The sequence below is a fragment of the Chenopodium quinoa genome, unplaced genomic scaffold (assembly GCF_001683475.1).
Source record: "Chenopodium quinoa cultivar QQ74 unplaced genomic scaffold, ASM168347v1, whole genome shotgun sequence".
Classification (NCBI taxonomy): Eukaryota; Viridiplantae; Streptophyta; class Magnoliopsida; order Caryophyllales; family Amaranthaceae; genus Chenopodium; species Chenopodium quinoa.
Window position 1 is genome coordinate 9,058,474 of NW_018743252.1, and position 72,089 is coordinate 9,130,562.

At 38.5% G+C, this 72,089-nt stretch overlaps 2 protein-coding genes and 1 pseudogene across 2 annotated transcripts; all 3 read right to left on the reverse strand.

Annotated features, from left to right (window-relative positions):
* Nucleotides 1–21,965: 21,965 nt before the first annotated feature.
* On the reverse strand, nucleotides 21,966–29,675 carry LOC110735185 (annotated as a pseudogene).
* LOC110735184 lies at nucleotides 26,723–29,684 on the reverse strand. Its single transcript, XM_021915356.1, has 2 exons — nucleotides 28,073–29,684; nucleotides 26,723–27,488 (listed from the first exon to the last, which is right to left on the reverse strand). The coding sequence occupies exon 1, from the start codon at nucleotides 29,659–29,661 to the stop codon at nucleotides 28,150–28,152; it is 1,512 nt and encodes a 503-aa protein (XP_021771048.1). The 5' UTR covers nucleotides 29,662–29,684; the 3' UTR covers nucleotides 26,723–27,488; nucleotides 28,073–28,149.
* A 30,980-nt stretch (nucleotides 29,685–60,664) lies between these two features.
* On the reverse strand, nucleotides 60,665–71,888 carry LOC110734930. Its single transcript, XM_021915054.1, has 3 exons — nucleotides 71,591–71,888; nucleotides 71,267–71,374; nucleotides 60,665–61,350 (listed from the first exon to the last, which is right to left on the reverse strand). Exons 1-3 carry the CDS (start codon nucleotides 71,886–71,888, stop codon nucleotides 60,665–60,667), a joined length of 1,092 nt encoding a protein of 363 aa, XP_021770746.1.
* Between the last annotated feature and the right edge of the window lie 201 nt (nucleotides 71,889–72,089).

Genomic DNA, 72,089 nt, shown 5'->3' on the forward strand with positions numbered 1-72,089 from the left:
ACTTTACCGCATTCCCAACAAGCAAACCTTTTGTTGTTTGCTTGCTTTTCAGACTTTCCTTTGGAAGAATTATTATTCTTCCTCTTTCCACTAGTAGATGCACTAGCTCTCCCATCATCTACCATATTCACGGTAAATGAGCTAGGATTTCCATCCTTAGCTCCTTCCATGGCACGTATCCCCTCTTCAATTTGAAGGTGGGTGGCCAAACTGGACAATGTCATGTCCTCTTTCTTATGCTTTAAATCATGCTTCACATTTTTCCAACTAGGGGGAAATTTATCAATTATGCTAGAAACAACAAACAGCTCATTCATAGCAATACCATGTTGTTCTAAGCTACCACAGATGCGTTGCAACTCATGAAATTGATCCATTATGGATCGACCATCAACAAATTTATAATTATTAAAATTACTAACCAAGAATTTCTTGCTTGAAGCGTCTTCCGCCATGTATTTTCTCTCTAAGGACTCCCAAAGCTCCTTAGCCGATTCCACATTTTGGTAGACATCAAACAAGTCATCCTCCATCCCATTCAAGATGTGACCACGACAAATGAAATCGTCGTTGTCCTATTTCGATCTTTCCCGAATGGATTCCAAGGTCTCATTCTCATGTTCATTTGGCCTTGGAGTACTTATAACATAGGCAACATTAAGAGAAGTAAGAAGAAAATACATCTTCTTCTTCCATCTCCTAAATTCAACACCGTCAAACTTCTTGAGTTTGACGAAGTTAGTTGTAAGTTCCTTTACACTAGACATACTTGACAATTTTAAGACTTAATCCCTTTAGATTGTTAGGTTTATAGTGAATTTCAAACTAGAAATCACTTAATAAAATGTGTGGGAAACAAAACCTAAAGATATAATTACAAAACAAAGTAATGTAATTAAACAAACACAACAATGGTGTTTCAATCAAGTATTATAATCTAAGAAATTACAGAAATTTCAAAAGAAAAACACTAGTACGAAGATTAATTACACTTGCCTAAAACTCCAAGCCAAAGAACCACACATGAACATGAGAATCACAACTTCCCTTGAGACTATGATCTTGATGCACTGTCAAAGGCGTATGAATACTTTCCTAAAGGGATTAATTTCCCCCATACGGAGCTAGGTTTATTCCGTAAATTCCCTTTGAGATACAATTGATAGCACTTTCCGTTCTTAGCACAAAGAATCGAAAAACCGATGGATGATTCACAAGAAAGGCTCAAATCAAGAAGTTTTCTCAAAATAGTTTGCAAGAAAATTAAGAGAAAATATGGAGAATTGTTGGGGAGAAGATGAGAGAATAATGTTCTGTATGCTCTTACTTTCGAAAAACTCATTCTATATACAATAGAATCAACCGTCGTATAAAACCGCAAAACGGCAAGAAGCGCGGGCGTGAGCGAAGAGGCGCGGGCGCGCCACCATCTCGCGCGGGCGCGCCTCCTTCTTTGCCTAAAAACTTCGATTTTCCAGAAATTTAGCGCGATTTATGCGCGGTTTGGGCGCGGGTCGTGCCATACCATGACGCAGGCGCGCCAACCAGAGGCGCGGGCGCGCCTCCAAACTTTTCTAGATTTTCCAGAAACTCATCGCGGTTTATGCGCGGTTTTGTCACGGGTCGCACCTTGCTGGCGCGAGCGCGATTCCATAGAGCGAACGCTCCACTCCGACACTCTAAATTATTAACAAATGCTACCACCAAACGCTACAACAAATTAATTTCTTAAATAAAAAACACAAATAAACAAAAAAAAAATAATCATTCTTAAACGACGCTCTTATTTTACCACGTAACGTACGTCCGCATTTAAACATAAATGGACAAACATAGCCTCGCGTGTACTCCATATTTTTCTTCCTTGGCTTCTAACTCAATCGTACATTCTCTCCTACCAACAAACCACCACCGACCGAGGGCAAGGTCATCGGACACATCACCAGGATTAAAGTTGTTTTTTTTAAGGAGGCCAAATGCCTAAATTTTTCAAAACTCTAGGGGAGAAACGCCTAGAATTTTCAAAAGTCCCTAGGAGGTTCAAAAATTCTAGGCGTTTCCACCCGTAGAATTTTTCAGTTTTTGCGTTTTTTGTTTTTATCATAACTTTTGATCCAAAACTTGAATTAAGACAAATAATATATCGTTGGAAAGCTCTAGAAGTCTATTTTCTAAACCAATTAGAATCAGATCAATATCATTTTTAGATCTTAAGATATGGCTACAATACTAAGTTTGGTCCAAAACCAACACCCTTGCACTATTTCGATCATATCTTAAGATTTAGAAATGATATTAACTTTATTTAAATTGTGTTGGAAATTAGACTTTCAGAGCTTTCCAACGATATATTTTTTGTCTTAATCCGAGTTTGGAATCAAAAGTTATGATAAAAACAAAAAACGAAAAAAACTGAAAAATTCTACGGGATAAAACGCCTAGAATTTTCGAATCTCCTAGGGACTTTTGAAAATTTTAGGCGTTTCTCCACTAGAGTTTTGAAAAAATTAGGCGTTTGGCCTTCACAAAAAAAAATTAGGAGTTTGGCGTTCTTAATTCTGGCGATGTGTTCGATGACCTTGCCCTCGGTCGGTGGTTTGTTGGGAGGAGAGAATGTTAGATTGAGTTAGAACATGGAATACACGCGATGGTATGTTTGTCCATTCATATTTAAATGTGGGCATTACCTAGTAAAATAAGGGCGTCGTTTAGCTTGTCACAAAAGGAATTAAATAAGATTGAAAGAATTCATCCATATCTTCCTAAGCTAATAAGTTGGACCGAATTCAGAATTAATTTCTTAAAAAAAAAAAAGAAAAAAAAAGAAAAAAAATAAATAAATTTCAATTATATGAATATAAATCATATAACTTCAAATAAATCAATTACTACGTATATAATATTGAAATAATTCATCCATATCTTTCTAAGCTGACATAGCCTATTTCAATCCGTATCACGATATTAGCAAGTTGAGATATGCCTAAAGTTTATCTCTTTTAACAGATATTACAGAGTACTTAATGATAAGATGAACATATGATAAATTGATTATTTTTTCACGCCAAAAAAAAAAAGAAATTAGTTAAAATAAATAAATAAATTGATCATGCTTATATTATGTACATGAATAAATGAGAAAATAATATAGTACATCCAAGAGAAAAGAGAAGGATGGTAGGATCATCAACAACAAAGCATCATTATGCGATATTGAGTTGACCATAGAGACATGTCAATCCCTAAAACTCTCATTATGCTTAGCCTTGGTCATCCGGTTTGAACCTATGCCGTATGGTGGATTGACCCAGCTAAGAAGAGGTATACAAAAATTGACGAGAAAGATGGGTTGAACCCAAATTGGAACCACACCTTTAACATGAGGGTGAACAAAAACAACCAAAAGTCATCATGTATGGTGAATATTGAAATATATTATGGTGCAGTCGGGTTGATGAGCAAGGATAGGCTAATTGGCAAGACTTGGTTGGAAATAACTTTACCTTATATTAATAATGTTATTACAAGAGGAACCGGGGCAAGTATGTGTACAAATCAAGGTTGTTAGGATCGGGATCCTACCTTGGATCGATGAGGGGGGTGGGATCGAATCGATAGAACGGATCGTAGGATCGTAAGATCCTACTTAATAACGAATAATATTATGTATTATGCTATAAATTGACTTAAAAACATTTCTTCTAAGGAGTTTCAATGCTAAAAGACATTGGTTTGCTTAAGAAAGGTCGATCTTCATTTAGCTTTGTCTGTATGGTAGTTAGAAGATTAATAACACAAGTTTAAATTAATAAATTATGTGCAAATTTGTCAAGAATGAGACCTTAACTATGACAATTGCAAGTTGTCAATTGATAAAATCATATTAATGTCTCGGATTCGCTAATTTATTAGCGATAATTATGGAATACATTAAATTTAGGTGCATATAACCCGATAAGTAATAAAAAATATGTCAAAATAAATCAAAGTCTCATATTATAGTAAAATGTTGGATCGGATCGTAGGATCGTAATAAAATCGTAGGATCGTGTTGAGATCCTACCACTCCTAATTAATATCGGACTAGGATCGTAAGATCCTACAAACTTTAAGATCCTACCAAAGATCCAGATCGATCACGCAATTTTTGGATCGTAGAATCGTAGGATCGTAAGATCCGGATCAGGATTTTAACAACTATGGTACAAACTATGGCGTCAATCTAACATGACTGGATTTATTAACGCCCGCTCCTTAGTTATCCACTATCCATGTCCACCACCACCAAAATCACCACAGAAAGTTAAGAATGTCAAATTAACTTTGAGGAAACAGTTTGTTGTTTGGAATTTGTTTACGAATTCTTACGAACCAGACTACACAAGCTAAGTTAATTTTCTCCATATTATTATTATTATTAATTTTGTAATGTAGTTTTTTTTTTTAAAGGAACATGTTAGGTAGTTTTTGATTTCAATTTTTTTTAGTCTTTACTATAATCTAATACAAAATTTTGCATTTGATTGTTGATTATAGTCAAAATTGACAATTACACTGGCGGGGCTAATTAAGTGACATTGGGTGACTAATTTTTTTATTAAAAAATTTAATTAAATTGAGTTATTTGGTATCACATGAAAATTGTAAACCTAACCCCCAAGAAAGTTGAGTAAAATGTCTTGTTTTTTAATTGAGATTCTTCTATAATTGTTAATGTTGTTGATGCCGCCATTGAACAAGAGAGCCAAAGCAAGAAAATTAGAGTCAGGAAGAGAGAGAAAGTGAGAGCTTATCTAATTTTTCTGGGATTGGAAAATGTGTTGGATTACTTTTTTAATTTGGAAAGTTGATTTCCTCGGCATTTTTTTAAGGATGGTGGTCTACTTTTTTAATGCTTTTTTCTAATTGAGTAAATTAGAATAGAAAATCTATTTTTGCCATATTCTTTGGTCTGTTTTCAACAAATCTAGTGTATTGGTTTAGCTTGTTTTCGGTAGGCTTTGAATAATTAAAAACTAGAAGGATGCAAGTGTCATTTTAGTTTAATATTTCACTTTGAATTGTTCGACTAATTTTTTTATTTTTAGATTTTAAATTTAATTTTTGACCAACTACAGTGTTTGGATTTTTTTTTGGTTTTATTGTTTTGGTTGTGATTTTTGTCAAATTATATGATATCCATAATCCGTCCCCCAATTTGACTCGCTTGGCTCCTCTACTCAGCAGTATCTCTCGAGGGATTTCTTAAGGTAGCTTACAGCGTCATTATCCTGGAAACACCTATCATGCTCGAGGAAGTTAAGGTGGTTTTAGAGAGGGTGAAATTGGAAAGTTTGTGAGACTTGAAGAAAGAGAATGTTATATTTATAAGTACCCGGTGAGGTAGAATTTTATCATTAAGGTCTAACTTGCAATGCTTTGATGTGAATATCTGGCCTTACTATCTGTTTGACATGGTTTAATTATTTGATTGATTATCACTTGCAAATTTCGATCACGGCCAACTCATGCCCAGACAGCTTAATCCCATCTAGATGGAAGTCGGTGTCATCGTTCTCCCTGGAATCAAACCTGTAACTTTTCACACGAGCAGCCTGATGTAATGAAAAGTTTAGATGAGTGTCATTAGAACATTTAGTGGGACACCAATCCGGACAATACAAGCCACAGTCACGCAAATTATCGTTGTTCCTCCATGGCATTTTTTTAATTTCTATTTTAAATTATTTTCCTAAATGTTTCAAAAGTGTAATGGGGTGATTACGGGTAGAAGAGAGGTGATCTTGTAGTGCTTTAGGGCTCTAAAGGAAGAAATAAAAAAATTTTGAAAACCTACTGCTTGAACAATCCAAGTCAAAGTCGTAGGTTTTTTTTGCCGAATTCTGTAATAATATCTGTCTGTTTTCCTGCTGTTTTGCTTAACTTTACCGCTTTTACTTCAGTTTCAGTTACGCAACTTGTTTTTAAGCCTGGAATTAAATCTCGAAGCCTTTACATTGAATTTTATGCCGAACTTGATTTTATGTTCTGTACTTCAGTTTTATTTACGCAACTCATTTTTAATCCTTGAAATGAATCTCAAAGCCTTGACACTGAATAGATAGATTTATGTACTACACCTTGAAAACTGCGTTCAAGAACTTAAAATTTTATACTTGAGCAGAATTGGCCATACTCTATACAACCCCCCTTGTAGAGTATACTTGTTATTATGCTGTTGAAACTATTGGCCATACATATTAAGTATTGACCCTTCATCCTTGCCGGAATTCTAAAAGGGGACTATAACAACCTTTTGACCATTTTCTGTTGTAGTCTTATTTATAGGTTATACTATAATTTTGTTGTCGTTTATATCAGTTGTGATTGTGACTTGGGAGTGGGATGTACGCGTTTTTTTTATGATTGATCGACGTCAAAGCCTGATAATATGCAAGTTGTATTGTTCAATTCCAACGTATGTGTACATGCTATTATTAATTAATAGCCAAGTATCATTTTCAATGTAACTCATCTTAACAATAATTGGAATCAAAACTTCAAACCTATAATAAGAATTAAAATAAGGTATGAACTCCATTAAAAAGAAGGGGATAAAAAACAACTTCAAAAGTTAAAACAGAATATTTGATGAATATTAGAAGAGAAGAAAGGCAGTAAATAAAATATTGGAACAAAATATTTGATGAATAGGTCTTTGGATATTTATTAAATAAGGGTTTGATTAATTCTTTTTGGAAATGACCTCTTATAAACCTTTCCGATGTGACACTTATGTTTCGAAAAATTCTCTTTGGAAATAACTTAAATAATTACTAACCTTGTTCAACCGTTCGGATGAATATCGAAACAGGAAAATGGCAGTAAATAAAATTGTTTTACTCTAGTTAAAGGTAGAAATAAATAAAAAGTTTGAACACTACGGGTTGAACAACCGCATTTTACTCTAGTTTTATTTACACAACTTGTTTTTAATCTTTGAAGCCTTGATACTGAATAGTTAAATCAATTTAAAGCCTTGATATTGAATAGTTAAATCAATTTATTATACTTTGAAACTGCGTTCAAGACTTTTGAAATTTAATACTTGCGACAAATGACCATACTCTATTCAACCACCCGATCTACTTATTATTCCATCACCCTATTGAACCTTCATCCTTGCTGGAATTAAAAAATGGGAGATAATATGTGTTTTTCTGTATGTTTGTTGGGATTCAAGGCCATTGTGTTATGGATATTACCATGTAATATGTCATGGTGAAGATTCGGTTGTATTTATATGCAATCAAATCCCAATAACAATAACCATGTACTATGTTGTCAAAGTGTTCTAATTATGTGTACACATGTTTGACCTACTTTAAGACCAAATATGAATAGAATTAAAGTTTCATAATATTCCTCAACCTATTTTGAGTAATAAAAAATAGTTTAATCCTAAATTAATCCTCAATACGTTCTGAATTTATTTTAATTGACAACAACGCTTGACTAATTGCAATAGTCAAAATCAATTACAATTAATAGTCAAGTATTATTTTCAATGAAACTTATCTTAATAATAATTGAAATCATAACTCTAATACTATATTAAAAATAAAAATAAGGCATGAACGCCATAAAAAAGTCGGGGACGAAAAACAACTTAACAAGCTAAAATAGAAAATTTGATGAATATTGGACCAGAAAAATGGCAGTGATTTAAAAATAGGAACATAATATTTGATGAACATATCTATGGATATTTACTAAATTAGTTTTTGAACAATTCTGTTTGGAAATAACTTAAATTTTTGATAAAACCTTTCCGATTTTCAAGGTATTTATTAACCTTGTTTCCTGCGTCCTTTTATTGCGAAGTACGGAATACATGCATATGTACTTATTGCGTTCATCCATTGATTTATCAAATCACAACTCTTCACTCCACATTCTCACCTTTTCACTCCTCTTAAACCGTCACTGCAACCATTATTTAAGCCCCCCTTTAATCTATCTGATGTCTCCACCTATTTCACCTTCATCTCCACCTCAAAGCTTCATTTTTTTAAACAACGGCACCCCAAACAAAGTCCATTACCTGTTAAATCCTAATTCTCTTTGTTTAGTTCCTGAATTATTTCAAATTTCTCTCCCAAACTTTCCAATTTCTCCCTCTCTAAAACCTCCTAACTTCCTCAATTATGGTTGGTTTTTCCTCCATAATGACGCTATACGCCACCTTAAGGAATCCGTCGAGAGCTACGCAGCAAGTCATTGGAATCAGGTGGATCAGTGAAAACAGCGCCCTTGACAATCAAATCATGCCCTTTTCAAGGATGTTATCACGTTCCGGCTTATTTCAATAATCTGCAGCAACCTGGGCGGGTCCAAAGTGGGTTCATTGAACCCACTGATTTTTTTACAAAAATTGACATTTTATTTGTGTGATATATTTCTAGAATTAAAGCCTAGTGGTTTTATTTACCTCCCACCAAAACGAGTTTTTGGGTTCAGAACCCTGCCTAAAATTTTATACCCATTTACTGTACGTTTTGAACCTAAATGTCTCACTTTTTATACTAATTTCCGAGTAATTTAATCATTTACTCTTTTGGGTATTTGTTTTTCTGTAAATTGGTAATTGGTTTTCTACTATTTTTATCAAACTTGTGCTTAAAATTTCTTGAATTTAATTTTGGTAGCTGATTTTGTTAATTTTGTTAATTCGGTTTATTTGGTTACTAGTAGTCGCGCTAGAACCCAGATCGAAAGTGATGTTTGAATGTGTGATGAATTTTAGCTATCGATTTTGGGTTTTTGGGGTAAATGGTTGAAATTGGGGTCTTGGGGAAGTACCTCTGAAGGTATTTCTTAAGGTAGCTTATAGCGTCATTATCCTGAAAAAACCTACCATAATTGAGGAAATTAAGGAGGTTTTTGAGAGGGAGAAATGGGAATATTTGAGAGAGAAAGATGAAATTATTCAGGTCCTAAACTAAGAGAAAGAGGATTTAGTAATACAGTAGAAGATTTTAACAGATAAGATGGAAACAGCGGAAAATTGGTTATCGATACTTGACGGGAGATATAACCAGAATGATGTGCTTGGATTTTGAAAGTGATGCTATATTTACAAGTACGCGGTGTGGGAGAAATTTATCAGTAAGGTTTCACTTGCGATGCTCTTATCTGGAACACCAATCTAGACAACAGAACCCACAGTCACGCATATGATCATTTTTCCTCCATCACATTTTTGTTATTCCTATTTTGAATTCTTATACTAATTGTTTCTTAAGTGTAATCGGGTGATTATGGGTATAAGAGGTGATCTTGTAGGTGCTTCAGGGCTGTAAAGGGAGAAATTAAAAAAAAAAGTTTAAAAACCTAGGGGTTGGACAACCCTAGGCAGAGACGTAGGCATTTTTTGCCGAAGTTCGTAATAATATGTCTTTTTTACTGCTTTTTCAGTTTTTTGCTTTTTTTTTTTTGCTTCAATTTTACTTACGCAACTGTTCTTTAAGCCTTGTAGTAAATCTCAAAGCCTTGACACTTTACTAACGCAACATTTATTTACGCCTTGTATTAAATCTCAAAGCCTTGACACTGAAAAGTTAAATCAGTTTACTACACCTTTGAACGGTCCTAGGCGGAGACGTTGGCACTTTATGCCGAACTTCGTAATAGTATTTGTCTCTTTTATTGCTTTTTTTGCTTTATGTTGCTGCTTTTACTTCAAAATGCAGGTTGTATTATTCTAAGTATGTTTTCATAGTTATAATCGGGTTAATTTTAAAAAAACAAATTGGGATTAAATATTCACTTAGCTCTAGGCCTTGACCTTAAAATATTCACTTAGCTCAAGGCCTTCACCTTAACCCTTCAATGAAATACAAATTGAAATACAAATAACTGAGCTCATTGATATCTATTTCTTTAAGGCCACTTTAGTACAAAACTGATTCATTCAATCATTAGTTTTGAAGACACTGTACGAATTATTTTACAAAGCCTCGAAAATAATATCAAGACCTTAAAACAATTGACAATTGGAACAATATTCTATATTATTAATACAACAAACAATAGGAATGAATATCGTCAACTGACAAACTTATTGAGTATTAAACAAAGTGAAAATAATAAACATATCCTAGAACATTACACTTTCCAAACTGAAAAAAAATACAAATAGAACATTATTCAGAACATTCCACACTGAAAAAATTACAAATAGAAATACAAATAGAAATGAGCGAATAGAAATACAAGTGTAACTGAGCTCATTGAACTATCAGCTCAGGCATTCGGCCCCTCCTTTGCCTGGCCTTGAAGTTAACCCAGGCACTGGTAAATCATGCATCTGCATCCAAACAAAGTTACATCAGATTCAGATTCAATGTACACAGGTGAAACAACTACTTTAAGGTGAAACCTCACATTATTCGCTCCAGCTTGTAGGGGTCCAACACTATCCCTTGCATCCCTTGGGTGTTTTTCACCGTAAGCAACATCCAATAGCTTCAGCCACACAACTAATTACCAATGGAAAAAAGGTTACTCTAAATCAGAACACTATGCATACTATGCAATATAATACAAATACAAAAGTGCTTACCCCTAGTTTCCCGTAGTCGCCGGACAACAATTTGTCTGATTTTGCTGCCTTGCCAATCTGCTCCATTGTTTCTTGGAAAAACATCCCACTGAATAGGATCCCTATCCAACCGATCCAAGTAAAATATTTGCCACATAATAAAAGCAAAACAAGCAATTACTAAACCACAAAAGCACAAGACAAAAAAGAACAAGCAACAATACACTAAAACACATACTACGGCAAATATTGCACACCCGCCACGTCCACTGGCAAACCCATTAGCATAGAAACGTCGAGCAAAATTTTGTACGCAGTCTAGCATTTTCGAAAACACTAAAGAACACCAATCGTACTCAATAGCCTCCATAGCACAGCTTACTGCAGGTAGTAGGTCAGACGCAAGCCGAGGTGACTGCGTGGGACACAACACCATCTCTAAAGCAATTATCAAGAACGAACAACGTCTTGAATTCCTCTTCCTCTCCATCAAAGTACCCCTCCAACCGATTCATCATATCTGAACTTAAAGGTATGCCTACAGACGTGTAGACCTGACCAGATTGTCTACTAGACTTGGACTCCCACGATTTACCATACTTGAGAATAAATCTCTGAACCTTCACACGATCATGTTGGGTCATGGTTTTAGTACTAGGAACAGTCCTAGAACCCATTGGTATCCCAAGTACCCACCGAACCTGATTCTTTGAAAACCGAAACTCAAGTCCGTTGGGACTTCTAAGCATTTTACTGATTGGATCCACCCGTGTCATGACCCAGTATGCCAATTGCCTAGGTAAATGCATATCTAAAGCAAGATGTAAAAGACTGCCAAATCCCATCTCACAAACCCAACGTCTTCGTCTGTCATCAAATTTCTGACATATACGCCCAAATGACTCGATGCGACAACTCATGTGAGGAGGCTGCCAATGAAATTACAGTAATTAAGTTAATGTTGCTATCCCACACCCACTGACAACTGAATTAACAAGCAAACTTACCCGACTTTTGGCCTTTGAATGTTCAGCCATCACCTCCGCCCTACATTTCACGTCCCCTCCATAACTTAATTTGTCATCCTAAGCACACCATCAACTTAATTCATGCATAAACCTTAATCGTGCAAACAAAACAATTTCACACATGTAGAATTACGTAATGTAGTACCTTAAACAATTCTGGATACAAAGGCATGGTCTTCTGCTCACGTACATTACTCTTCTTAATGAGCCCATACCCCTCTTCATCTTCAGCCCCAACCTTCATAACCACAACATACCAAAACATTATACCATAATTCAAAACATAATCACATCCCCATAAAACCACAATTCAAAACATCAACACATCACCAGCCTACATACTATCTTTTAAATTTAAATAACCCTCACCATTGTATGTTTACGCTTACCATTCCCCGCTGACATTTTCATAATCTGTAACATAAGAATACCCACAATAACCAATCAAAATGAATCGAATATTCATACGATTTCACACCACACCACAATATCACATAGAACGAACGAACAATGACCACCAATGATTGCACAATTCACCTCATTCCATGAAACTTAATAATGGAATGAGCAGCATAATTGCACCCGTAATTTAAAAATTCTAATTAAATTCCGCAAATTCCACACATTCCATTAATTTATTCCGTTTACATCCAATCAACAAACATAATCGCAACAATTCCATTTTGTAACAAGTTTCACCGGCATAATTGCACTCGTAATTTAAAAATTCGAATTAAATTCCGCAAATTCCACACATTCCATTAATTTATTCCGTTTACATCCAATCAACAAACATAATCGCAACAATTCCATTTTGTAACAAGTTTCACTGGCATAATTGCACTCGTAATTTTAAAATTCGAATTAAATTCCGCAAATTCCACACATTCCATTAATTTATTCCATTTACATCTAATTAACAAACATAATCGCAACAATTCCATTTTTTAACAAGTTTCACTTACATTCCGCTAATTCCACAATTTATCAATTACAGTCAAACTATTACCATTTTTACCTTTGCTTGTACAGATCCGAAGTGGAACTGCAACCCTAGCTCGAATTAATTCTGTCAACAGAAATAATCGACATACAGAACATCGAACCCCAACCATAAAAAATTCAAAATACCGAAAAACAAAAAGCCTGTTCGAAATTACATTGAATGAGAAAGAACCTGAATACGCCAACAATTCGAGTTGGGACCTCCTTGCCTTGAGTTCCGCCCGGAATTCAAGTTGGACCTCTTCGGGTTCGGTTCCGCCCAGAGTTCCAGTTCAGCTTCAATGAAGTCCAATTGAAATTTTCTTCGACTAGGGCTTCGAAGTTTTCATGAAACTCCATAAACGTCCAATGTTAACGGCGTCAATTGTGACAAACCCAACATGAGTACAATTGGCAAACCAAGTAAAACATGTCAGCAAAATGAGGCCACATCACCCATCCACCAAGTGACTTATAGTAGGTCAAAAGTCGGCTATACCCCTGTGAGTAACATAACCTGTTACTTACTGTGAGTAATGGGGGCGCGCTCTAGGAGAAGTTGGCTTGGCACTTATATATTGTTTTTTTCTCCCGGCCTCTTCATGAAGGCATGTTACTGTCATTTATTACCTTTTACATACAATAGATGGTCAAATCACACAAAAAAAGTATCATCATACCCAATCAAAAAGGTATATCTCTTCCTTCGGTAAGTTGGGCACATGATTGGATCTCCCGCTGACTATTTCTAGAGCAACACCACCAAAAGCAAACACATCGACCTTTTCTGTAAGGTGGCCACACATGGCATACTCCGGTGCAAGGTATCCCCTGTAAGAGATTGTACAAATACAAATAGAGGAAAATAGGACTAATCAATGTGACTCTTGTATTAGAGCATGTCAATAGAAGTGCATTATTAGCAATCAAAGTAAGTTGGCTGGGTATGAGGATCTTACACTGTGCCAGCAACACCAGTGCTCATGTGAGTCTTTTTCTCATCATAAAGTTTGGCTAGACCAAAGTCTGAAATTTTGGGATTAAGATCTGAATCGAGCAGGATATTACTGGATTTAACATTCCTGTGCACGATTCGAAGGCGTGATTCTTGATGAAGGTAAGACAAGCCTCTTGCCACCCCCAGGCACACCTCAAAGCGCTTAGCCCAATTAAGTTCCAATTTATTCTCTCCTGTCATTTGAATAAAAGATGAAGGTAGATAATTAAAACGAGTCCTGCATCATGAGTTGCATGTTCAACATACCGAAGCTTATTAAGAAAGAGGGAGGGGAAAGGTTATACCGAACAAGACTTTATCAAGACTCTTGTTCTCTAGGTACTCATAAACAAGCAATTAAACGCTATTGCCCATCCATGCAACATCCATATAACTTTACAAGGTTTCGGTGTTGTACAGCAGATATTGTAGCTATTTCTGTTATAAATTGGTCTTTCCCTTGATGAGATGTTACAGCCAGCTGTTTGACTGCAACTTCATTTCCATTCAGGATTCCCTGTAATTACAGACATAGCACAAGTTTATTAACAGGTACAATAGTTTACCTTATAACAGAAGATGAAGCACCATGTTTATTATTAACAGGTACATTAGTTTACCTTATAACAGAAGATGAAGCACCATGTTTATTATTAACAGGTACATTAGTTTACCTTATAGACAGATCCAAAGCCTCCTTCACCAAGCTTGTTTGAAGGGTCGAAATCTCCAGTTGCTGACTTCAGTTCAGCATAACTATATGCTTTGGCATCGATGCCTGCCAACTCTGCAAATATAACAGAAAAAATAAAAATGGCACCAAACAAATGAATTTCCATGTTAATCTACTACATACTAACAGAAGTGATTGCAGATGTTTTGGCCAATGCAAGTTATATAAAATCATAAAATTCAGCAAGGCATGACATTATTTTGGACTCTTAGCTTGGAAAGTTTACTCTAGAGTAATAACTTACTACTTCAAGGTTCATATGATAGACATTGTTATAAAGAGATATATTAGTAAAATAAAAATTATACTAGACATACCATCTTGTGCTGCAAGCAATCTCTTTCTTCTTTTAAAAAACCAACACGCACCCAAAGAAAGAAGCGCAAGGAGAATAACGGGAACAACTATTCCGACAATTATAGCAGCTGTATGACTTGTTGTTGAGCTTATTGGTCTTGGTTGAAACACTGCAAATAAGAATGTAGTTGATTACTTCATGAAAATTGAAATATACAGATAGAAATACTATCCTACTAAATGAACATTAAATTACATGGAGTAACGCTGAGATCTGATATCAATGGTCCATAAGCTCCCTGGACAGGTATGCAGCATGTTTCCTTTTCCAGCCCAGAAAAGATGTACTTCAAGAAAATTTGCAGCCACCCGAGCAGTATAGTTTCTCTGAACAGGTTTATATGAACGACCCCCAGCCGCCTTGCGTATGTCAAAATCTCTTTCCACCCGATTTCCCTGGTTTACAATAACAATAAGTTAGGCTACAAGAAACAGTAGGAAGCTGCACAAACAATGTAATCCGAACAATCTCTTAAAACACAAGTTCTAACTATTACCTGAATAAGAATATCAAACACACGCCTTCCAAGACTTTTCCATGTACCACTGTCTTCAATTTGATTCTCTGCAAACTGTAGGAGCACACTGTAATTACCATTCTGAAGCCCAAGTCCATAGTACCGTAAAGATCCAGCTGACAGTCTAGCTGTTTGAAATATTTCAGAGTCTTGGCTAGCAAATTGGCGAGGAATGTCAAATGTACAGTGTCAAGATTATAATGAAAAAATAAAACTATGTTTGAATATAATTAAGTATACCATTTAAAAGGTCTACTGCTAATTTACAACTACTTAATAAGGTCGATGTACATGATTCATCTAAGACATTTGTAAATTCAGACAATAACCATTTCCTTTCCCTCCCCTTAGGCTTCTACCAAAGTAACTGGCCTATTCTTCAAAGACTGACAATATTACCTAACTAGGAGAAATAAGTGGCTTATTCTCTTCTAAAACCCGTCATCATTAGAATATAAGATAAGTATAAATATATCAAGAGCAGCTGCTACCTGGATATCTCATTGATGCCTAAGACATTAATAATAAGTGAAAGCAGATAAATTTGTGTCCGCCGACTGAATTAGAAATGTTTCTTCTTACAGTCTAGTGTCTATATGTCTGATAAGCTTTAGTCACTACATAAAGCATAGTATAGGCCATTTTAAACTCCGCAAGACCATGAATTAAGCCGCAACAGCCGCAACACAACTTGAAGCCATGTCTAGGTGTGAGCAACATCTAATGCATTGAAACAAAGTTGGCTTATTTTTAATTTCAATTTTCAAGTAACTTTTATAATAGTAACTGTACACCATGATTCTGAAACAACAGAATTACTACAGGAACACCAGACATTGTTGGCCAATTCCCAAATAATCATTGTAAGGATGCTGGAATGCTGCTACAGTTCTTTCTCATAAGAAAATGAAATACTTCAGTATTTAACATGCTTCTAGAGCAGCAAGGACTAGGAGGTTTTCAGCTTGAAATAACATGCATCTAAGAGTATTTCAACAGAAGATTTGAGGAGGGCTTGTGCAACATGCACTCTTCGAGGCTAAAGTTATCGACATTGGGTAATAAAATCAAAGGTTAAGCCTTCCGATCCTAGAATCTGGAAGGATAAGGATCGTCTGTACTAGTACTCTAAAAGCCTTGTACTTCCAAAAAATCATTATTAATGAAGGTAACCATATTTTGGATTCAAAGAAAATCATCAGTCAAGCAATTATCTAGTCAAGCAATTATCCGCATGCACCCAAAGAGTCTTATTCTCTAGTTTATTTATAAATTCCAAACTTGATTTCTCGTTGTCCAACAAAATTTTGAAACTTCATAAATCAACTGCTACACATAAATAGATTACTTTCCACTGCGAATTTCATACTGTAATATATCTTTGGCTCTACACATCCAGATACATAAAGTAATCCAACAACATTGATTTAGAAAAGGTTGAATAACAACTTACAATTGTGTCTAACTTTCCAGTGCTCCTATACTACGAGGTATGGGGCCTGTGATGTTGTTATTTTTCAGAACTCTGCAGGAAAACAAAAAAAAGTTTTCAAAATATCAAGTGCAAAAAAAGGCATAGTAAAATGAGAGCTAAGAAAAGCTCATATGTATGCTAGAATCATGTGATCTTACAAGATGTTTAAGCTCCCATTTAATAAGCCACTTATTCTCCTGCATGACAGATACAGCTGAAAAACATAATTGCCTGAATGTCTTCTAAAGAATGCAGATGCGCCTTTATATTAATGAGTCACAAACATAAAGACTAAAAGATTAGGAGTTAGTCATTTTCTAATAATGTAGTGACATTCCTGTTTGTGAGCCATAGGTCATCCATATTTGCTTGTCCTACAATCATACTTCCACCGATGAAATCTCCATGTGAAGCAGTGCTATCCATGCTATTTACAGAGCGTTTGTGTGTTGCTTTGGAGTTGGAACTTCTGCCACCAGTAAGTAGGAACCCTCTGGATAACCTGATTTTCTATTACCCTCTCCAGAAAATAAAGGAGGAGAAGCTGATCTTCGGGTCATATACAGGGAATCAGAATTATGCTTTCGTCCGGAAGCATCTTTAGAAGCATTAGATGGATCCTCATCCGTGGTTTTTGAGCTTTGCGTCTTGCTACTTCCTGACAGAGTGAACTCAGGTGATGTAACAGAGCCAAGTTGTAATAAAGTGCCAGTAAACCACGTGGAGCGTTAGCTGGAAACTCTAATGAAAGTGATTTGATCGTTGCCTTTTCATTCATTATCTTTGGGTATAAATATACAAATTACAAGAGATAATCTTCGCTACTAACTAGCTACAAATTAGGCTATAAACTAGGCTAGGAAATATACACTAACCAAATTAGTTATATACAAAGTTAAACCAGAATATATTGCCATATATTCTAACACTCCCCCGCAGTCGAAGCGGGATCATGATGGACGCTAAGACTGGCACGAAAGTCATCAAACAAAACCCGGGGAAGGCCCTTCATGAAAATATCTGCAATCTGATAACGAGAAGGAACATGTAATACCCGGACCTCGCCTTTAGTGACTTTTTCTCGAACAAAAAGAATGTTCATTTCAATGTGTTTGGTGCGTTGATGTTGGACCGGATTTCCAAAGAGGTAAATGGAACTCACATTGTCACAATAAACAATCGTTGCTTTTTAAATAGGAAAATAGAGCTCAATCAACAAATTTCTGATCCAACAAGAATCAGATACCACATTAGCAACCCCACGATATTCGGCCTCTGCACTAGACTTAGATAATGTAGGCTGCCGTTTAGAGGACCAGCAAATCAAATTGTCCCCTAAAAATACACAATAACCTGAAGTGGATCGCCTGGTGTCGGGGCAACCCCCCCAATCCGCATCGGTATAAGCAACAAGTTTGTTGATAGAGGACTTATACAGATGCAAACCAAAAGACAAAGTACCCTGTAAGTAGCGTATAATACGCTTCAAGGCGCCCATGTGTGCATTGCACGGAGTATGCATATGGAGACAAACCTGCTGAACTGCATAAGAAATGTCAGATCTGGTAAAAGTTAAGAGCGCCACCAAGACTCCTGTACTTAATAGGATCCTCATATGGAGCATCAACTAAGTTTGGATTTTGTGTCAACAGGTGGTGGACAAGGACTACAGTTTGACATGCCTGCTTTTGCAATGATGTAGGTAGCATACTGTTTCTGAGACAAGAACATACCATTAGCATCACGAGTCACTGCAATGCCCAAAAAAAAAACTCAGAGGACTTAAATCCTTCATGGCAAATTCGGAGCTTAGAAGATCCATAATATGTGTCCGGAGATGGACAGAAGAAGATGTAAGAATAATATCATCAACATACAACAAAATATAAGCAATATCAGTCCCCTGTCTATAAATAAACAGAGAATTATCAGATTTACTGTTAGCAAAACCAATAGAGGTGACAAAATCTGCAAACCGCTGATACCAGGCTCTAGGGGCCTGTTTAAGACCATAGATAGATTTCCGCAGCAGACAGACATGATCAGGGCGACTTTTGTCGCGAAAACCCATAGGCTGATGCATATAAACTGTTTCATTGAGATAACCATGCAGAAAAGCATTCTTGACATCCAACTGATGGATCGACCAAGAGTGGGAAATAGCAATGCCAAGAACAGTACGAATAGTAGCCGGTTTGACAACCGGACTGAAAGTCTCATCACAGTCAATACCCTGCCGTTATGTTTTTCCATCACCTACAAGACGAGCCTTATATCGCTCAAAAGAACCATCAGAATTTCGTTTATGACAAAATATCCACATAGAACGAATGACATTCACATTAGGAGGCCGAGGAACCAAATCCCATGTATGATTACCAATAAGAGCATTAATTTCCTCTAACATAGCATTTTTCCAATTAGGTTCACGAATAGCACTAACCGGGTCCTTGGAGATAGGAGAGATAGTGGAAGTGGTCATCATGTTTAGGTTGGAAAAATATTTTGGGTTAGGCTTTATAATGCCGTCTTTGGCTCGGGTTGTCATAGGATGGGTGTGGGTAGGTGGCTAGCTGAATAGGGGAGGGGTGGAGGCGGTACTGCCTGTGGCAGTGGGGTTGGAGTGGCTGCTGGCAGGCATGGAGGAGGAGGGAGCCTCACTTTGTGAGGAAGTGAGGAGTGGGCTGTCCAAAGGGAGAGGGAGAAGGACCGGGGTATGCTGGGCCATCTGCTGGGAGCCCACATACAGAGGTGTGACAGGAGGTGTGGATTGTGGGCTGGAGGTAGAAGAGAGCCCAGAAGAGAGAGTAGGAGATTGCTGCCCATGTGATGAGACGGACTGGGCTGGGGAAGGAGGAAAATTGGGTTGAGTGGTGCGCAAATGGGGTAGGTGAGTTAATGGATTGTAGTCTAAAAAATCATAATCATCAATTTTCGGGGTGTGATATTTGGAGAACGGAAATTCGTTCTCAATAAATTTCACGTGCCGACAAATGATGATTTTGCCATTTGATAAATTATAGCACTTCGAACCACGATGATTTGGCGCAGGGCCAAGATAGACACAAGGGGTGGACCGTTCTTGCAACTTGTTTATACAGGTGGAAGGGAATAGGGGAAAACATAAGCAACCAAAGACTCGTAAAGCCGAATAAATTGGATCACGGTGGTATAAGACTTGAGTAGGAGATTTATAACCTAAGACCTTGGTTGGGAGAATGTTTAGAAGATAGGTAGCCATGGCTAGAGCATGATGATGCCAAAAAGAATGTGGCAAGGAAGCATGAGCAAGAAGGGTCTGTATAATATTATTGATTGATTTTATGTGACGTTCAGCTTTTCCATTTTGTTGAGATGTGTGAGGACAAGAAAGACGATAGAGTATGCCATGATTTGTAGAGAAATCTTTAAGAGTACCATTAACATACTCGGTGCCATTATCACATTGGAAAGTCTTAATGTTACGTTCAAATTGAGTTTGGACTATTTGATGAAAGGATTGGAAAATATGTTTAACTTGAGATTTCTTTGCAATAGGATAAGTCCATAAAAATTTGTTGTAGTCATCAAGAAACAGTAGATAATAACAATGACCAGAAGAACTGATAATGGGGGAAGTCCACAGATCATTATGAATTATATCAAAAGGAAAAAAGTGTGCGACATAGAATCATAAAAAGGAAGTTTAACGTGTTTCCCTAAAGGGCACGAAGAACAAAAAGAATTACAAGCCTTATTACATTCAATAAATTTTTGATTATTCAATTTCCTAAGAACAACATCGCCAGGGTGTCCTAGTCGATTATGCCAAAGATCGGAAGAGATAGCAAAAAAATTTGAATGTGTGACTGAGTTGGCTTGATTGATTGGGAAGATTGGATATAAGTCACCGGTACTGTCACATCTCATTAGGTGGGCCCCCGTCTGTAAATCATTCACAGAAAAACAATAAGGATCAAAGGAAATAGAGACCATATTGTCAGTTGTGAATTTTCGGACGGATATCAAGTTTTTAATTAATTTGGGAGCATTTAAAACATGATTCAGGGTAAAAGGTGGGTATGGGGAGGGCAAAGTAGCACTACCATGACCAATAATTGGAACTAAATCACCACTACCAACAACAATGTTATGATGTTTAATGCTCGAATTGACATAGGGTGAGAGAATACCTTGATCAGCCGTCATATGAGATGTGGCGCCAGTGTCCATATAATAATTGTTATCCGGACGATGTGGATTAGCAAGCAATTGCATAGCAGCTGCAATGTGAGTAGGAGTAGGATTCAGACCATTGTCAAGAGCACTGTATGCTTGAGGTGGTGGACCAAGAATCCCGAGCCCAATCGACCTTGAACCTGTTGAAGACGCAACAATCCGTGGTGTCCAAGACTGAGCAGGATAAGGACAAGATGGACTAGGCCACTGGCCCAGCCAAGGGTTCCAGGCAGGCCACGAGTATGGGCCCTGTTGAGGCTGCCAAGGCTGCCTATTTGATGGGCCAGAGGGCTGTTGGGCTGAACCAGAGGGGCGCCCTTTACCAGAAGTCTTTGAGGTAGACTTCTTTGGCTTGTTGCCTCTGTTGTTCGACCGTGAGGTGTTGACAGAGGAGTCGAGTCGAGTTGCTGGTGGCCGCCGGTGGAGGAGACTAGAGCTGTCGGCTGGCGACTGGTGGACCCATTCTCTTTGGCGAGGCGGTTCTTGATGGTGCGCTCTGCAAGCTTAAGGCAGGAACAGCAACTTTCGAAAGAGGGAAGAGGTTCCTGATTTTGTATAAAATCAACCGTTCCGACATAAGCTTCAGGCAGACCGGCTGTGAGTTTAAGAATGAGGCGAGTATCTGGAATCAGAGCATCAACATTCGCAAGACGATCGGCGAGGGATTTGATGTGATTGCAATAGCCATCAATGTCAGAGAAATTCTCGAAATCAAGGTCAGCAAGTTCGTATTCGAGATGAGAAGCCCGTGATGCTTTATTGTTCTAGAACATTGATTCGAGGCGAGTCCAAGCACCATGAGTGGTGTCATCCTTGAGAAGGATGGCAGTGAGAAGGTCGGGGGAAACGGAACTATAAATCCAGTTAAGGACGGCGGCATCCAAACGTTTCCAATAGGCAAGGTCTGCCCTCTTGGAAGACTCATATGCAGCGAGTTCGGATGCTTCCGTAGGAGGAATGATGTGGGAAGTGAGATCATGAACCCTACAACACACTTTAAAAAGTGCAGCCCAAGAGTGATACAATCCATGATTAGAATCCAAAGTAATCGGTATGAGGGACTTTACGTTTGTGATCGTAAAGGCGGGGTGATATTTTGGAGTGTCAGCCATGGAGAAGGTGCAGCGGAAAGAAAGAAAGAAAGAAAAGAAAGGAAGAAGATGACGGGTCGTGAGGGGTAGAGGATGCTAGGATCGAAACCCTAATCTGATACCATGAAAGTGATTTGATCGTTGCCTTTGCATTCATTATCTTTAGGTATAAATATACAAATTACAAGAGATAATCTTCGCTACTAACTAGCTACAAATTAGGCTATAAACTAGGCTAGGAAATATACACTAACCAAATTAGTTATATACAAAGTCAAACCAGAATATATTGCCATACATTCTAACATCTAAGCTGTTTTTCAGATTCAGAAAGAAGCTTCAATGCATGCTTTAATTTCTCCAGCTCTGATTCTGACACTACAAAAAAATCCAAAAACCAATTTTAGTGACTGTTACAGAGCTATTACTTTCATATTCAAAGCTGAAAGTTTACAGACTTCACAATTATTAGGAATGGAACATGGAAAACCCAATAAAAGAAAAGCCATTGTATATTTTCATTAGAACTTCAAGGCAATTTGTACCCCTATATAAGAGCTAGTAATCACTATATTGGTCTAGAAGGATAAAGATAAGAATAAATCACCTAATATTTTCTGACAGAACAGCAGAAATTGATTCAATCATGAAACTTTTAATCTTGGTGTATAAATACCAAACTGAATTTCATTAAATCATTTTCAAGAACATATTGGGAACCTCTTATATTTGATGATAAGCAGATGCACGCATAAAATTTTACAAGCTCATTAGAGTGAGAAATTCTGACATTCTGTTATAATATGACAATTAACAAATGGATCATAGCATCAGTGTTTTCTCGTATTTCAGAATCTCATATAATAAAAAAAAATATATGTAATTGAAACAACTTCAAAAACAGACAGAACATAATCCTTGCCATCTTGAAAAAACATAGAAGACTTGCCGCCAATAAATGATATGGATATACAACAAAACTACCAATGCAAATCTACAAAGAATAACAAATTATTAGCTATGCAAGAGAATCACCCAAAACATTAACCGATAATGACAAATGTTTATAGAATAAGAAATACAAGGACGTGAGAGCCCGGTAGTCAGCACTCACAACTTCGTCCACTTAACGAGGAGTTACTACACTTGGCATCTGCGAGTTGGTAAGACCCAGCAATGATGTCCATTATAAGACTGTCTCTGCAGTATTGGATGACATAGCCAACTCCAAGAGTTCCAGTAGTTTGTCATCTGAAATAACTCCCACCTGTAGCATGGAACGTCAACAAAAATTTCTTCAATTAATATTCTAAATATAGCTTAAGTGAAGTAATAATTGGAGTGGAGTGAAGCTGCTTGGAATATGAGATAATTTTCTATAAACTACATAAGCATACAAATACACATGAGCACGTAGTTTATATATATGCGAGTAAAAAATTAAAAGGAAAAGAGAGAGTGAGAGAGGCAGGATACAATTACACATTCACAAAATGTTTAGTAACTTCTACAAAAGAATTTTTGAATGTTTAGGCAGGATACAATTGCCACAAAATTTTTGAAGTTGTGTAGCTTGGATACAAAAGAATTCGTTGCTTTTCAGCTTAGAAAATTCGGACTCAACCAATGTGGCGGAGAAGCCCAAGTAGGTTAGTAAAATGAGCTACGGCTTAACTATGCCTCTTCACATGTAATAGCATAAGCAGCGAAACATCCTCTGGTTAAATTTGCAATATGAAGTTGCAAGCATGCACAAATGCAATTGATAATGTAAAAAACAAACTTGAATTCAAAAGAACCCTCATGCCTTGATTCTGGTCTGATATATGGTCATATTAGATGTCAATTATGCCTTTAAAAGCATAATGCAGACAAACCAGCAAGGAATGCCAGACAGTAAAATTACAAGTTCATTTACAAGAGCAGTGGTAATTCGTTTCCTAAGCAAACTCAACTGGTCTAGCATAGTTTCTGCATCTCGAAGTGAGCCATCAGCGTTTAAAGCAATCAAATCCAAGGCATCAGAATCAACCTCGAGATTCTCTTCAGCTGCTATACTTCTTAGTCTACTAACAATATCACCATCTTTAATTTTGTTGAAGAGATACTTCTGACATCGTGACAGCACAGTGCGTGGCACACTTTCAAGATCAGTAGTAACAAATATGAATACAACTCGAGGCAGTAGGTCTTCAAGAAACTTCAGAAACGCTGACCAAGTCTTAGATTGGAGCATGTGGCATTCATCAATTAACAAAATTTTGTACCGTTGGGAAGCTGATGAGGGTGTAGCCAACAAGCTTTTCAAAAGGTGTCGCACTCGGTCAACAGCCTTTTTATTTGAGCCATCAACCTCCACTAAATCCTTACTCCTGCCAGAGATAGAATCAGACCAATCCCTACAGATTCCACAGGGTTTTGTTCCTCAGTGGCCAAACAGCTGCAACTATTTTTGCTGATGATGTTTTTCCAGTTCCACGAGGACCTGGGAACAGATAAACAGGGGCAACTCTTCCCTTTGATATAGAATTCATAAGGGACTGGACTACAATATTTTTCCCAATCAACTCATCGAAAAAGATCGGCCGATATCTCTGACTTAAGCTCCTAATATTTTCTGATGAGCTTTCCTCTTCACCTTCCCCACTGGCAGCAATGAAGTCCGAACTATCTTGACTCCTATAGCTGGCCGACCACCTCCTCCCATCCAGCCGGCTCAAACCTTCCAAATTGAGCTCTCCAAAATTTGTAGACAGTTCATCATCACTATTAACTGTTCCAAAAGATGATTCTCCTCCACCATCACAGCTATTACTGAGCAAGGGAAGATGACCTTTGACGATCTGCGAATGGATCTTCTGTTCTTTGACCGTGATAAAGATCCAGGTTGTTTATGATTATCTTTTTGGCTACCACAGAGTAAATTACCACCTTTTCTCCTCAAAGTATCAGAAATAGAAGGAGAATAGCAACTTCTACAATCTCCCTTATGTTTGGATGTCTTCTTTGACCAATAGAATGGAAAGTACGTTGAACAAAAAAGAACGGAGGGAGTATTAATGTATATAGGTCGAGAAACACATTTGCTTCTATCATTTATAAATGTGAGAAAAGAAACAATAATTGATACCTTGATGTTGGTATAAGAACCTTCCGTGATGAACACTGGATGACCAAGATGTTCCACAATCGATACGTCATCAGTAACCTCAAGTCCTTTTCTGAACAATATAACACCAGCTTTTATCAAATTCTGTCTAATGCAAGGCTAAGGAAACAATGAATCAATCCATCACCATGATTACAGAAGTTTAGAAATAAAAGAAGTTGCTTGACTATAAATCATTATCTTTGATAAGACATGATTATGTGAAACAGGAAGCGAGTTGCTGGCTTACTGCCATATGAAAGTCGATCAATTCTTCAAAGAAGGTCTAGTGTAGAACTAATAAATCAGAACATTTTTGAGCAAAATGTTTTGATCATTGGAGGATCATGAATCGATTTAGATACGTCATACGAAATATGTTAATTCTTACTGAAGTTGTCATACGAAATATCATTACTAGCCTCAAACTAAAGCTGAGTAACTAACACTGGATGACCAAGATGTTCCACAATAGATACGTCATCAGCATTCTCACTAAAGATGTCATAGGCATTAGGCAATATCATTAATAGCCAATTCATTGGAGCTGTCATTTTCTGGTGCACCTTAAACCTCTTTACTTTTTCTCCAATAAGATGCGAAAAAATTCAAGTTAATAAGGCTGATATACAAACTTTGCATATCAGCGATTTTGCCTGTTTTTGAAGGCTGATATACAAAGTTTGTATATCAGTCTTATTAACCGGGTCTCTTGACTTATTTCATACAAAAGTTGAGATAAGTTAAATCATGTTCCAGTAAGCCAATACGTTCATACAAAATAAATAAGTTTTAAAAGTACCAAAAAGTTTAATCCACATTCACAATAAATTCCAACAAGCGACAAGAAGTTTAGACATTAATTTTGTATTTAATTTAGTTAGGCCACCAATGGTTGTGTTTCTGTGTGAAATTTTCCAAAAAGTTCTTAAGCTCAAACTTAGTTATGCTGTGAACAACTTCTAGTGTCATTGAAGTGCAGGTATTTCATATGATAGCTTGTAGTTGGGAATGTCCAGCCACTCGGAGGCATGGGACTCTAGGATTGCATGCTAAATTTAAGTATTGAATTACATCAGCACTATAATTAACTTTCATCTTCAAAAATTCAATATAATCTATCATTTGAAGTCATGATCATTACAGATATTTTCCAGCAAGGCTATAGTTTACCTCTTTGATTGTAGCTTTGACAGGCACACCAAGTACAGCTGCTCCATGCAGCCAGCCATCTTTAAGAACCTACAATTAGAAATTTTAACAATTAAAGGTATCTCAGCAGAAATCTAACCTGCCACAACCATCAAATAAGAATATAAAAATGACAAAAGAGAGGCGAGTATGTTCATTTGGTCAAATTGAAGGAAAAACACAATAGGGAGACTGCTTACAAAATCAAAATCTCCTCAATGACTTACTACGGCAAAGTGCAAACAACATTTTCCTCCTTGGAGATTTGGTTAAATGAGGGACTTGGGATAGCTATAAAATACCCTCACATTTGTCAGAAAAACAGTTATGATATAGGAATCAATCAAACAAACAGGTCCAAAAGTACCACTTTCACTAAATATTAGGATAAATTAACTTGCTAGACATGTGACATCTAAATTGCTAATAAGATTGGATTTTTTAAAACATGTTGTCAATTATTCAGTATAACCTTACAACTCCACAATTGATCTTAGATCTAAATTATAACCTTCATTAGATTGAAATTTTAGGCATAGTACCAAATTTTAGGGCCAACTCTTATGTTGAGTGGTAAAATTACAACCTGGTGTACGCATGGGAATCTTCGATTTCTAACCCTAATTAAATCTCCTAACTTGGTACTCTGTCAATAACAGCAACAAGATACCAAAGCTGTCATATTTGCTAATACTGACATGAGGTCCAGTTCATCAAGTTCAGATGAAAAAGATAGACTAATGAAGAATTGAAGATGCAAAAATCCTGCTCATGGCTCCATGTAGACAACTGATACACATTGTCCGGAAAACTATGCATCCAAATATATCATTCATATCATAGGAGACACGTGGAAGGGCCTCCACGATTACCGGACGGCAGACAAAAAGTTCCACTGAATTCTTCTCTAATGCCAACTTCTCGACACAATATTCAAACATTCCACATTACTTGTTAAAATTTCAACGAGAAAAAGGTTAAATTTACAAAGCAAGCACTTGAAGGACAAATTCAAAGCTATTGACTTTTCTACAGTAGGGGAATCAGATCTTTCTCCAACAAATTGCTGGTTCAGTGGTTCACTGTGAACTTTGTTTCCGGCTAAGGGCGTCCACTTCAGACTAAGGATACCTCTTTCAGCTTACCTAGGCAACACTTCCTGAAACTCTGAAATAGCAAAGAAAGTATGAGGCCCACTGCACACAAGCTTGTGATATAATCAGAAGATTGTAAAAATCAAATATGAAGGTTAATGCAAAAAAAAAACCCAAAGCAAACTTGTACATCAGTAAATAGAAACTTCCCTTACAAGCAAACTCTATTCACAATATGGTATCTAACTATCTACCACAAAGTTTCATCACAATCGATCATACTGAACAAGATTTACATTATGACTGCAGACTGAATTTACGTTCAAAATGGTTGAGTAGATTGATAAATCAAGCAAAAGACAAGCAGTAGGCAGACCGGGCAAACATAAGCCAAAACACAGTGCAAGAGCACATAGTACAGAAGTAAGCATTGAGATATTTCTAAGCATGCTGTGAGGAAAAATTGTATTTCTAAGCAATTGGAGATTTGGTTAGATGAGGGACTTGAGATAGCTATAAAATATCCACACATTTGTCGGAAAAACAGTGAATAGCTATAAAATATCTACACATTTGTCAGAAAAATATAGGAATCAATCAAACAAACAGGTCCAAAAATATCACTTTCACTAAATATTAGGATAAATTAGAAAGTACCTGTCGACTAAGAGTTTAAGAACGTGTTGCACATGCACATCCCACAATATATGTTCAGTAGGACTTCACTAAATATCTCAGATAACATCCATTCGAAACGTCGGAGTTCCAGAATATCCTCCCGGGACGTGACAAAAGTAATGAAAGACATTTCGAATAAATCTCAGCATGTCTACCACATCGGCATCGCTATACTTGATAGAATCGCTAGGGTCTTGGTCAGTTGGATATCTCAAAATGTGATCAAACACAGAACCCCGGGATATCTTGGCTTGCCAAGATAACGGAAAGTTTAAATTGATATGGGCAGCAACTTTGAAACAACTATTCAACTTTTTCTTCATCAAGTCATCGTTAACATAACGATTATAAAGGTTGACATAAAATGCAACTCTTTCCTCCGCATCCCATAACGCCGGATAATTGCGTAAAACTAACATTTCGCAACCTTTAGCATTGATTAGGGAAGATCGTAACATATTAGGCAACCCTAGCAACTCAACATCAGGAGTACCACCTTCAAATAACTTGTGCAAAACAGAAATAAATTGCTCCATGTCTTGGCTTAATCCAACTACACTCTCCCTTGGATTTATCAATTCCACCCGGAATTTAATTTTTTTGGAACCGACGTGGTTCTCTACAAATTGAGAAATCTTATAATTTTTTAAATCATTCAACCCTCCATGAGGATTACCATCAATTATATGATTAAGAATAGAATTAACAAGTACTTGTACAATTGCTAACAATTCTCTAGTTAATTTGTATGCATTCCAATACCTATAATTGGGCAGATATCTCAGTTCGACTAACTTGTGATTTTTATACCAAGAAGCTAAAGAAAAAACTCCCTCATAAAAAACAATTTTATCACCATGGATAAACTTTGGATAGTCAATCAAAACAGTACGATTATCAATCACAGCGGAATCAAACACGCCGGAAAACGGGTTATAACCACAACAAGTAATGAAATCCTCCCCTTCCCAAATTACACCCTCCTCACCCAATTCAGCCACACCCTCCTCAACCGCCACACCCACACCCTCTTCAACCGTCACACCCTCACCCTCCTCAGCCACTTCATCCTCACCCTCCGCCACTACGTTCTCTTCCCCTACACTTTCATAATCCTCCCAATTATCTGTCTTAGACCAATCCGCTAGATATTCTTTCTTCTGTGCATATAACCATTTCCTATACATGGTTCTACGCCGATTTTTCCTCACAACGTCAATCATCCTCCTTCTATAATCAGTTTGCTTCTCAGCTGAAAAAGTGGAATAATTGTCAACATTCTCATCTTCAAAATCAACATTATCTTCCTTTAGAATTTCATCCAGTGCATCACCCCATTCCCCAACCCCAATTAACAAATTTTTGCCCAACCATTCATGGGAAGGAGGCTGAACAGAAGGGACAGGAATATTTAACGCATCTAAAATCTCATTAGAAGGAATTTCACAAGTAACGTTTATTATCTCAGCATCAGACACAGAGTTAATTAGCTTTGTTACCTGAGTCACAAGATCGTCACCCAAACGCTTCTTCTTCTTCTTCGTTTTAGACTGCCTGTTTCTACCCATGATCGGTAGTTGGCGACTCAACAGCGATTTTTAATGAAGATCAACGGCTTGAATTGATGCTCGATAATTGCTGTTGTGGATGAACGGTGGTGATTTGATGATGATGATTGCTGATGGTATTTGGTGAGGCGTGAAGCAGGGGATTATTTCCCCATTGAAGCAGCAAAAAATCGAAGAGAAGAAGATGGGTGGTATTGGTAGTCTGGTACGACGGTTTTGGGGGAATTGTTTTATTTTCTTTCAAATTGATATGTGACTATAAACCCTAACTCCCACCTGTAATGGCCGTCTATGTAACACCGTCTATCCAGTCAGTAATTAAATTTCCAGCTCATTTTGCAAAAGGGTGGTACTAAATGCTGTAACAATTTGCCTAAATGCAGAATAATTTTTAAAATATTTAAAACTTATATTCCAATTTTACCCTGTTTTAATCTAAATCATTTTCACTCCTAATTATGTAATCAACTAATCACCCTTAACATTTCAACAAAAAATATATATAATCACCCTTAACATTCAATCTGCAAACACAACCGAACAAATAAATTTTCAGCATGCACACCTAATAGAACTGCTGTTCGGGCTTAAGATAAATTCTTGGTATAAATTTCCAGAAAATTTCTGCTAAATTTAATATTAGGGGCATGAGCATTAATGCCGGATTAACTTTCCGGGGGATAATATAGGGTACCGGAATATATTTTCGGGGGATGATGAAATATACCGGAATAAATTTCTAAGGGTTGATGAAGGGTACCAGAATAAATTTCTGGAAGTTGATGAAGGGTTACCGGAATGAATTTTCGGGGATTGATGAGGGGTATTAGAAATTACTTCAAGGGGTAAAGGGTGCTAGATTTCTTTAGGGCTTAAATTATTATTGTTATATTATCAAGAGGGATTGATAACAGTTGGATCAATGGGGAATAGGTGGTGTAGAAGAAAAATGGCAGAAGCTTTCTTTCATCAACAAGTATAAGCGTTCTTTCTTTATTTCAAACCATACAGTATATAGAAAAATGGAGGGAATGGGTTTTGTAATTTAAGAATGAAATTAGGGTGGGATACTAGAAATTATAAAAAGGGTAATATTGTCTTTAATGCATTTAAGTAAATCCTGTATTTAGGTTAGTTTGTACTGCATTTAGTACTTGTGTTGCAAAAGCATCACACAACCCACGTCATTACCTACAAACTTCCAACTTTACCCCTTTAATTGCTCTGTTATGTAAATCAAATTGATTAACTTGAATTTCCGGATTTTCTTTTATTTTCTTTTTCCTTTTAATCTTCTTTTTATTTAATTTTTCCTTTTTCCTCCTTTATTTCTTTATTTCCCTCTTTATTTATTTATTTCCCTTCTTTTATTTAAAAGGAAAAGAGAGGGTGAGAGAGGCAGGATACAATTACAATTACATGTGGCATTCATCAATTAACAAAATTTTGTACCATTGGGAAGCTGATGAGGGTGTAGCCAACTTGTTATTATAAGTTAGTTGACCAGTTGAGACCATTAGAGAGCAGATTGGGTATAAAGGTGGGATTACTTAAAAATAACCCAAAGGTTGGATTATTTTTTGTGAATGCCTAAAAAGTGGGATTATTTCCGGCAATTTTTCCAAATATAAAATACGTATAGAGATAACCCTAATAAATAGTGTTTGGATGATAATATCCTCTAAAAAGTTTATTTACTTATTTGCCCTTATTAATGTTAATTACATATCTTTTTTTAATATTTGAGAATATTGTACGGACATTTATGCCCCTAAAAATATTTATTTGCCAACAACTATTTGTAACTTAAGACTAAATCAAAACAACAACTCCTAATATATAGCTAGTTATGATGCGCGCATTGCGCACGTTAATTACCTTATCAGCTCCAATAAAATTACAAATTATCATATGACATGCATATGATAGGTTATTATAGAATATACTGGTATATGTTTATAAACTAATATATTTTTTTCAGTTATATTGGTTCATGGGCTTCCTACTTTTGGAATATGCTCCACAATATTGCACGAATGGTTCATAAATTGTAATATAAAAGAAAGAACCAATGCACGTCAAGTAAGCAGGGTGTATTTTTTTTTGAAAGAAGTAAGCAGGGTGTATAAAACCAGCATAATTCACGAAATGAAAAGGAGAGAGCTACATACCTAACATTTGCACTTTCTCATCAAGAGTTATTGGTGAGATTGCAACTTGCTTAGTTGTAGTTAACTTAGAGAAATACAAAGAAAATATGATAATATAAATTACTCTCTCCGTTTCTTAATTAAATGCCTAATTTTCTTTTTAAGGATTTTAAAATTAGATGCCTATTTTCTTTTTTAGTAAGTGATATTTTTACCAAATTATTCTTATTCTTCAAATTTATTCCCCAAAATGTCCCCAAATCATCAGTTTGATGTGGCACTACTTTATTTACTTTTGCTTTTGGCATTTAATGGTTGCACAAGGCATTCCAAAGGGAGGTTAGTGAGGCATTTATAAATACATAACGAGGGAAAGTGCAATCATTTCACTTTTAAATTGCGCAAAATATCGCGTGGTATCATTGGGTGATCAAATAGTATAATCGTATGTATTTAATGATATTATATATGCTTGTAGTGGTACGAAAAACACTCTCAGTGCTATTTTATAAGCTTCTAGTGGTACAAATAAAGTGTGCTCCTCATTGAATAGTCAAATAATACCATTGTAAAATTCAGTGATACTAGAAATTCTTACAATGGTACTAAATATACTTTCAGTAGTACTTGAATAAAAATTCCAATGGTATTTTTATAAGCTTCCAATTATACAAGTCAAAGTGTAGTCTCATCACTATTTTCTCTCTTTTTACGTGTAATGGGTCCCACAACACTTTTTTTTATCTCTCTTCTATGTACTTTTATTATATTTTAGTATTGTTATGTATTTGCCCATACATAACTAACCTCCATTACTACTTCCTCATGGTTGCACATAAACATTTTATTCTCTCTCCTTCTCATTCCCCATTTGAACAATTGCAATCCATGTGCAGCATATTAAATGAATTTAATTGGTCCCTTTATTTTTCATAAACAAATGTCATTGGTCCTTGCTGACATGTGTAAGCATTTAATTTCATTATGTTTTGTTTTATTCAAAGACAACAATAAATGTCTTTTTATTCCCTTTATATTTCTCAATCATGGGTTTTAAGGATTCTCCAAGTTCATTAATTCCCGTGTAATTTTAGAAGTAGACATCTAATTAAGGGACAGAGGGAGTACTAGATAATACCCGAGCCATGCCCGATCTCGTAAATGATTAATAATTGAAATATAGAAGTTTTTAGGAAAATACGAAGTATAAAACAATAGTAATCAATTATATTAATAGTCTTCAAAAAAATTATAATAATAAATTGATATAATGAATTTCCTAAACAAATTAATACTTCAAAAAAAAAAAGTTGAGTTTACGAAGGAAAATTCCTTGAAAAAAAATACTCTTATTTAGTATAGAATAATAAATTGTGTATTACGGTTTTTTCACCATGTATTTATGAGTTTTTTGTTTATTCACCATATACCCCTGAACTTTTTTAAATTCATTATTTACCCCCTAGTTTTCAAAAATATACATCCCCTTGATAACTATTGATTGTTATTTTCGTCAGCCATTATTAGGGTTAATTATGACCTGAAACCACCCTAAATACATTCCTCTACCCTCGAAACCACCCACATTCCTTTTTCCAACCCCCAAAACCACCCTAAATTTCTTTTCTTATTCTTAAAATCAATTGTATAAATTTGGTTATGGAGATTTGGAGTGGTTTTTGGGGGTTGGAGAAAGGAGATGAGTGGTTTCGGGGATGGGGGAGAGAGATCTAAGGTGGTTTCGAAGCATAATAATCAAATTTTACTCATCTTGTCGTCATTAGAGATAAATGGTGAATTTTTTGTAATAACTTAGGAAAATATGGTGAATTTGAAAATTTTCAGAGGAACAAGGTGAATAAACCAAAAAATCAGGGGTATATGACGTTAAAACCGATAATTTTATAATACTCTTATGTACCACCTTCAAATTTTGTTTACTAACTTAATCAATCAATAAACAAGTATTTCTTGGTATCTTAGGAAGGATTTCATCACATTAGATCAATTTTTAATAAAGGCACGACTTTGGGGCACTTAAAATTCCCTGCATTTAACGGATATTGCCCGCTAATCTGGGTCAAATTGATCCGCATTTTAGTATGAAAACCTCCTCGATCCTTGTTTGTAGACTAAATTGATCTCCTCTTTGTTTGGGTTGTCCATGTCCGTTATATATTGTCTTAAAATTTAACAGTATTCACATAATTACTAAAAAAAAAATAATTTCGGTCACCATACATGTTAACGACAATATAGTTGTTCTACTTGCGTGATAGAGACAAAAATATTATTTGGTTATTTTACTAATTTGCTCAAAAAGAACTTCAACTAAGCAAATGAGCAAAAACATAAATGAGTGAGCGAGGCAACCATTGAAACATTGCCTTTATGTTTAATGTATGTATGGACCCGGTCCTCGGATTGTTGGTAAGTGGATTTTTGAGTTGGGAGTGATTTTTATTTTTATTTTTATATTTTTGGATAAAAAAAATGTGGTAAACTAAATTCATTCAAAACTTGCTTAATCCTGTTACATTGAATCATATTATTACCTTTGATTCTGAGTCACCTTAACAGTTTCCATTTTGTTTTTTTTTAAAAGTTCTTAACATTTTAACTAATTTTTTTTGTTTTGTCAATTCCATCATTTAAAACCTTATTTTCACTTATCCGAACTTATCTAATCTAATCTGAACTTACCTGAAGTTATTTAAACTTATTTAGTTGTAATTTGTACTTGAATAACTCTAAGTGAAATAAGGTGAACATAACATACCCTTATTCCAAAAAAATATTCACCTTTTCCCTCAGGCCTCAACTCCCGCTTACCTATCTTTTCTTAATTTTATTTTTATTATTTGAGGGAACTAATCTTCTACATAATAGTAAGTTTGTTAAGATCAACTGTAGAATACTAAACAAAAATTATATTCTTTCTCTTTTCTCTCTTTAAATATAGCCACCATGTATAGTAAATCCTGTGGGTTGCCATTAATAAATTCGTCAATGATAAACCCTAATTTCTTCCATCTTTTTCAATATTTAGTCAATTGTTATCACCAACATTATGGTGATTACACCCAGTCTTTTAATACAAGATTTAGTCGGTTCCCATATGTTTGCCATAGTGGAAATTATAATTTTGTTTGTTTGTTTATTTTTCATGTGTGTAGGGAAACTAATTTGAAAGATTTGTCTTGTAGACATGTGGAATTGAGTGTTTAAGTATAGCATTGCAGATTTGAAAATTTTGTCTTGCAAATTTGCTAATCAAGAAGTGCCATCATCTCAACGACAATACATCAATGGGGTTATGTCAAGAAGAGCACAATTACATCTAAAATTACTATTCAAGATAGCATGTTAGAAGCGATGCCATTAATATAGAGTCATTTAGTTTTTATATTGAGAATTTAGATGAATGTTTGCAAGTTCCAAATAACCTTTAAAAAAAATAGGATATTTTGGTTTTTAACACTAGACAAAAGCATAAAAATGTTTTTTAACACCTCCCAAAAAAAAGTTTTATTTTAACACCAGATAAAAAATTAAAATTTTGAAATTACTACCAATTAATGGAAAGTGTGACAGAAAAGTGAGGTGGGTCCCACAGTTTTGTTTTCCCTCCAATTTTCACCTCTGCATTCCACGATTTCTTCCTCCTTCCTCATTCAATTCTCAAATATTACACAATTCTTCCCCCTTCATTCAATTCTCAATTATTACACAATTTTAGGACCACCACCTATTTAGGGTAAAATTACCCTAGACGTGTGGCCGAATGGGCTGGTGACACGTGGCGCATCGCCATTAGTCGACAGGGCTCCAACCCCCTGTTGACACGTGTCCTTGGTACCCTCCATGGGGAACTTGTCTACCCTACTATAAATAGTGGGGCAAACCTCATTAATGGGGCATTCATTCATAAATACAAACACTATTACCGAGCAATATTAATTGCGGAATTCTCAAAATCAGCGAGAAGAATTTTGCCCATTCCGTACTATTTTCCTCCTATACGTATATTAACTTGATCGTCAGAGGCGAAGCTCCTACCAACCGGAGTCTTCGTGATCTTGCAGGTACAGGCATCCGGCAGCTCAGTCTTGGAAGCGTAACTCACCCGCAGGACACATTAAAAAACCCCGAAATATTGGCGCCGTCTGTGGGGAGGGTACTTCTAAGATGACTTCTGATACTGTACCAACGAATCTGGACAAACGGCCCCTGGCCGAACCTGAGGTCCAGATGGACCACGAAAGTGGTGATGACTATGAAATCAACACCTACGTGGCCCCAGACGAGTCCTTTAAAACCAAACGCACCCGTTCCAAAGAAATGAAGGAACGAGGTGAGAATCAAGCTGCTCTCAACAACACAACCGGTATGCCAGTTGGGGAAGCCCAAGCAGCAGCGGGATCTACTTCCGTCACGAGAAACAAACTCGTGACTTTCATGAATAATTTTAAAGGCGAGATAAAGAATCTCATCCGGTCGGCCACCCTACAAAAGGGTCAGCCGACCAAGAAGCCTTCATCGTCTGGGAAGAAGGCTCTGAAAGACCGTGTGCCCACTCCTCATCCGAACCCAAGGTGGGGGAAGGGCCCCAGATTGACTAAAATATGCTCCGTTTTCTTCAAATGGAGCAAAAAAAAACCATCTGGCACGTACAGCCGGATGGATCCAAGAAAACCTTCTCTGATGCCTGGACGTTTCTCCAGGAGAAGAGAAATCAAAAACTGTCTGTGTCGGCTTCAACGTAGACCTTTCCTGACAGCCTCCGTAGTGTCTCCGTCAGACACTCGGAAACAGACCAAGCGGGTCAGTCTCGCGAACCATCTGCGCGATCTGGTCCCAAAGTGATCCAGCCGGGACAATATGGTCCTCCATATGTATCGAGTGGATCCCCCTTTTTCGCACCAGGCCTCTTCGGGGGTCATGTGCAGCAGCCGTTCCAACCCACGGATTGGCAGCTGCACCTGCTTAATCTGGGAGAACAGCCAACTACGTTCTCACTAGACACAACCCAGGCGGCACAGCCGCCTAAGGTCAAGAATGTGTTAGTAGGTGCCTATGATGGAACCTCCAACCCGGAAGACCACCTAATGGCATACTCCAACCCGGAAGACCACCTAATGGCATACTCCAACCTCATGTATCTGTAGGGGTTGGATGATGCCGCCTGGTGTTGATGCTTCCCGGCTACCCTGAAGGGCATAGCCCAACGGTGGTTTGGTAATCTACCAGCCGGATGCATAAACAACTTCAGAACTTTGGCGTATTTATTGACGTCAAACTTCTCAATGAACATCCCTGCCAAAAAGACTAGCCTTGATCTTGGGGCAGTACAACAGGGTGAGAAGGGAGGACTCTGTACCTATGTCAGACGGTTCAATCTGATGAGAATTCAGATTCAAGGGTTGCCTGATGAAGTTGCCTACACAGACTTCTTCAAGGGTCTGAAGGACGGGTCGACCTTCAAGTTCGATCTCGTCCGGAAAAGGGTAGCCACCCTCCAAGAGGCATTAATGGAAGCAGAAGCCTATATACAGGCGACGGAGCTTTGTGCTGTAAAGCAACCGTCAGATTTCAAAAAATCTGACAAGAGAGATAACCGGCCACAGCAGCCGGCAAAAAAGGAAGACAAGAGAAAAGGAATCTGGGCGGCCGACCAGTCTGGTCAGCCGGCCCAGAAGGCAAGAAGAAAATCCGAACCGTACGTCCCCAAGTACGAGTTCACAAAAGACTGCACCTCCATCCTCATGGAAATCAAGGACCGGTTGTCCCTTCAGAAACCGGCCGCCATGAGAAGTCCCGCTAGTAGCCGGGACAAGAGCAAGTACTGCCAATACCATGAGGATGTTGGCCATGACACTAATAGCTCCTATAGCCTCAGGCGGCTGTTAGACCGTCTGACGAGGGAGCCCTAAAGTCTTACATGCCAAAACCCAAAGGCAACCCCAAAATAAACAAGGGGCAGACGGCAAAAACCGACCCTGCTAACTCTGAAACGGATGAAGAGACTGTCTTCACCATAGCAGGCAGTTTTGCCGGTGGAGGCCCAACCATCCGGGGAACGAAAGACAACATCAGGAAGCTGGCCAACTCAGTGGATGAGGGCCAGGCGTTGAAAGACACCTTTCCTGAGGTCCTTATTTCTGAAAAGGACCGTTGCAAGGTCAGAAGGCCTCACGATGACCCCATCATCATCGAATGCAAGGTGGCCAACCAAAAGGTTGGCCGGATCTTAATAGATACCAGGAGCTCGTCTGACCTGATCAGCTATCAGTGCTTGACAAAGCTCAAGTACAAGCCCACCAGCATGCAGCAGGCGCCTCACCCCTTAATTGGTTATGGGGGAGGAGTGGTGTATCCGGTAGGAAGAATTGACCTTCCTATCCGGTTGGGTGAAAAGGGGAAAGGACGCCACATGGCTGTCAAGTTCTTAGTTGTGGAGAAACTAACCGCCTACAACATGATATTTGGCCGTCCGACCCTCAACGAGTCTAAGGCTGTCATTATCCCGTCTCTCATGCTAGTAAAATTGAGAAGGATGATGGTACAGTCGGTTCCTTAAACGGGGACCAGAAGACGGCTAGGGAGTACTATCTCTGTGACGTTAAGCCAACTATGGGTACAACCGGTCAAGGTGAGCACATAGATGTTGATAACTGCGATCCAGCAGTCCCGGCTCCAAGGGAAGCCGGTAAGAAAATAAAGGCGGACCAACTGGAACCCGTCAAAAAAGAAAAGCAATAGCAATCACTTGCCGGAGAAAGGTCGGATGACTTTCGACCTCAACCGGCAGGAGAGAGCGTTGATGTCGTCCTGGATGACAACCGGCCCGACAGAACCGTCAAGGTTGGGACAGTTTCTTTTAAGGTGTTAGGGGCAGATTTTATCCAACTGCTGAAGGAATTCAAAGACATTTTTGCCTTTGAAGTGGAAGAGATACCAGGCGTAAGCCCGGATCTAGCTGTCCACAAACTCGCTGTGGATCCAAAAAAGAAGTCGGTTAGGTAGAAAAAGAGAAATCATGGCGAGGAGAGATCTCAGGCGGCAGCCGCCGAGGTTAAGAAACTGTTAGATGCTGGGTTCATTCGGCAATGCTACTACCCGGATTGGGTAGCAAACGTTGTCCTAGTTAAAAAGCCGAACGGAACTTGGCGGATGTGTGTAGACTACACAGATCTGAACAAAGCATGTCCAAAAGACAATTACCCGCTTCCACAGATCGACAGCCTGGTCGATTCTACATCCGGTCATGCTTTGATGAGCTTCAAGAACGCCTACTCAGACTTCCATCAGATACCCCTCTGGAAAAAAGATCAAGAAAAGACGGCATTCGTCACTGACCAGGGGCTATTCTGTTACACTGTGATGCCGTTTGGGTTGAAGAATGCGCCTGCTACATTTCAGCGAATGATAAACACAATTTTCCTCCATCAGATAGGCAGGAATGTAGAGGCGTATATCGATGACATGATAGTCAAATCCAAGCTACAGACGGATCACCTAACTGACCTCCGAGAAACATTCACCACACTCAGGCGGCACAAGGTCATGCTCAATCCCAAGAAGTGTGTCTTTGGTGTTGAGTCTGGGAAGTTCCTCGGATTTCTAATTGATCAAAGGGGAATTGAGGCTAATCCGGAAAAGGTACAGGCGGTAATCGACATGCAGTCACCCCGCACTGTAAGAGAAGTCCAAAAACTCACCGGTTACCTGGCGGCATTGGGGAGATTCCTCAGCCGGTCTGGCGACAAATGCCTCTATTTCTTCCAAGCAATTAGGAAGAGGTCAAGGTTTGAATGGGGAGAAGAGGCTGAGGCGGCATTTCAGAAGCTCAAGCAGCATCTGCATTCTTTACCAAGGCTAGTGAGCCCTCTGCCCCAGGAGGCTCTCTATATGTACCTAGCCGTCTCAGATCACTCCCTTAGTGCTGTTCTCCTTGCTGAGAGAGACGACAATCAACTCCCGGTGTATTTCATCAGTCATGTCCTTAGAAATGCTGAGCTCCGGTACCCTATGATTGAAAATTTTGGGTTGGCCCTCTACAAAGCAGTCAAGCGGTTGAAGCCCTATTTTCTAGCTCATCCGAGAACTGTATACACTGATTAGCCACTCAAGCGCCCAATGACCACCATAGAGTCACCCGGTAGAATGATCAAATGGGCTGTTGAAATGCAAAGCCTGAAAATAACCTTCAAACCCAGACGGGCAGTGAAAGGTCAGGCGTTTGCTGACTTCATTGTTGAGATGACTAGGCCGGTGCAACCGGAAAATATTGATCAGGTCTGGAAGCTGTTTGTAGACGGTAGTTCTACAGCAAACGGCTGTGGTGCAGGCGTTATTTGCCATTCTCCGGAAGGGGATAAGTTTGAATACGCACTACGGTTCAAGTTCCAGGCTTCAAATAACGAGGCAAAATATGAAGCCTTGCTAGCCGACATGCGTATGTGTAAGGCAGTGATGAGTGACATTTATGTCACTCTTAGGGGTAGTATTTAGGTCTTTTTCCTCTTATTTTTCTCAGGTTTTTCCACCTCATTATCCTCTTATGGCTTCTTTTTGTGTTGATGAAAAGTGATGCTTATTTGCGCTTATTTTGATAATCTTTATGCATTATTTTATCATCCCCATGCTCTCGTGAACTTTGGTATCTTCTGCAGGTTCCATGACGGTCCTATGCACGGTGGGAGGCCCCTTGGCCAAGTATGGAAGCCATGGACAAAGGCAAGAGGAGCAAAAGGGAAGGAGAGGAAGCAAGAAAAGGAAGTGCAAGAGGAGGTGTGGCCGAACCTCTGAAAGGTCCAGTCGAACCTTGGTGTGGTCAAACTTTTGAAAAGTTTGACCGAACCTCCAGGGTGCAGTGAAGGCAGTGTCAAACCAGTTTTCAGCAATTTTGCAGGAGAGGTCGAACCTCAAAAGTTCGACCAAACAAGGATCAGGGAGGTTCGACCGAACCTACATAGGGTTCGACCGAACCCACCCTGAGTCCGACCGAACCTTCCCAGAGTTCGGTCGGACCTTTTCCCGATCTCAGCCAATTTTGTACGGACTATTTAAGGTCCTTTTGAGATCGTTTAAAAAACAGGAGAAGAAGGACAGTAGCCTAGTTTTCAGAAACCTCTCTTAGTTTGAAACATTCCTTAGGATTAATTTAGCTTAGTTTTCATCAAATCAAATCATTGTATTAGTGAAATTCAAGAATTATTTTCAAAGTTTGGCAATTTGTATTCAACATTTGAAGCTTCAATTAGTAATTTCTCCAACCTTCTTCCTTTTAATTTCAGATTTTATTTGGTATTTGCATGTTATTTAAATCTTCTTAGTTCTTGGTAATTTGTTATTGGATGATAGTTATTTCAATTGTTAACCACTTTTCCCCAATTATTGAAGTATTTAGAACCCTAATTCTTGATTGCATGTTGATAAACATGAGTTGTGAGTAGTCTTCTTGCTAGGGGTTGGGTGAAGCTCGACCTTTTGGGTTAACTATGCAAATGTGGGAGAAGCATTGATGTTTGTATTGCAATTAAATTGATTATATGAGATTGCTTGTTAGTTCCTCATGATAGGTTTAGCTACCCTTGACTAAGGAGCTTGATAGTATGATATGCCTAATTTGACGTGGAAGTGTAAATTGAGTACGTCATTACTTATTGTAATTTGATTATGTATCATCTATTGCTAAACTAATGAGGAATCTAAGTTTAGTAGTGTGAGTTGTTTTCTAATTGCATGAGGTTGATTTTTCATATAGTCCTTGCTATACCTCGTCTATTTTACTCCCCGTTTGCCTATTTGCCTTGGTTGAGTGGATCTCATTCCCTAGTATCTTTAACTCATTGATTTAGAACCATAGTTTGTTTGTCTTCTTGACGAACCCCAATTCACCAATTGACTTCGAGTTAGCTTAAGTGTAAAGATCTTTGGCAATCATATCCCGTTCCTTGTGGACCGAACTCTTACTTGTCATTATGCTTGGTTTGTAAGGTGTTTGTTAATAAATGTGTTTGATTGAGTGTGGAATGTACGACCGTTCTAACGCCCATCAAAATGGCGCCGTTGCCGGGGAACGGTGTTGTTGATAGCTAATTGATTACTTGAGTCTAGTTCACCATAAAAAAAAATTCAAAAAGATTGTTTCTTTTTGGCTACACTTGTAGCCTTGGTACTAATTGCGTTTGTTGAGAGTGTATGCGCAGAACTCATAACAGGATCTTGGTACCTTACGATCCCGAGATTGAGCAAACTTATAGAAGGAGAAAAAGAGCCGGTTCTAGGCCGTTTACTACTCCCCTAGCTAGAGAGACCAATTTCGAGGAGGATCGAGATCAAATGGGTGACGCGGAACCACCACGTCAAAGACCTTTAAAGGAGTTGGGAACTCCGGGAGCTTATAGAGCTTCAAGCGGCATTGCTCCACCCGTTACTCAAGCCAATGACTTCGAGATTCGGCCCGCAATGATCAATTTGATTGAAAGGAGGCAATATAGTGGAGCAAAACATGAGAGCCCTCTTGCACACTTGAACGAGTTCGAAAAATATTGTAACACGATCAAGGTAAATGGGGTAACTCAAGAGTTTGTGAGACTAAAGTTGTTTCCTTTTTCTTTGATAGGAAGAGCTCTTGAATGGCTTGAGAAGGAGGTGAGGCCTAACTCCTTGAGAACTTGGGACGAGGTTACCACGGCTTTCTTAGGAAGATTCTATTCCCAAAAGAAGACGGCCGAGGCAAGAGCTTTGATCCAAGGTTTTCGTCAAAAAGCTAGTGAAACCATTTATGAAGCATGGGAACGATACAAGGAATATCAAAGGGAGTGCCCTCATCATGGCATTCCGTCATATCAAGTGCTTCAAATTTTCTATGGGGCTTGAGCCCACAAGGAAAGACTAGCTTGGATGCAGGAGCGGGTGGCCCGATTATGAACAAGATGGAGGAGCAAGTCATAGAGATAATTGAGGATGTGGTGAGGCACCACATGGATTGGCAAGAAGGAGAGAGAGATTCTCTAAACAAGGGAGGAAATGCGGTTTACTCCGTTGATCACCTTAATGCCATCAACAATTTGACCTCCCAAATCGCCAACCTTGGAAAGGAGATGACGTCCATTAAGGCAAAACTAGAGACCTCTAGTTCAACACAAGAGCATCCCTCCCAATCTAAGGGGAGAGGTATGAATTCTAACTCTTCTCCCTCTACTTCTAATAACATGCCTCATGGATGTTTGTTTTGTGAAATTGTGGGTCTTATGACCATGATACCTCTTCTTGTAGTTATGATTTCCAACCCCTACCCCAATACGAAGATGGTAATGAAAATGAAAATGAACAAGTCAATGCCTTGTCTTATGATAATAGACATAGGAATGACAATCAAAGATACTTACCACCAAATAGAAGAGAACAAGGGGGGAATTCCTATAACCAAAGAGGAAATGATTACGATTACCATAATCAAAATCAATGGGGAAGTAGGAACCAAAGGGACCAAAATCCCTAAGGTAACTACAACCAACAAGGTGGTTATGGTAACCATAATCATAATAATCAAGGAAACTATGGAAATCAAGGGCAATTTCACCAAGGGGGAAACTCTAATAATCGGAACAATTGGAACAACAATAATAATAGAGGTTTCTTCTAATCAAAATACGTCCAATTCGAATGTTAGAGGTAATAGGGCTTCCCAAGACAACCACTATGCACAAGCACCACATAGTAGGTCTAGCTTGGAGGAAATGATGGAAAATCAAACTAAAATGTTCAATTCTTTCATGGCCTCAAGTGAAAAGAAATTTAGTGAAGTAATGACCCATAACAAAATGCTTGAAACACAAATTTCTCAATTGGCCAATGCTTTAAAAGAGGGAGCTAGCACTTCTAAACTTCCACCCCAAGGACTTGACCCCAAGAAACCGGTGAATGCTATATCAACTAGGAGTGGGAAAGTGTTGGAAGAGAGTGTCCCTAAGGAAAACAATGAGAAAGTGAACATGAGTGAGCCTCCCTTTAAAAGTGATTTTGAACAAGAGAGAGAGCAAAACCATGAGAATGAAAAGGAGAAAGAATGTGAGAAAGAAAAAGAATTTGAGAAAGAGAGAAGAGAAAAAGAGAGTGAAAAAGAAACCAAACAATTGCAAAGACTTCCATATCCCCATAAATTTGTGAGACACAAATTAGATGTGCAATTCGGAAAATTCCTTGAAACACTGAAGCAAATTCACCTTTCAATCCCTTTTACCGATGTTATCAAGCAAATGCCTAACTATGCTAGGTTTTTAAAAGATATTTTGAGTGGAAGGAGAAAGTGTGATGTGGTGGAAACGGTGAATCTCACCGAGAATTGTAGTGCTATTATCATGAATAAGATGCCACCAAAGTTAAAAGATCCCGGTAACTTTTCTATCCCATGTGCAATATACAAGATGCAAATTGATAATGCTTTGTGTGACCTAGGGGCTAGTGTTAGCCTAATGCCATACTCGGTATACCAAAGACTTGGGATAGGGGAACTTCTACCTACCAACATCACCCTACAATTGGCCGATCACTCTATTAAATTCCCAAAGGGTAAGGTAGAGGATGTTCCTCTAAGGGTGGGGAAGTTTGTAATCCCGGTGGATTTTGTTGTGTTAGAGATGGATGAAGATGTTAACATTCCAATAATTCTAGGAAGACCTTTTCTTGCTACTTCGGGTGCTTTAATAGATGTTCAAAGTGCTAAAATTTCACTAAAAGTAGGAGATGAGGTGATAGAATTTGATTTGAATGAGAGCATGAAATATCCAAGCTCTAGTCTTGATAATTGCATGATGATTGATACTATTGATTCTATTGTAACTTCTATGCATGAGCACTTGCTCACTACTAACGATGCCCTTGAGAATGTCCTTTTGAACAAGGAAAAGATAGGTGACCAAAGCAAAGAGATGGCATTGTATGAAGAGATGCTTGAAGGAAGTACGGAATCAAGCAATGAGCAAGTGTGCATGGGAATCACAACACATGATGCATTAGAAGTAGCTACCTCAACAGAAGGTAAGGGTGTTCCAATGGTAGAGTTGAAACCTCTACCATCACACCTAAGGTTTGAGTTTTTGGCCCCAATTCAACTTTTCCGGTTATTGTGAATTCTTCTTTGAACGAGTGCCAAACTCAAATGTTATGTGGTGTTTTGAGAGATCACCAAGGTGCTTTAGGCTATACCATAGATAACCTCAAAGGTATTAGCCCCGCTTTATGTATGCACCACATAACACTTGAGGAGGGTGCTAAGCCTTCCATTGAGAGGCAAAGGAAACTTAATCCTCAAATGGGGGAGGTGGTGAAGAAAGAAATCACCAAACTCCTTGATGCCGGCATTATCTTCCCCATTTCGAGTTCTAGATGGGTTTCCCCCGTTCATGTGGTCCCTAAAAAGGGAGGAATGACCGTAGTTGAAAATGAGAATGGTAATCTCATTTCAACTAGAACGGTGACTGGTTGGAGGATGTGCATAGACTATAGACGTCTAAATGCATCCACCAACAAGGATCATTTTCCTCTCCCTTTTATCGACCAAATGCTTGAAAGACTAACCAAGCACAAGTATTATTGCTTTCTTGATGGTTATTCGGGTTTCTTTCAAATCCATATAAACCCGGATGACCAAGAGAAAACAACTTTTACTTGTCCCTATGGAACTTTTGCATACAGGAGGATGCCCTTCGGGCTTTGCAACGCACCGACAACCTTCCAAAGATGCATGATGAGTATTTTGGGGACATGCTTGAAGCCGAAATGGAAGTTTTCATGGATGATTTCTCGGTAGGGGGCCTTTCGTTCGAGGATTGTTTGTCCAACTTGGGCAAGGTGCTTGACAAGATGTGAGAAGGTCAATTTGGTTTTGAATTGGGAGAAATGCCACTTTATGGTGGAAGAGGGAATTGTCCTTGGTCACAAGTTTTCAAACAAAGGGATTGAGGTTGACAAGGCCAAAGTTGAAGTGATAGAAAAGCTTCCCCCACCAATCAATGTGAGAGGAGTAAGGTCATTTTTGGGGCATGCCGGGTTCTATAGGAGATTCATCAAGGATTTCTCACAAATTGCTAGACCCCTAAATGCTCTTCTTCAAAAAGATGCCATCTTTATTTTTGATGAAGAGTGTCTCCAAGCTTTCAACAAATTAAAGGAGGCTTTAATCTCAACTCCAATTGTGCAAGGGCCAAAATGGGATTTGCCATTTGAGCTTATGTGCGATGCAAGTGATGTTGCGATTGGAGGTGTATTGGGGCAAAGGGTAGAGAAGAGGCTTCACGTGATTTACTACATGTCTAAGACCTTGAATGAAGCTCAACGGAACTACACCACAACAGAGAAAGAGTTTCTTGCCGTGGTTCATGCTTTTGAGAAGTTTTGGAACTACCTCATTGGTTCCAAAACTATTGTCTACACTGATCATGCGGCTATTAGGTACCTTGTGGCAAAGAAAGAGTCCAAGCCTCGTCTTCTTCGTTGGGTGCTATCACTTCAACAATTCGATGTAGAGATTCGGGACAAAAAGGGGGCCGAAAATGTGGTTGCGGATCATCTATCCCGGTTAGAGAACGTGCAAGATAATGACGATGGGGTCCCAATTTGTGATGAGTTAAAAGATGATGTGCTTTACTTGTTGGCCGAGAAAGATCTTCCTTGGTTTGCGGATTTGGTGAACTATTTGGCTTGTGGGGAGTTTCCTCCAAATGCTTCAAGGAACCAGAAGAAGAAGTTGAAAAGGGAAGCAAGGCATTACATATGGGATGATCCGATCCTTTTCAAAAGAGGAGTAGATGGTTTACTCCGTAGATGTGTGCCAAATGATGAAGTGAAGAGCGTTTTGAAGATGTGCCACTCCGATCCTTGTGGAGGGCACATGGGTGCCAACAAAACAGCCTTCAAAGTATTACAAAGCGGGTTATGGTGGCCTCAAATCTTCAAAGATTCATGGGGATTTGTGAAAACATGTGACTCTTGCCAAAGAACCGGTAATGTTTCGAAGAGAAATGAAATGCCTCAACAACCGATTCTTGAACTTGAGGTGTTTGATGTGTGGGGCATTGATTTCATGGGACCTTTTCCCTCATCTAATGGAAATCAATACATCCTTGTGGCGGTTGATTATGTTTCTAAATGGGTTGAAGCCATTGCCTCCCCAACTAATGACCACAAGGTAGTGATGAAGATGTTCAAAAAGGTGATATTTCCAAGATTTGGGATCCCTAGAGCAGTGGTTAGCGATAATGGTTCTCATTTTATTCATAATGTGTTTCAAAAGATGCTGAGAAAGAATGGGGTCCATCAACGCTTTGGCACGACTTATCACCCACAAACAAGTGGGCAAGCGGAGGTTTCCAATCGCCAAATCAAGGTAATTCTTGAGAAAACAGTGGCTAGGAATAGGAAAGATTGGTCGGACAAGCTAGATGATGCCCTTTGGGCCTATAGAACCGCTTTCAAAACCCCCATCGGCACTACCCCCTACCGGCTTGTATATGGTAAGTCTTGTCACCTTCCGGTTGAACTTGAACACCGTGCTCAATGGGCTATCAAAAAGATCAACTTTGATTTGGCGAGTGCGGGTGAACAAAGGTGGCTAGACTTGCATGAGTTAGAGGAACTACGGATGGATGCTTATGATTGTGCAAGCTTGTACAAAACCCGGTCAAAGGAGTGGCACGACCGGCAAATTGAAAAGAAGACCTTCAATGTTGGAGATAAGGTGTTGCTTTACAATTCAAGGATGAAACTGTTTCCCGGAAAGCTCATGTCAAGGTGGAGTGGTCCATTCACCGTTAAGGAGGTGTTCCCCCATGGAGCAGTTGAGCTAAATGATTTGGATGGATCGAGGTCGTTCAAGGTCAATGGGCATCGCCTCAAGCTTTATTATGAGGATGCTCATGTTGGTTTGATTGAGTCAATGCAATGCAGTCTCATCTCTTGAATGTGTGAAGTACGTCAAGCTAGTGACGTTAAAGAAGCGCTTCCGGGAGGCAACCCGAGTTTCTAACCCTCCTCTATTCTATTTGCTTGATGTTTTCTTTTCTTCTTTCACAACTTTGGATTGATGGTTTTGCGTGTATTTGGTTTGTGTTGGTATTCTTGTTTGTATTGCCTTAAAAAGGAATGCATTTTCCATATACCTTAGGCATGATTGTGTTGTATTTTAGTGTGTCTTGAGGGGAAGTTTTGTGCAAATTTTCAGATAGAGGGATTTAGGGGTGTTCGACCAAACTACAGCAAGGTTCGGCCGAACTTTGCAAAAGTTTGACCGAACCACCCAAGAGTTCGGCCGCTCCTCCCCTAGAACTCAAAATGGGCTAAAAACTGTCGAATTCTGGAAAATCAAAGAGTTCGACCGAACTTTTCATAAGTTTGGTCGAACCTATGCTGGTCCGACCGAACCTTCATAAAGTTCGGCCGCTCCTGTTCTGGAAATCAAATTAGGCTGAATTCTGGCAGTTTCTGGAAAATCCAAAAGTTCGGTCGAACTTTTAAAAAGTTTGGTCGAACTTATTATGGTCCGACCGAACCTCATAAGGTCCGACCGAACCTTTTTCGATCTTGCCCAGATTTAATAGACTTGAGCCGCTGCTTTCTCACTCTTACTTCTTACATTCGGCTCTCCCTCTCCCTTTTCTTCTCCTTCTCACCCTAATACTCCATATTCACCCCTCCTTCAACCTCAAATCTCCATAAAAATCACTCCTATCTTTTTCCCTCCTCACTTCATTTACATCCACTACTCAATTCCTAAAATCTCCCATAAAAATCACTCCTTGAATTTTCCCCAATTTCTAGGGTTTGAGTGACTTGAAACTTCTTGATTTCTACTTACTTCCAATCAATTGTGGTATGGTTATTCTAACTTTTGCAAGCTCATTTCTTCAATTTCTCTTTGTTTTACCATGTTTTACATGTTCAAGTATGATATGTGGTACAATTGATATTGTTAGTCATGGCTTGTTTGATTTAAATGGTTATTGGGATTTCCTTGTTGTAATTGGTTGGTTGTTGTTAGTAGAACTTGTTTCATGATGAATATGCATGTATGACTTGGGTTTTCATGATTTCAATTTGTTTGCTTGAATGTGTTAATCTTTCACTAGGTTGTTCATGCTACATTTTGATTGAGAAATTCTTGAGTTGGATGGAATTTTGTGACTATTACTCATTGTTCTCGGTTTGATTTCGATGAGTTTTGAGTGGATTTCATGAATTTTAGGGGACGTCATGCCCATTTTCGCCTAGGTTTTCTTAGGATTTGCATTCGATTGCCATAGGATTTTTAGCTCATGCCTTGGTTTATAAGTGTCCATTAATGCCTTGAATTGTATTGTTGCTACCGTCTACATCTATTTCACAACTCATGGCTTTTACTCTCATTGCACACACTTTTAATCTCGACGAGCTTCTTGTGCCCCCTTTTGGCTTGAATCTTCCTAATGTTAATTCTTGGCGATTTTTTGTAGATTCACAATGCATCTTTTTGGCAAAAGCAAGTCCAAGAGGAAGAGGACGGGTGAATCTTCATCGTCAAATTTTCCTCCTCCTCCCGGCATCTATGATCATGGCATCATCGCTCCAAACAAACACTTTTGGGATGTCTATAAAACCCTCATAGACCGTCCCATTCGTTCTACAAGGTTCTTCTGCGGGAACACCTTAAGAAAGCTTGGCATCATGGATGAAGTAGTCCGGCTCGCACAAAACTTTGGTTGGGGCGAGTTCATTGACCTCCACGCTCACACCTATGAGCGCGTCACATTGGAGTTCCTTGCTTCCCTCCGCAAGGAAGTCATTGAAGAAGATGATGAAGGGAATGAATCTCAAATTATTCTTCACTTTCGTATGTTCAACGAAGACCATTCCCTATCCGAGAGTGAGCTCAATGAGATCTTCCATTGGCAAGCAACCGGGATGCATCGGCCTTCCGATATGACCTCAATGTGTCGCATTCCCTATAATGAACAAGAATGGTGGCAGAGCATCTCCACCAAGCCCATCTTTCGCACTAACACCGCAAAGGTCAACAACATCATCCATATTGCTTTGAGATACTTTTCCCGGCTCCTTCAGTATGCCGTATTCTTCAAGGCAAACCTCGGCTCTATGGTGAAAGATGAGGTAGCTTGCCTTTTCTTGGCCGACAATCCTCAGCGTTTAAAGTTCAAATGCTCCACCACTTTTATCTCGAGATTGTTGGACACTCGAGATGGGCGGCTTGGTGATGAGATACACATGGGGGGCATGATCACCCTCATTGCCCTTTCTTTGAATGGTGGAGCTTACAAGGACCAAATTGATTTGCTCCCCCATGTGCTCCAAAACAAAGAAGAAGAGGCCGTCGGCTACCCTCCTTATGCTCTTTCTATTGTTGCTCTCCGCAACCAACGCTTCATCAACTACTCCACCCAGAATCGCAAATTTATCCTCTTGGTAGATAATGGAGAAGAATGGTGTGTCCTCCCGGATCCTCCTCACACTTCGGTAGACCCTTCCAACCTGCTAAGGTGGAAGATTGCGCGAAAATTCATCCCCGATGAATTAAGGAAAAAACAAGCCCGCGGTGCAATCCCTCACCCTCAACCGGTCTACCAAGTGGAGCATAATTTCCCCCCCCTAGTGGGGGAGGTGAGACATCTTCTTCTTCTTCCTCTTCTCCTTTTGATATGAGTGCCCTGCGTAGTACCCTCGATGGTATTCGTTTTGATAATCAGGCTTCTATTGAACAATGGGGGTACTACGCAAGGATGAACTATGATAGTCTTGTGCAAGCGGGCGTTCAAACGCCCTATGTTAACTATCCCTACCACCCGCCTCAAGAGGGCCCAGTTCCACATTGGGACACCTATGACCCTAACAACCCCTCCCCCAACACCTATGCTTATTGGGAAGGTCCTATCGACCCATCCCAACGTGTTGGTACCCCACCATACAACCCTTATCGGCCGGGTGGGTGCGGCTACGCCTATGATCCGGCAAGTCCATCAACCCCGAATCCTTTTGATGGTGGTTGGGGTACCCAAGGGTGGCCCTATGAGCACTTTAACCAACCTTTCCATCCATCCATGGATCGCCCGGGGTTTGATTTCATGAACCCCCCTCAGGAACGGGAGGAAAGAAACCCCCAATGAGGGTTCTCTCCCTCCATTTCCCCCCCCGGACTTTCATGCCTATTCCTTTTGCTCGAGACGTGCAAAAGACTAGCGTGGGGGAGGATGTTCCTTTTGGTTGAAGTGTACATAGGAGGGTAGTGTGGTAGGATGGTAGCTTGTGCATATGGAGAACCATCACGGATAATGAATTTATTGTAGTTAGAGATGATTTTTGGTTGGTAATATTCTTATGATGATGATGTTAAAAAAAAAAAAATAAAAAAAAAAAAAAATAAAAATTTGAAGTTGTTTTTCCCTCTTCTCTCTTGATCCCAAAATCCAAATCCCAAAATCCAAATCCCAAAATCCAAATTTTGTAGATAGCTTTTTGTCAATCTTTTTCTTTTGTTTATAATTCTAGTCTTTTCCTTTTGTTCACTAACTTTTCTTTGTATAGTTGTAGTGTTTCTTTTCTTTTGGCTCACTTTCCTTGTAGCTTGAAAACCGAAGCACAAAATGATGGGATAAGGAGCAACTCAAGCTCCGGAAACCTTGGTGAGATCGCAATTTTTCCTTGTGTTCTATTTCAAGCAGCATTTGGTGAGATCTTTCCCTATTTTCCTTTTTTTTTTTCCTTGTGTGCATAGTTAGCTTAGACTAGAATGGAGTTGATTGTTCGAGGTTGTTTTCATTTGATTCCTCGGAATCTGGTGATCGTTGGTATTGATGCCGAACGATCTTTGTTTGTCGATTGAGAATTATATGTTTACTAGCCTCTTATCTCTCTTGTACTCCTTGCATCAAAAAAAAAAAAAAAAAAAAGAGAAAAAAAGGGGGTGAAAAAGATTTTCCTTTTTATTCATGGCAAACCACGAAAAGCTTAGTTGTTTCATTTTCATTTCGAGCATAATAATGTTGACTCGTGTGTTTGAATGCTTTGCTCCTTGAGTGTTATAAGTTTGCATGCTTCGGGATTGCCATTGGTTGACTCTGGGACATGTTCATGCTAAGGTAGTTGTTCTAGAACTCGTTAGGCCCATCGAACCCAAATTCACTTGTTTGTGGTAAGAAGGTGTTGCTCTCATTAGGGGATTTGAAGCCCTAGAGATGGTTTTTGTAACCCGATGTGAGCTTTATTGTTCAAGCCTCCAACATTACTTGTATGAGCGGCGTAGGATCCTCACCAAGGCATGCTTAGATCTAGAACTTGGCGTCTGGCTCCCGAGATCGAGACCGAACTAACCTACGAATGACAAAGGCATTCTTCATTCGGTGACTATTTTTGTTTTCTAGTATTAGTTTTTTTTTTTTTTTTTTTTTTTTTTTTTTTTTTTTTTTTTTCTTTTGTATTTTTGGGTTGCATTTGCCCTTACCATGTTGAATCTTCCCCTCCTTGATTATAGCACATTGCAAGCCCATGGCCCTTTTGTTTTACTTTCACCGTTAGAATCGTGAAGCTCAAGCCATGAGGGTTTATTGTAGTTTTGATTTGAAATTTGGAAGGGAATGGTTCTACTTGGAAAGTGAAGCAGTGTTTTTGTGAATATATGTTCAAGAAAAGCAAATGTAAATCCTAGAAAAAGCCTTTGAAGCTAAAAAAAAAAAAAAAAAAAAAAAGAGAGAATGTGACAAACGAAGGGTTGATGAATGAAGATGTAAGAGGAAAGCGAAAGCTCAAAAGTGTTTGGCATTATAGTTCAAGATTGTGGAAACGTAGTTTGAAAATTGGTTGATGATTGATTTTGAAAAAGAGGCTTGATCACCCTTTGCTTCACGGTTAGGCTAAGCACCAATTTCCAAATTCCTCCACACCCTTACCCCCCTAGCCATCGTTATAACCCTTTCAATGCCCTGTTGACCTAGGTTGGTTGAGTCACTTATCGGTGGAGGGAGCTGGAACTCAAGCATATGGAGAAGGCATGACTTGGTGAGATGTCGGGTTCCCCTATTTTGCAGTGTTTTATCTTTGTTCCGGCTCCTTCGAGGAGTCACTTGATGCTATCTCCAAGGGCGGATTTGAATCTAGATGAGGGAACGCGGTAAGATTGTATGGAATGCGGGGGGAGTGGTGCATGTTTGAGTTCTCTATGCTTAGCATAGCTTATCCTTCAATCAACTTTCGGCATCCCCTTGCATGCCCACTTCTACTACTCAGAAAGTTTGACACTCATTCATGTTTGTTATCTCCAAAAGCTCGATTTGGCTATGATTTGTGTTGGATTTGTTGTTTCTTTTTCCCTTGTTTTTGGTTTGTCTTGAACGCAATTTTGTAAGAGTTGTGGGGTATGCTCTCTGGAAACCCTCACGAGATCACAACTCGTCCTCATCGGCGACCTTGGGGTTTAAATGGCTTGTTGCTTTTGCTAAAAGCAATTTCGGTTTTTCTTTTGTTCCTTGCATGTTTGAATAACTAATTCTTTCTCCCTTGTTCTTTTTCCTTTGCTTTGCTCGAGGGCGAGCAAAGGCTTAGCGTGGGGGAGTTTGATGAGTGACATTTATGTCACTCTTAGGGGTAGTATTTAGGTCTTTTTCCTCTTATTTTTCTTAGGTTTTTCCACCTCATTATCCTCTTATGGCTTCTTTTTGTGTTGATGAAAAGTAATGCTTATTTTGATAATCTTTATGCATTATTTTATCATCCCCATGCTCTCGTGAACTTTGGTATCTTCTGCAGGTTCCGTGACAGTCCTATGCACGGTGGGAGGCCCCTTGGCCAAGCATGGAAGCCATGGACAAAGGAAAGAGGGGCAAAAGGGAAGGAGAGGAAGCAAGAAAAGGAAGTGCAAGAGGAGGTGTGGCCGAACCTCTGAAAGGTCCGGTCGAACCTTGGTGTGGTCAAACTTTTCAAAAGTTCGACCGAACCTCCAGGGTGCAGTGAAGGCAGTGTCAAACCTGTTTTCAGCAATTTTGCAGGAGAGGTCGAACCTCAAAAGTTCGACCAAACAAGGATCAGGGAGGTTCGACCGAACCTACCCTGAGTCCGACCGAACTTACCCATAGTTCGGTCGGACCTTTTCCCGATCTCAGCCGATTTTGTACGGACTATTTAAGGTCCTTTTGAGGTCGTTTAAAAGAAGACGGGAGAAGCAGGACAGTAGCCTAGTTTTCAGAAACCTCCTTTAGTTTGAAACATTCCTTAGGATTAATTTAGCTTAGTTTTCATCAAATCAAATCATTGTATTAGTGAAATTCAAGAATTATTCTCAAAGTTGGGCAATTTGTATTCAACATTTGAAGCTTCAATTAGTAATTTCTCCAACCTTCTTCCTTTTAATTTCAGATTTCATTTGGTATTTGCATGTTATTTAAATCTTCTTAGTTCTTGGTAATTTGTTATTGGATGATAGTTATTTCAATTGTTAACCACTTTTCCCCAATTATTGAAGTATTTAGAACCCTAATTCTTGATTGCATGTTGATAAACATGAGTTGTGAGTAGTTTTCTTGCTAGGGGTTGGGTGAAGCTCGACCTTTTTGGGTTAACTATGCAAATGTGGGAGAAGCATTGATGTTTGTATTGCAATTAAATTGATTATATGAGATTGCTTGTTAGTTCCTCATGATAGGTTTAGCTACCCTTGACTAAGGAGCTTGATAGTATGATATGCCTAATTTGACATGGAAGTGTAAATTGAGTACGTCATTACTTATTGTAATTTGATTATGTATCATCTATTGCTAAACTAATGAGGAATCTAAGTTTAGTAGTGTGAGTTGTTTTCTAATTGCATGAGGTTGATTTTACATATAGTCCTTGCTATATCTTGTCTATTTTACTCCCCGTTTGCCTATTTGCCTTGGTTGAGCGGATCTCATTCCCTAGTATCTTTAATTCATTGATTTAGCACCATAGTTTGTTTGTCTTCTTGACGAACCCCTATTCACCAATTGACTTCGAGCTAGCTTAAGTGTAAAGATCTTTGGCAATCATATCCTGTTCCTTGTGGACCGAACTCTTACTTGTCATTATGCTTGGTTTGTAAGGTGTTTGTTAATAAATGTGTTTGATTGAGTGTGGAATGTACGACCGTTCGCACGCCCATCAGCCTGCGGTCTGGAATTTGATTAGTATTGTTAATGAGGCTACAGTTAATTGGGAAACAAAGGTGAATGATGCTGATTTTGTTAGATGTTACGAGCTGAGGAAAAAGGACCTTGACATGGTCACGATTTATAGGAGGGCCTCCTACAACCCTCCCCCCTTCTTGGGATATGAGACCCCTGACAAGTCATGGAAATCGAGGTTCTTTTTTGTGTTGAAGGATTCTTTGGGGGAATCTGGAAGGTGGATTAGGAGTGGCTGGCACAAAGGTAAAGACTTAATCTTGGGTGTGATAGGTTTTAGAATAAGGTATATTAACTAAGTGCTTTGAACTTGTGTATTTTTTGCAGATCTGCGCATGGATGCTATTAGACCAGAGGATGGTTCAGAGTTAGTTGTGAGGGCACTGTATCAGATTCCTGGGAAGGTTACTGGTGATCACCCTACTCCCTCTGCTACTAATGCCAGTGCTACTATGTCCTCAGGTACAACTTTTGTGGCTATTGGTTTACTTGCTGTACGGTTCTATGTACTATGCTTAAGAATTGGTGTTTTCTTGGTCACACCAGGGACGATTATTATCATGTCTCGAGAAAAGGCATTACAGCGTGCCAAAAGGAAGAGGGGTGACAGCTCAGTAGGCTGTTCAATCGACACTAGTGTTCATCGGGCTGAGAACAACTGTAGGCGTCGTTCGAAGTGAGCCTACGTTAAAGCATGTTGTGAATATGCTTGGCACTCATAGGAAGTGGGAATTGACATTATGATTAGGGACAAGTAAAGTAGGGAGCCGCTGTAGACACCCATTTGTGTCTCCCCAAAACCAAACCCAGTGATGAGTACCTTTCACATCGAATCATAATCGAATGAAACGAAAGTGTGGAAAGGTCTAGTGTTGCGGAAAGTTTTATTTCTTTTCTTTTCTTTTCTCTTCTCTCTGTTTTTGAAAACTTTATTTTAAGAAAACAGCCAATCCAGTTTGGTTGGTCCATGATATGGGTCCAATAGTGGTGTAGTTGGATGGGACTTGCAAAGACCTTTCCAATGATATATTATAAGCCCAATTCCGATGAATATTGAGGAATTTATGGCCAATTTACTAAACTGGGCCTGGTTTGAGCTTTAAGTACAACCCAATGATCTAGGGGAGGGCCTTATATGATTTATCATTCCTAATGCAATTAGGAATGGTTTTGGTCTTCTAGAACATTCTAGAAGGTTTTATAATTCTTAATTCAATTAGGATTCTTCAGAGTTTTAATTAGATCAAATAGCATTTTCGACTGAAATTATATTATTTTATCTTCCAGTACAATAAAATTATCAGATTTTCGAAAACGCGTTAAAATCCGGTTTGGCGTCCAACCCCAGGCCTTGGCGCCTGGAACCAGGATTGGCGCCAGACGCCAGCCATTGGCGCCTGGCGCTAGCCACTGGTCCTGGCGCCAATGAGCCAGGGCTGGCGCCAAGGTGGTTTTTCAATCTTCAGACTCTGTTTTGATAAATTTTCTTTTTTGGATGTTTTTCTCTATAAATATCGTATCAAAAACTCCGTTTTGATTCACGGATTATCAATATTCATTCACCATTCAATCATTCTACATCTATCATTCACCAATTCTTTTATTTTGAAGTTTTGATAAACTCCATTTTCATTCATCATCTACAATCATTAATCGTCAACAATTAGTTTATGAATCATTGATCTTTTATCATTCTTTCTAAACTTTACTCTTTAATACAAAATTCCGCATTCACAAGATCTTGAAACACCTAGCCATATTCGAAGTTGCCTTCGTCCTAGACGTGAAAGGTTTTAATTTCTGAGGGTTTGGTCCCAAATCTCTATTTCAATTATTTAATTTAATTGTTTTGATTATTATTTTCCTTTAAGTTACTAACGTGTGTATTTTGTAATTAGAAAGAGATACGAGGCATCCAAGTAAGTATTTTATTGGTTTAATTGATTTTATGATGTAGATATCATGCTTAGATTGTTGTTATGATTTCTAGTATCATGTCTAGGGTATCTTTAATATCAAGTATGATTTCAAGTATGATGCTTCCTATGTTCTTTCTAATGTTTATGATTATTTATTATTATGATTATTTATTATGTTGCTTGATATGCATATTATTTTATATTGTTATTGCTTGATCACCTTTTATTACAGGTTAAAGGGAATTGGTATTTGCAATCACGCTTAATAAGATAATTAATAATCTTGTTAGGTTAATTGTGATTATAATTTCAAGTGATCGCCAATAATAGTTTATTTGTGCATTAAATTCAACCAACATAGATTAAACAGGTTTAGGGTTAATCCTATTGATTGTATGTTAGTCAGAAAGCGCACATGAATACGAGCAGAATAAAGTAGAGGCCTATTATTAGGGCAGGTTCAATCTCTTTTAGGTTGGATTTGTACCATCATCCCCGAACCCTTATTTGGTTCATGACCTTATGGAGTTGACGATCTCTTGGATCGTTAAGGGGTGTAACCTTCACCTCGTGAACGGTTTACAAGTTCCTTAAAAACTTGTTGGCGACTCTTTTGCTCTATCTTCTTCCCTTTTGGACGCCACCGTACATTAGTGTATGATCACAGTGGGGTTCAAGCTAGTGGGATTTTAAAGGCTTGAAATTATTCCCTACAGCCGCCAACAAGTTTTTTTAGGAACTTGTAAACCGTTCACGGATCATAAAAAGGCAACCACGATAAGGGACAACGATAGGCAACAACGATTGACCCGTGAAGGTTACACCCCATTCATAATCCATGAGATTACTAACTCCATATGGTTCGGAACCACTAAAGGAGGATCGGGGATGATGGTACGAAGTGAGTCATGGAGTCACATTCGCCCGTATTGGCCTCTACTCGATTCTTATATTGAAAAGCATTCCTGTGATCTCAAAGGCATGCAAACAAAATATTCAATTTGCTCCAAACTTTTATTAAGATAAATTGGTTTAAAATTAATGCACACATAATTCTAAAATATGGTGATCACTTGATTAAACAACAAGATTAAAAAGGATCCTAAACCGGTTGTCCAAATTATCTTATTAGGCGTGATTTTCAATTACATATTCCCTTTAAACATGCAATATGGTGATCAAAATAAATAATAGAATCAATATTAACATAAAAACCAATTTAATCATAATTCCAACAACATAAAAATCGTTAGAAAAATAACAATAGTAAAAAGAGCATGATCCTTACTTTGAATCTGTTTGTTTGCAACTAAAAAATAATAAACGAGTTAGTAACTTCAAGGAAATAATAAAATAACAATTAAATTAAATTAAATAAAATAAGGTTGATTTTGGGGCCAAACCCTCAAATGATTCTACCTTTCACGCCTTGGTTTAAGGACAGAACCTCGAGTAAAATATGGACTCCTTTGAGTGCTTGAAGAAGGAATTTTGAAGTGAAAAAGGTAGGCTAGTGTTTAGGTTAAGAGCGTAGAAGAGAGAAACATAAGAATAATAGAATTCTCGTTGCCCCGTACATCAGAAATGAGGGGGTATTTATAGGGAAAATGTGCTGAGGGAGCACACGGAACCCTAAAATGATAAAAACCCTAAAAAAGTATCCCGTGACACGGTCAGACTGTACCGTCAGACGGTACAAGTTCCCGTGACACGGTCAGTTTTGGAGTGACGCTGGAAATTTTCAGAAAACGGAACGGAAAACGCGTTAAGGGTTTACGCGGAAAGGACACGGAACTCTCCGTGTCACGGCAGACCTCCCGTGTCACGGGAAGTCCCACCGTCAGACGGGAACAGTTCCCGTGACACGGTCAAGTTGTACCGTGACACGGTCAATTCCAGTCCATTTTTCCGTCTAAATTCATTTTTAACCCTAATTTCTTTCGGCTTTTTAAGTGCCGATTGATAATTTCGGGCTTTTTCCTGACTTTTATTATTCGGGCTAAAATAAGAAAATAATAAAATAAAAATAAATAAAATATTTGGGCCAAAAATAAATAATAAAATAATAAAATAAAAAGGTTTGGGCTTAAAATTAATTAACAAATTAAAACTATGCTTTTACCAAACACCAAGACTGATCCATGGATCTTTCAAAAATAGGGATTTAATAAAATACGACTTTTTAAGCACTCTCGGGATTAGATACTAAACCCGACTAATAGTGGCGGTGAAAGGTTATTTATCATCGGGTTTGGTTTTGGGGAGACATTTTTAGGTGTCTACAACAACCCTTCTAGGACTCTATCTAACAGAGAAGATGTTAGAATCCCTCGTACTAGGTATAATACTCCTTTCGAGGCTGTGTTTATTCCAGATACCTATGATGTTAGTTTCCCTCCTAATTTTCTGGTTGAGGAAGGTTCAAATAATGGGATCTGGCTAGAGGCCCAAAAGCTCTTGTTTCCAGCAGCTACTAAGCGTTTAGCGAGTTTGGATGGCTCTTTGGCTTTAGCTGATGGGGCTCAACTGGTCCTACAGGTGTGTCTCCTAAACTGGTTCTGCTTAATTTGCTTCCTGATAGATTTGTGCTGATTTGATATACTATTGGTGTAACAGGGTTTCCAAAATATTTTGCAGTCTAAGTCCTAGTTCGACGGCTTGGAAAGGAAACTGCTAGAGTCTGACAAGGTTAAGAAGGGGTTGCAACTTTAGGTAGATGCAGCTAGGAAGAAGGTGGAAGATTTTAACCTGCAGCTAGAGGGTAAGCAGAAGCAGTTCAAAGTGGAGATGAAGAAGAAGAGTGATGCCTTGAAAGCCAAGGATGAAGAGCTGAAGAAGAAGGACAAGGAGGCGGAAGACCTGTATAAGAAGTTGGTTGACCTTGAGGATGAGAACAAAAACATTGAGGCTGAAGTTACTCTGAAAATTAAGGCTTATATGGCTAACAGTTTCTTGCTGAAAAAGTTTGAGGGAGACGCAGGTGTGAAGAAACTTCGACATCTAGTTGATGATTATTTGACTGTTGGCTATATCAGGGATCTAGCATCCGGTGAAGCTGACCCTATGGAACCTGAGGCTACAAAGTCTACTGTTGAGTCTTCCCCAGGTCATCAGCTTGAGTCTCCACCTAAGAAGGTTGATGAGGATGAGCAGATACCAGATGCTTGATTTATAGTGTTTTCTGTTTCCCATGTTTTCTGTCTTTTGCTTTCAAAATAATCTTTTGTTCTTTTGGACTTTGTTTTACTTTTCTCGTGGGAGCGAAGGTTTATACTTTGAACTTTGTGCTCTTGAATATTGAACGTTAGGTGTCTTTAAGTGTTCGTACAATACCTTAGCTTTGCTTTGATTTCTTTGGCTTGTGAACGTGCTTTGTCTTTGCTTCTATGAATCTGTTTATGTGAATCTGCAATGTCTGGCGCTTTGGCCCGTAGCTACGTTGTTCGTTGATCAGTCTGAACCTGTATCTGCACCACAAGGGTTATAGCCAACGACTCTCCGATGCTTAAGTCAGTACGAGTTGTAGAAAATAAATGGATAAAAATAAAGACTGTGAAATTACTCTGGTTTCTTGTGTCGTCCAGTTGTATTTCAGATTACCATTGGTTGTTTTCTCGTGTTTTGTTGTCCTGCAAAATAACAGGTTAGAGTTAACAGTTGGTGTTGCCACCAACGACCCTCTGATGCTTAAGTTAGTACCGATCTTTTTTTTTTTTAAAAAAAAAAAACTGCACGAGTGAAAATTCTAGAAGTGATAGAGTTTCAAATGTGTTGCATTCCAGCTTCTGGGTACCAGCTTACCGTTCGTTGTAGCTAACCTGTAGGCCCCTTTGCCAATGACTTCTACGATCTGGTATGGGCCTTCCCAGGTTGCACCTAACTTACCTGCGTTAAGCTCTTGGGTATTTTGAAAAAGTTTCCTTAGAACCCAATCTCCCACTTTGAACATCCTAGCTTTGACGTTTTTGTTGAAACTTCTAGCTACCATTTGTTGATAGGTGGCCATCCTTATGTATTCTAGGTCTCTTCGCTCTTCCACGGTATCTAGGTCATGCGATAGCTCCTCGCTATTACGCTCTGGCGTCATCAAGCCATATCTAGCTGTTGGAGTGGCGACTTCTGTAGGTATTACAGCTTCGCATCCGTAGACCAATGAGAAAGGCGTTTGACCTGTGGCGGTTCTTGGTGTGGTTCTGTTGGCCCAACGGATTCTTGGCAGCTCTTCTGCCCATTTGCCTTTCTTGTCTTTCAGCTTCTTTTTTAGAGATCCAATGATGACCTTATTGCTGAATTCAGCTTGCCCGTTTGCTCGAGGGTACCTGGGTGTCGAAGTGACTAACGTGATATTCCATTTATCCCAGAAGTTTCTGGTTGGGGAACTTATGAATTGGGATCCGTTGTCACACACTATTTTCAGATGGTACTCCGAACCTGCAGATTATGTTAGTCCAGATAAAGTTGATAACTTCTTTGTCTCTGACCTGTTGGAACGCATCTGCTTCAATCCACTTAGAAAAATAATCTGTTAGAGCCAACCTTTTGACCTGGGGCAGCAGGTAATTTACCTACTATGTCCACCCCCCATCTCATGAAAGGCCAAGGTGTTAAAGTGGCATGCAGAGGCATGAAGGGTTTATGAGTAATACCTGAATGTCGTTGGTAGCTATCACATTTGCGTACATACCTGTGAGCGTCTTCTCGCAGAGTTGGCCAGTAGTACCCATAATTGAGTATCCTGTTGGCTAAGGTTCTTCCAATTGAGTGGGCTCCACATTCTCCGTCGTGGAAATCTTTGAGGATCTGCTCGTAGCCATCTTCCTTTATACAGCGTTGCAAGATATCCCTGGTGGATTTTTTTAATAGGACTCCTTAGATGATCGCGTATCTGCTGGCTTTAAACCTGAGTGCCCTTGCTTCCGCTTTATTTTCTGGTAGTATGTCATGTTCCAAGTAATCAAATATGGGTTGCATCCAGCTGGTTGGGTTGGTCACAGGTGCAATGAAGTTAGGCTATTTGGGCTCGGTTTTAATAGGTTGACTTGGAGTAGGGGTGAAATTTTCTAGGTTGTCTGGATCTGGTTTTATGGGTTCTGGAATGCTAGGCTTAGGTGGTTGGTTGGTTGTGCTGACAGCGGGGGTTAGTGACAGGGTAAAGTCGTATCCCCTAATCAAAAGTAATTCCTTAATCCTCTAACTGATGTAATCTAAATTAAAGTAATCTAAATTATAATGTAACCGATATATAAATTTGGATATGAAACTAAACCACGAAGATTAATAATAAGGAGAAAATAATATATAAAAGGATCTAGGGCATAGGTTCTCCATTAAATAATATTCCAGGGTAGAATATAATAATTATTCATCAATGCATAAATTAATCAGATCATAAAGGGCTTTCGCTACGTATTACAACTACACAATTAATCTACCGGTATTAAATCTCATCTTTCGAATCTCGACTTAACCATTTATAAATTAAAATGCCTATTGAAACTAGACCTAAACATTAATTCTCATCTGTCGAATCTCGAATCAATATTGTTAAACTCATGCATTAAAGATCTACGCAAATCTAGTCACAAAGCATTAAATCAATCAATAGGAAATTAATCTAGCATTGACAATTAACAACCATAAATTACCCCTTCATATTATTTATGGATCCCCATAAACCCTAGAAATAAAACTACTCACACATAATAAAAACTAAACTAATCAAAGCAATAAAACAAGACATGATCAAAGGAATAAAATAAACAACTAAGATTATGAGAAGAGAAATCGTTACCAAAATAAATCTAGAATTAAGAAACAAGTTAAGAACAAAGTGTATGAGAGAGAGAAAACTAATCTAAAAGCTAAGTAGAGAGAGAAAATCTAAGGAAACAATTAAGAGAGAGTAAAGAAGAGAGTAAAGAAAGTTGCTAAACTCGTTTTACGGAAAAGTATTTATACTCCGTACGAATCCTAAACTAAAACAAACTTAAACGTCAAAATTAACTCCTAATAATAATACGCGCCCGATCGGGCGAGACACCGATCGATCGGGCGCGCCTATTGGCTCATCAGGTACACTTCTCGCACCCGGCCGGGCGCGTCTTCGGGCGCCGACCTTTGCTTCTCTCTCCCGGCCGAGCGCGCCTTCGGGCGCCAGCCTTTTTGGCCGGGCGACTTTATTGGGCCACTATTTGGACTACGATTGGGTTCCAATTCTTCGGGCCAATCTGGGTTTCCTCTTCGAGTCTTGAATACTCGGTCGAAATGCCCCGGTATCACGTATACCGAGCCCTTAATCACCGGTTTGATGGGTCTAACCGGTCCTGGGCTATAGAAATTGGTCGTGCTTCTCCAATGCTCGTAATTGCACCATAATAAATCGGGAAAATGCTCCAAAAGTGCAAATCCCTGCAAATGTCAACCAAATCTACGAAAACACCAATTAATAATAAAAGTGGCTCTAAAGAGCCAAAAACACTACTAATTATGACCAAGGGACGTGGGTAAAATACTATATAAAATAGACACATCAAACTCCCCTAAGCCAAACCTTTGCTTGTCCCTAAGCAAAGATCTCATCAATGAATAAATAAATATGCTTCACCCTAAAAAGTAAAAATCAAGCACAAACGATTCAGGGTAAATCAAATAAACATGCTTCAAAATCAACCAATCAAATCCATCCAATTACCTTTCTTCCCTAACAATTGTCAAATAGAGCAAACCACAAGAGCATATAGAATTCAAGACTAGTGCTCACACACTCAACTCTCATTTATGTGGCGATTAAAAGATGTACTCGATCGCTCTCCAACCAACCCCTTTATGTGAACAATGCCCTCCCAACTCACACTCTCGTGTGTATAAAAAGATGTACGCTCAACCTACCAGTCGACTCGAAATATGTCAAATCATAACTTGCATTGATAAACAACACTTTCACATTCATACAACTCTATGCACAAAGGTCGGAAGGTCTTTAAAGCTTGTAATGTACGTAAGGCTAGGGTAAAGGGTAGGAATCATTTGGGAAAAAGTGAGAGAAAAGCTATGCTTAAGGGAGAAAATCCTAGTAAAACCCATGATCAAAATAAATAATGATCAACATCTCCTACATAACCAACTCTAACAAAAATCCACCAAATATACTCCAAGCAATAAACAATCCCAACACTTACTATTTCACTCATAAAAATATAATAATGAAGAAGTGGAGTGAATAAACAACTTTATTTCCAAACTTGAATTTTTCATTGAAGCTCAATTTTTCCCTTTTGATCAACCTCCAACTAGAACATTTGAACATTGAACACTTTTTTCTATTTTTTTCTTTTTTTAATTTTATTTTATTGAAGTTCCTTATTTTTTTTCCACTTGAACTTCTCTTTTTTTTTTTTAATAACATCATACTTTATTTTTTTTTCAAGAAAATAATACTTTCAAACTCATCAAAAAAATAAATATGATCAAAAACAAAATAACTTCTCAAATCCCACCCAAATTGTACAAATAATAAGCACACTACAAACTCCCTCACCTCTCTCACTAATAGCTCCCCCAAGCCAAGCTTGGGACTAGTAACCAATGGGGAAAAATAGGCTTGTAATGTGGCTAATAAACAACAAAAAGTCAAGGCAACAACATGGGTAGCAAGAAGGGAACAAATATATCTACAATTATCTGGAGGCTACCTAAAAGAATGAACGCCTTCGTCCTCCTCAATGTGCATAATAATGAATCATATAAACATTACTTATAATTGCAAACCAATACTCAAATTCATTGACATACCAGGAACTAACACACATTCCTAACCAAATCAACTAGTCAAGCACTATATTCACAAGTAGTTGGGCAAAATTGACGCATTTTAAGGTTTCAAGGCAATCAAACATCAAATCATGATCAACTAATCCACAATGCTTATCATCAATAACCAAGAATCAAAACAAATTTTCTCAAGTATGGGGCACAGGGAAGCATGATTTACAATTCATTGGAACGTATTTTTGGATTTTTTTTTTATATTTTTCAATTTTTTTGTATTTTTTTCATATATAAGAAAGCAATAAAACTAACCTAAGAAAACACACCAAAAATAAAAGAAAAGAGAAAAGAAAGATACCAAATCCAAAATCTCCCCCAAGCCAGAATCAGACAATGTCCTCATTGGCTCGGAAACTAGCCCAGCATAACTAGTCCTGATCATCCTCATCCATGGAGCCAAACCCTGCACCTCCACTGCCACCTGCACCACCTGGAGCTACCACCAAAATAATCAGCATGAAAACTCCCCCCGCCGGTCCCCCGAAAGAAATGTCCTGGCCGTACCCATGGAAGGCAGAATAGTTAGTGTAAATACCATGGGCAGTGGGATCCCTATCATATCCCTCGGGTGGAGGCTGAAACCAGTCAGTATAAATAGCATCGTCGGGAATGTTGCCCCGACGAGCATAATCATTGTACATAGGGAAGAGAGCTCTACCCTGGTTCCACTCCAGGTACCCTAACCTCTAGTCTATGGAGCTTACCATCCTCCTAAGGTCAGTGTGGAAATGCTCGATACGTCCTATGGCCTGACCTATACTCTGAAGGTCCCAAACTGGGTCAGAGTCAACATGGGGGACGGAGTGAGACATGCGAGGTGGAGAAAATGCCACCTCGGGCTGAGGCTGAGGCTGGGGTGGTGGAACAGGTGGTGCTTGCCCCCTAGTTGGAAACTAAAAGGTCATACGTGTAGGATGGTTGCCCTGGGGGAAAGGCGGTCAAGTCAGGACTAGGTAGGGGAAAGATGGGCAAAGGCTGCTCGGTCCCAGTCCTAATACACCAGAAGGGTGTCTGCTCACTATCCGGTCGTACCCACCCCAACTCCTCAAAAGACCTAGCAGTCATATAGGTATCTGGTCCACAATTGATTAGTTGGTGGGGTCCACCCACAACAAAACCGGCCTTTTTCACTACTATTCTAGTGATAAGGCCTTCTATACGAATGGGAGTGCGAGATTGGGTACTGGCAGTGGCATGTCTGCTCAGATGGTGAATAATATACCTACCTATGTTCAGTTTCCCAAACCCATACACATAGAAATGAGAAAAACCGAAGAAAGAAGAAGAAGAAGAAGGGGGGTCAGGTGCATCGCGCCCGGTCGGGCGATCTGATTAGTAAATTCTGCTGTGCTCTCGCTCCCGGTCGGGCGGAACTTGCCCGATCGGGCGATCTAAACTACCCAATTTTGCATACTCTCGCGCCCGGTCGGGCGCCATTCTCCCGATCGGGCGATCTAATGATGCAATTTTGGTCTCTTCTCGTGCCCGGTCGGGCGGAAAGACCTGATTTTTTAACCAAGCTCTCGCGCCCGGTCGGGCGAGCTTCACCCGGTCGGGCCCAAGGTTAATTGTCGAATTTTGTTGCTTTATTCTTTTCTCAATTTTGGCGAACTCTTTTCCTTCAAAACTGTACAAAAACTCATAGAACTCATTAAATTTCCTCATCTCCCCTCTCATAAGAAAAAGAAAGAAAAACTAATCTAAAAAGCATTAAAAATACGAGTTGCCTCCCGCAAAGCGCTGGTTTATCTAGGTCCCGCATGACCTTCTTACCAATTATAAGAACTAGGACCCTTGGCCTAACGCTTGATCGGGCGGTTTCTCACCCAGTCGAGCGGTGTTTTGGCTACGACGCGGCTTCCTGACATGCCCTGTGGGACGCCAATTCATCTTATCTGGTGGATCCTCCTTGACTTGCATTGGGGGTTCTTCAATGGTGCGCACTAAAGATCCCTCTTTGATCGAGGGTTGCTTCAAATTGTCCTTGCATTTAACTTTTGCAACTCGATCTGGCGGAACACTTACCGTAGGCTCAATTTGCACAACTTGCTTGATTGGTTCCACCTTTTCGTCCTCAAAATCAAGACTGTCAGTGTAGAGGGCTCTTTCTATTGCATAAACTTCCTTCTGCCATTTTTCTATCTCATCTGAAAGGGGTGCAACACAAGATACCGCCTCTAAGGGATCTTTTTCAAGAGCTTGGGGCTTGTTAGAATAATTCTAAACCACATTAACACTAAAGCATTTCTCCTTTATCATGGGGCTTTTAGGGGTATTATTAAGATTAAAAACAATTTTATCGTCCCCTACTGATAATGTTAATATACCACTTCTCACATCTATAATTGCTCCTGCAGTGTTAAGGAATGGTCTACCCAAAATGATCGGGGTTTGCATATCCTCAGCCATATCAAGAACAACAAAATCAACAGGTATATAAAATTTACCTACTCTAACGAGAACATCCTCTAAAACACCTAAGGGGTATTTGAAAGAACGGTCGGCCATTTGTAGAGTAATATTATTAGCTTTTAATTTACCCATATTCAATTTGGAACACACAGATAATGGAACGACACTAACGCTAGCACCCAAATCACACAATGCATTATCAATCATTAGATTGCCAATATGACAAGGGATAGAAAAGCTACCCGGATCTTTTAATTTAGGTGGAGATTTATTTTGAAGTACGGCACTACACTCTACAGTGAACGCTACTGTCTCTACCTCACTAATAGACCTTTTTCTTGTCAATATTTCTTTCATAAATTTTGCATATGAAGGTGTAGGCGTCATTCGAAGTGCGCCTACGTTAAAAAGCATGTTGTGAATATGCTTAGAACTCATAGGAAGTGGGAATTGACATATACGATTAGGGACAAGGAAAGTAGGGAGCCGCCAACAAGTTTTTAAGGAACTTGTAAACCGTTCACGGATCATAAAAAGCAACCACGAATAAAGGGACAATGATAGGCAACAACAATTGACCTGTGAAGGTTACACCCCATTCATAATCCATGAGATTACTAACTCCATATGGTTCAGAACCACAAAAGGAGGATCGGGGATGATGGTACGAAGTGAGTCATGGAGTCACATTCGCCCGTATTGGCCTCTACTCGATTCTTATAGTGAAAAGTGATTCTTGCGATCTCAAAGGCATACAAACAAAAATTCAATTTGCTCAAACCTATTATTAAGCTAAATTGGTTTAATATTAATGCGACATATAATTCTAAAATATTTTGATCACTTGAATTAATAACAAGATTAAAAAGGAACCTAAACCGGTTGTCCAAATTATCTTATTAGGCAATTACATATTCCCTTTAAACATGCAATATGGTGATCATAATAATAATAGAATAAACATTAATATTGGAAGAAATTTAACAATAATAACGTTAGTCAAATCAAATTTAAAAAAACCTAATCATGATTCTAGCAACAAGAATAAAAATAAGAGTAATTAAGTGAATAATTACTCACTTTTCGCGTTTCCTTGACTTACTACATCATGAATAAACTGTTAGTAACTTCAATAAAAATAAATCAAATGAAAATTAAATTAAATAAATATTAGATTTGATTTGGTCCAAACCCTCAGTTATTTTTACCTTTCACGCCTTGGTTTAAGGTAGGAACCTCGGGTTAAGTATGGACTCCTTGGAGTGCTTAAGGGAAGTATTTTGAGAGAATAGGATGGATAGTGTTTAGGCTAAAGAGGGAGAAGAGAATGATTTGAATGATCAAGCTTGTTGATGATTGAAAAAGGGGAAATATGATCTCTATTTATAGAGAAAAAAGATGGTCGAAGAATCAAGAAAAGATAAGAATTCGAATTGGATAAAACTCTTGCGATAGACAAAAGTTTTTGCGGTTTTTATTTTTATCATATCTTTTGATCCAGAAATTTTAATAAGATAAATAAGATATATTTGGAAAGTCTTGAAGTTAACTTTCTAACCCAATTAGAATCAGATTAAAATATTTTGTAGAAGTAAAGATATGGCCGAAATAGTGAGACGGTATCAGTTTTGGATAGAGTTTGACATTTTATTCATATCTTTTCCGTTATAACTCGGAATTGATATTATAATATATCATTGAAAAGATAATTTCAAGGGCTATCCAACCATATAAAATTTGGATAAAAACTATGATGCACGAAAATAATTTCTGTCTATCTTTGAACGTCTTTCAATTCAGATATAAATAGGATTTTCAAAATAAGGAGTTTTATTCAATTTCAAAATATTTAATCTTATCTTTTCAAAAAGGATAATTAAGATCTTTTAGAAACTTATAGAAGCTTCCAATTAATCCTAATTGGTTTAGGAATGGAATTAAATAATTTGGACCCTCCACATGATCATTGGGTCGTAGGTAAGGTGGGCTTAGGTTCGGTTTGGGCTCGGTTTACTATTTTCGCCATAACTTATTCGTTATAGTTGTATTTGGGCTTATAATATATCGTTGGAAAGATATTTTCAAGCCCCATCCAAATATTCAATCATTGGACCCAGATTATAGACCAAAATAAACTGGATCAAACGTTATTATAAAAAGGACACGAAATGAATTATTTTGGGTTTAAAGGCACGAAAAGAGGAAAATAAGTTATGGTTTGGGGAAATGGGCTAGGAATTGGGTTGGTTTATGAAATGGAAAAATGGATTTAAGCACTCCAAAAATTAAATACTCAACCTGACCAATAATGGCGCTGAAAGGTTGTTCATCATCGAGTTTGGTTTTGGGGAGACATTTTTAGGTGTCTACAAAAGGAATTTTGCAACGGCACCAATTTTTGACAGGGTAAAGTCGTATCCCCTAATCAAAAGTAATTCCTAAATCCTCTAACTAATGTAGATAGGGAATTAGGGTCGAATCCACAAATAAACGATCTTTCTATTCCTAATCAATTAAAGTAATCTAAATTATAAAGTAATCGATATATAAATTTGGATATGAAACTAAACTACGAAGATTAAGAATAAGGAGAAAATAATATATAAAAGGATCTAAGGCATAGGTTCACAAATAAATAATATTCCACGGTAGAATATAATAATTATTCATCAATGCATAAATTAATCAGAACACAAAGGGCTTTCGCTACGTATTACAACCACACAATTAATCTACCAGTATTAAATCTCATCTTTTGAATCTCGACTTAACCATTTATAAATTAACATGCCTATTGAAACTAGACCTAAACATTAATTCTCATCTGTCGAATCTCGAATCAATATTGTTAAACTCATGCATAAAAGATCTGCGCAAATCTAGTCACAGAGCATTAAATCAATCAATAAGAAATTAATCTAGCATTGACAATTAACAACCATAAATTACCCCTTCATATTATTTATGGATCCCCATAAACCCTAGAAATAAAACTACTCACACATAATAAAAACTAAACTAATCAAAGCAATAAAACAAGACATGATCAAAGGAATAAAATAAACAACTAAGATTATGAGAAGAGAAATCGTTACCAAAATAAATCTGGAATTAAGAATCAAGTTAAGAAAAAAGTGTGTGTGAGAGAGAAAACTAATCTAATAGCTAAGTAGAGAGAGAAAATATAAGGAAACAATTAAGAGAGAGTAAAGAAAGTTGCTAAACTCGTTTTACGGAGAAGTATTTATACTCCGTACGAATCCTAAACTAAAACAAACTTAAACGTCAAAATTAATTCCTAATAATAATACGCGCCCGATCGGGCGAGGCACCGACCGATTGGGCGCGCCTTTTTGCTCATCAGGTACGCTTCTCGCGCTCGGCCGGGCGCGTCTTTGGGCGCCGACTTTTGCTTCTCTCGCCCGGCCGGGCGCGCCTCCGGGCGCCAGCCTTTTTGGCTGGGCGGCTCTCTTGGGCCACTATTTGAACTACGATTGGGTTCCAATTCTTCGGACCAATATGGGTTTCCTCTTCGGGTCTTGAATACTCGGTCGAAATGCCCCGGTATCACTTATACCGAGCCCTTAATCACCGGTTCGATGGCTCTAACCGGTCCTGGGCTATAGAAACTGGTCGTGCTTCTCCAATGCTCGTAATTGCTCCATAATAAATCGGGAAAATGCTCCAAAAGTGCAAATCCCTGCAAAAGTCAACTAAATCTACAAAAACACTAGAAAACACCAATTAGTAATAAAAGTGGCTCTAAAGAGCCAAAAACACTACTAATTATGACCAAGGAACGGGGGTAAAATACTATTTAAAATAGACACATCAGTTAGTAAGTGGATCAAAGGGATGGAGGAAAATTTAGATTTTCTTAAGGCTGATCCTAAGTTGGATAGAGCATCTGCTTGTGTGTTTTTGTCTCTAGGTATTTGCTTTATGGTGAAGGTCGAGAATTTGGTTGCTAGGGACTTGGCGAAGTCTAGGTATAGAACCATCTTGGAGTCTTTGGCTGTGAATTCGCCGTTCATCTGACTTGCTACCAGGAGAGAGTCACAGAATACTTGCAGGTTAGTAAAACCTAGGTCATTGGCGAGATTCATACCTCCAATCAAAGCTTCATATTCTGCTTCATTGTTAGTAGCTTTGAAATCACAACAAATAGCTTGTACCATCATGTCCCCCTGTGGCGACTTCAGCACTACACCAAGACCTGCACCCCGAAAGTTAGACGATCCATCAACATAAAGTATCCAGGCACCTGGGTTGAGGACTTGGTTGATATGTTCAGATTCCAAGGCTGCTTGTTGCTCAAGATTTGGGCTGAAGTCATCCACAAAGTCGGCTAATGCTTGTGATTTGATAACTGTTCTTGGTTCGTATGTGATACCAAATCCGCTAAGCTCGATTTCTTATTCACTCATTCAACCTGTTAACTCTGGTCTACGTAAAACAACTTTCACAGAGTAGTTAGTTTTCACCACTATTGGGTGAGTTTCAAAATAATGGCGGATTTTCCTGCTAGCTACGACCAGTGCTAATACCAGTTTTTCAAGAGAAGAGTACCTGGTTTCAACACTGAGGAGAGTTTTACTTATATAATAAACAGGTAACTGCTGACTTTCAGCTTCCCTTGCTAAGACAGCACTAACAGCTTGGGTGCTGACTGCGAGGTAAAGCTGTAAAGACTTTCCATCAGCAGTTTTAGACAGCAAAGGTGGCGTCATTAAATAGTGTTTGAGGTCCTGAAGGGCCTTTTTGTGATCATCAGACCAATTAAAACCTTTGTTTTTCTTTAGAACGTTGTAAAACAAGTGACATTTATCTGATGACCTCGAAATAAACCTATTTAATGCGGCTACTCTACCTGTTAATTTTTGCACTTCTTTTAGGTTTCTAGGTGATTGAATATCAATTACAGCGCGTAC

Coding starts and splice junctions, on each gene's coding strand:
- LOC110735184 (XM_021915356.1), bottom strand. CDS start 29,661: ATGGGTAGAAACAGGCAGTCTAAAACGAAGAAGAAGAAGAAGCGTTTG.
- LOC110734930 (XM_021915054.1), bottom strand. CDS start 71,888: ATGACGCCACCTTTGCTGTCTAAAACTGCTGATGGAAAGTCTTTACAG. Junction 71,375..71,590: donor ACGTAGACCAGAGTTAACAG/GTTGAATGAGTG, acceptor TTCGGGGTGCAG/GTCTTGGTGTAGTGCTGAAG. Junction 61,351..71,266: donor ATATGAAGCTTTGATTGGAG/GTATGAATCTCG, acceptor CATAATCTGCAG/GTTCGGAGTACCATCTGAAA.